This window comes from Cavia porcellus, unplaced genomic scaffold (genome assembly GCF_034190915.1).
Source record: "Cavia porcellus strain 051 isolate PalLab524CR breed Dunkin Hartley unplaced genomic scaffold, mCavPor4.1 scaffold_3, whole genome shotgun sequence".
NCBI lineage: Eukaryota > Metazoa > Chordata > Mammalia > Rodentia > Caviidae > Cavia > Cavia porcellus.
The window spans coordinates 11,905,893-11,977,451 of NW_026947486.1; the positions used below are offsets into that span (position 1 = coordinate 11,905,893).

The 71,559-nt window shown below is 42.8% G+C and overlaps 1 protein-coding gene and 1 long non-coding RNA gene across 4 annotated transcripts; both read left to right on the plus strand.

Annotated features, from left to right (window-relative positions):
* Positions 1-13,518: 13,518 nt before the first annotated feature.
* LOC134475416 (uncharacterized) lies at positions 13,519-27,040 on the plus strand. 2 transcript variants are annotated; one of them, XR_010046516.1, is made up of 4 exons: positions 13,519-13,927; positions 14,141-14,268; positions 16,860-16,944; positions 17,790-27,040. It is a non-coding gene; the product is annotated as an uncharacterized LOC134475416 (long non-coding RNA). The 2 variants fall into 2 exon arrangements; XR_010046515.1 differs by lacking the exon at positions 14,141-14,268 and having other exon boundaries at positions 17,790-18,185.
* Positions 27,041-46,076: 19,036 nt separating this feature from the next.
* On the plus strand, positions 46,077-60,936 carry Ddx3x (DEAD-box helicase 3 X-linked). Of its 2 annotated transcripts, none has more exons than XM_005008635.4 (17): positions 46,077-46,235; positions 48,960-49,017; positions 51,731-51,778; positions 52,713-52,845; positions 54,111-54,269; positions 54,349-54,448; positions 54,822-54,957; positions 55,339-55,424; positions 55,576-55,674; positions 55,789-55,949; positions 56,218-56,362; positions 56,446-56,590; positions 56,951-57,132; positions 57,221-57,338; positions 57,584-57,737; positions 57,979-58,118; positions 58,309-60,936. In XM_005008635.4, exons 1-17 carry the CDS (start codon positions 46,191-46,193, stop codon positions 58,386-58,388), a joined length of 1,989 nt encoding a protein of 662 aa, XP_005008692.3. In that variant the 5' UTR covers positions 46,077-46,190; the 3' UTR covers positions 58,389-60,936. The 2 variants fall into 2 exon arrangements, with proteins under 2 accessions (XP_005008692.3, XP_063101800.1); XM_063245730.1 differs by having other exon boundaries at positions 57,982-58,118.
* The last annotated feature ends 10,623 nt before the right edge of the window (positions 60,937-71,559 follow it).

A 71,559-nucleotide genomic window follows, 5' to 3' on the forward strand; every position in this document is an offset into this window, starting at 1 on the left:
GTAGCTGGAGGAGAGATGTACTGATGTACTGATGTACTGACGTTGATACACAATGTACAGCTTTTACCAAAGAAACTTGGTAGAGGTTTCCTTAAATTTGACCACCATCTGAAAATGTACACAACTATAAGCTGCAAGTTTATCAGTATTGAAAGTCAAATTCCCATCAACCGTGCTAAAGTAAAAACAATAGCAGGGCATAGTGGCACATGCCTGTAATCCCAGCACTTGGGAGGCTGAGGCAGCAGGATTGCTGTGAAGGCCAGGCCAGCCCGGATTACAAAGTGAGTTGGAGGCCAGCCTTACCTGCATAGCGAGACCTTATCTCAAAAGGATGAAAGAAAATAAGTATTTTTTTCTATTCCTCCGCTAGAAAGTATAAAATTTGTCATGGAAAAAAGCAGAGTGTGCAGCCCAAATTTTGTAGGGGAAAAAAGTAGCACTGAAACTTGTCAGTCAACCAGACGTTATTAGTTTCCTGAATTTTGTGAAATCTGAGATATTTCTCAGCTTTTAAAATTATGAATTTTTGCTCTACCGCTGAGCCACACCCCAGCCCTGTTGGCATCATTGTCCTCCTCTGCTCTCTCTCCCCCTCCCATTCTCTCTCGGTCTCTCTCTCTCCCCCCCTGCCCTCCCTCTCTCCTCCTCCTCTTTCCCTCCCTCCCTCATCCTCTCCCTCCCCCATCTCTCCGCCTTCTCGTTTGTGCCACCACACCCAGCTGTTTTAATTTTTTTTAAAAAAGCTTTATATACTGGCAAGCGCGGGGTCGTGAGTTCGATCCCTGATACCAAAAAAAAAAAAAAAAAAAAAGCCCAAACAAACAAACAAACAAACAAAAAGCTTTATAACCTTCAAGCGCCCCCAAACCTGGACCGTCCCCTAGGCGCACGCGCACGCCGTCCCACCCGCGCATGCGCGCCTGTTTGAGACGCGCGCATTTCCCCGGCGCCTGCTGCACGGATGCTTCTTTGTAGTAACGAAGCTAAATTTCCGGACGAAGCTCTTTTTCCTGTTGGTGGCCGCAGCGCCTCCCTTTGCTTTAGCGTCGCTGCTAAAGGAGTGGAAGAGGTCAGCTTCGGGCCGTTATGTGGCCGTTCTGGGACCGAAGTGCGGTTCTGCTTCCCTTTCCCTTCGGATATTTTGGGACAGGCAGCGTCTGTCCTGGGGGAAGCAGCGCTCACGTTTCACGTTGGCGTTTCATAAGCTAAATTCGTTTTTCATTCCTTGATATTTATAGCGAGAAGGCTTTAAAAAGTCCGCCGCTCAGAGGTGAGCAGCTGCCGCCTGTGGCGAGGTCGCGGGCCCTCCAAAGTGTCGCACGTGTCCCCCCGCCCCGCACCCGGGGCGAGACGGCTCTAACTCCAGGCGGGGGGTGGCCTCCCGCGTCTGCTGGTGCTAGTGGAGATAGAGGAGGCGGAAGGGCGCACCAGATGGACAAAACCGGGTTAAGGCACCAAAATAGGGCTGTGCTTTTCACAGAAAGCAAGCCGGAGCTGAGCTGCAGGCGCAGGGCCAGCTGCGGGGATGCGAAGCGACCGCGACTCTGGGTCGGCGGCCCCGTCCTTCCTGCGACCCCTCCAACGTCTGGAAGCCCTCGCAGGGTGCCCCCCCCCCGCATCCTCTTCGCCTTTCCTTCCCACTCCTTGGAACCCAAGGCTGCTGCCTACTAGGATTGAGCCACACCTTCAGCCACGTCATTTAGTTTATTATTTATTTTATTTGAGACGGTGTCTCATTATGTAGACTAGGCTGACTTCAATTTTTTTTTTTTTGAGATAAGGTCTCACTATGTAGTTAAGGCTGGCGCCTTGAACCCAGTGATCTGCTTCAGCCTCCCATATGTCAGGATTACAGGCATACACAAGCATTCCTGCTTCCCTCTGAAATTTTAAATGTAAGGCTGCTACAGTCTCGTAGTAATGTAAATGGATCACAATATTCAGTGGTGAAATCTGGTTTTTATCATTCACCTTCCTCTTTAGAATCAGGATAATATTGTATTTTGAATGGCTGAAACAAATATGAATACACAAACGAAGCAAAAAAGAACCAGTGGGTCCTGAGTGTGCCTCACCACATCGCCTGCAATTCTCATGCTAAGGGAACAACTTTATGGAAGCCTGGAGCAAGGGTTCCCTCAGTCCTCAGGATTCTGGGTTGGGGTCCCTGGAGTAATCATCTCCAGATTCTTTATAGAGTGATCCAGGAACAGTAGAATGGATTGTGTGTCCCCAGTCATCATGGGTGATGAGCACAAGTGACAAATTCAGTGGCCCCATTGTGCACAAAGGTTCCTGGAACTGCAGAGGTAGAAGGTTCCTTTCGGTGTCCACAGCTCAGACCAAGGGATGGCCATAGAATGAAGGATGGGGTGGCTATCAGGTGCCTCTGTTCCTCGGGGCTGCCGTGGTGTTTACATGGTGTTTAAGCCACCTGGCAGAGCTGCTGTCATCATGCAGCGGCCCTTCTGTGAACTGGACATGGTGGTGCATACCTGTAATCCCAGTACTTGGGAGGCTGAGACAGGAGGATCAGCTCAAGATGTGAGGCCCGCCTGGGCTACTTGATGAGTTCAAGGCCAACCTAAACTACATAGTGAGAACCTATCTCAAGCAAGCAAGCAAAAAGAAGAAAAGAGAGAAACAAGTTGCAGTAGTGATTTTTGTTTTGTTTGTTCGTTTCTTTTTTATTTATTTATTTATTTATTTTTTTGTCTTTTTCCTTTTTATCGGTACCCGGGATCGAACTCACGACTGCCTGCTTGCAAGGCAGGCGCTTATGCCGCTGAGCTAAATCCCCAGCCCCTTCGTTTCTTTTTTAAAAAAACAGTCTCACTCTGTAGTTCAGGCTGGCCTTGAACTTACTATGTAGCCCTGGCTAACCTCTTGCCTCAGCCTCTAGAGTCCTAGGATTACAGGCATACATTACCAATCCCAGCTTCACTGATCTTTGCATGTTTGAAATTTTTCATAATAGTGAGTTAAACAGTCCACCATGGTGGTGCGGACCTGTAATCCTACCACACTGGGAAGCTGATGCAGGATCGCTGAGCTTGAGGGCAGTGTTGGCTATATTTTGGTGGGGAGAAGGCTGGATACCCCAGCCTTCAGTGTTGGCTATATATTGAGACCCTGTGTCAAAGAACAAACACAGAAAGGAGTTCAACAAAAGTGGGGTGGTAGTGGAAAGATTTCATTAAAAAATTTTCATACTTAACACCTGATAACTTTCTCGAATTGTTTGTATTTCATTTTCTTTACATGATACCATACACAGAAAATGAAATACATTTCCCCCACCAGGGCGTATTCTGACTCCCCAAATCTTCACCTCACCCCAGAGTGCTTAGAAACCTGTACTTTCTTGGAGGGGGGTCACAGGCGGGTGCTGTGAAGAGACCTGGCAGGACCCTCCTTGCTGCACTGGCTCGGAAGGCAGCTGGGGTTTCCAGCAGGGCGGGCGCCTCCAGCGGCTGGTCCAGCAGAGCGATCCTCCGTTTGGCCTGCGGGACTGCCGCAGCGGGAGTGCTGTGAGGGGCGACAAATCCTTTACTTGAGGCGACCTCGGCACCCTTAGCCTCTGGCCTAGTCTTTCCAGCCTAGTGCTTGCTAGTGCCTCGCCCTGGGAGTCAAAGTGGGTGCTGGGCGCCAGGGTCTGGGAGCCTGTGTCCCTGAGTCCCCTGGGCTGGGATCCTTCCGGATTGGGACCACTGCCTCCAGGCTGCCTAGAGCCCTAGTGTCAACCGCGATGGCGGGGACTACAGAATCCTTTCTTGCGAGGACATCCGGTCCGGCTGGGGGGAGGGGAGTAACGGGGGAGGGGAGGAGAAGGGAAGGAGGCTGGAAGTCACTGGGCTGCAGCAAGGGCGCGTGGGACACGGTGCCCCGGGCAAGGTCACCGTGCAACTCTTTCTGTCTGCACAATGATGAGTAAAATGCACGACGGACCGCAGTGGGGAGGAAAGAAGCAGCAGAGGGCTAGCAGCCCAGGGTTGCCGTTGGTTATGGAAGGAGGAAGGCCTCTGGGTGGTGGAAGGATCCAGTGTGCGTCGGCCAGGTGGCTGGAGAGCGTTGGGTGCGGGAAGCGGGCAGCCTCCTGCTAGCAGCTACCATGACCTCCCCAGCGCACCTAAAAGCCACCCCATACAAACACCTAGTTCCCCACACCCTGCACACACACTTCCCTAGGGCCTAGGCACTGAGCCCCAGTCGCAGCTGCAGCCACAGGGCCAGAGCTATGAGGCTGGGAGTAGGGCACTGTCCTGGACCTTAGGCCTCGATTGGAGGTTCCATGCCCAGGAATTGGAACAGAGAAAGAGAAGAAGACAGAGGAAAATAATATAAAAATAAGTCAGGTGTGGTGGCGCACACTTATAATCCCAGTACATGGGAGGCTGAGGCAGGAGACTTGCAACAAATTTGAGGTCATCCTAGGCTACATAATGAGTTCAAGACCAGCCTGCACTACATAGTGAGAGACCATCACAAAAAAACCCCAAAATAAATAAATAAATAAACAAACAACACAAGTCTGGAGATGTAGCTCAGTGTGAAAGCCCTGGATTCAATCCCTCGCACTAACAAATAAAAAATGAGATGTGTGTGTGTTGATGGTGGTGGTTGGGTCTGGTTCACAAGGCACTTCAAACCTAGGAATAATCTGAGGTCTAGTGAGTTTGAAATGTGTGTGACTTGCCCTTGGCAGATGTCTAAATGGTAGGCCCTCTATTCCCAGCACTCAGAGGCTGAGGCCGGAAGATCACTGCAAATTTGAGATCAGCCTGGGCTATAAAGTGAGCTCAAGGCCAGCCTGAACTGCACAGTGAGATTCTGTCTCAAAAAGACAAAACAAAACAAGACCAAAACCAAAACCAAAACCAAAAACACATATGCCCTTAAAGCCAGGCCTGTTTTTTCATTCTCCTTTTTCAGCGGGAAGAGGGTTGAGACAGGATCTTGCCACATAATTCAGGCTGGGTTGGAACTCACTATGTAGCCCAGGATGGCCTTGAATTTGAGGTGATCCTCCTGCCTCAGCCTCCCGAGTGCTGGAATTACAAGTGTAGGTCACCATACCCAGCTTGATTTTTTAAAAACAAAATAATTTCCAAGGGCTGGGGATATAGCTCAGTGTCACAGCGCCTGCCTGTGAATCTTGAGGTCTTGAGTTCAATTTCTTATTCCAAAAAAACCCTAAAAATTTCCATAGTTTTGCCTTCGCTAGAATGTCACATATTGTAGTAGAGTCATACCATGTAGTTTTTTATGATAGGCTTTTCCCCCCTTTTTCTTTTTTTTTTAAACAAGGTCTCACTGTAGTTCAGTTGTCCTTGATCTCACCATGCAGTCTAGTTCATGACAGTCCTCCTGCCTCAGCCTCCCAAGTGCTGGGATCACAGGTGTGCACTACCATACCTGGCTCAGATTGTCTCCTTTCACTTAGCAATTCATTTGACATACATGGTAAAAATTTCCTGTTTATATTTTTTCATTATTCTCTCATTTAGTGTGCACAGCATATGACACTTTCCGACGAAGGGAAAAGTTTATTCAGTCCCACAAATAAACTGGAATCGCATGCTTTTCCCTTACGAAAAGAGAAAATAATATTTACAGAATACGGCAAATGAGAGATCTTGGCATTCCTAGTTTTAGCCATCGTCCAAACTGTACAAAACGTTGACTTCATCTTTTCTAGCCTGCGGGTTTTTAACGGGGCAAGTGTGCTAGAGACCTTGCCTGGCGTGAGGAGGCCCTGACTTCCATTCCCAGTACTGCAAAAACAACCTTTCATTGAAAAGAGAAGGAAGGGAGGAGGGGAGGCGAGAAGGGGAGGGGAGGGTCTGGGAGGAGGGGGCGGAGCCAGGAGACCCAACCGAGCTGTCCCGACAGAGGGCGGCAACGAGGCCCTCGCCCAGCACGGGGTCGCCAGCGCGCTGCGGCGCGGGCTGCGTTTGGGGGAGGGGCGGCTGCCCACGCATCGCCTCCTTGTTTCCCCGGAGATAGACCAGCACCCTCGTGCTGCAAGCAGCTGTCCCGCACAGCTGCCCGCGCTGGGCCTGTAGCGGCCTGCCATGGCCAGGAGAACTTTAAAGGGACAGTTGGCCTGGGCACACGCCCAAATCCCCCGATGCTCGAGGGCCTTATATAAAATGGTATAGGGCCAGGCATATGGTTCAGCGGCACAAGCCCCTGCTTGGTAAGCATGAGGTCGTGAGTTGGATCCCTGGTACAAAAGAAAAAAAATCCTTATCATAAAATGGTGTAGTATTTGCGCAGGAATTTAACAATCCTCCCAGATTACTGATTATGATTATTTTGAAATAGGGTCTCTGGGTAATTTGGGATGGGTTTTTTTGTTTTTGTTTTGTCATTGTTTTTGAGACAGGGCTTTACTGTACAGTTGAGGCTGGCCTTAAACTCACTTTGTAGCCCAGGCTGTCCTTGAACTCCTAGCGATCCTCTTGCCTGTCACCTGAGTGCTGGGGATTACAGGCTTGTGTCATCAAACCTGGCTAGACTGGTTTTGAACTCACCTCCAGTATAGTTCAAATCATTTCTAGATGACTTATAATACCTAAGATAGTGGGAATGCTACATAGTTATATTCTTTGTTTACAGAATAAAGACAAGGAAGAACTCTATATGTTTAGTATAGATGTAATCTTTTTTATCTCTCTTCTTTGTGAGGTTCTGGGGGTTGAACCAGTCTGGGAGCTGGCCTCAGACTTGCAGTGATCCTCTGGCCTCAACCTCCTGAGTGCTGGGATCACAGGTGTGAATCACCACACCCAGCTGGCCGCAAATTTGGAATCCTCCTCCTTCTGAGTCACAGCTCTTGGAGGCATGTGCCACATGGTCAGTATTTTCACCCCTTTCCCCAGCATTTTCAATCTGTGAAGAGTTGAAGCCGTGGATGGGGGACCCACAGACGTGCAGGGCCAGTTATACTGACTGCTTAGGATGTGCCAGATACCTTTAGAAGTACTTTGTGGGGGGGGGGGCTAGCTCAGTGGTACAAGTGCCTGCCTGGTAAGCACAAGGTCATGAGCTCAGTCCCCGGTACCCTCCCCCCCAAATTAGTTCTTAAAAGTACTTTGTGTATATTTCTACTTAACCACCTCAACAACTGCTTTTTTGTTTTGTTTTTGGCCATACTTGGGATTGAACCCAGGACCTTTGTTTGCACTGAGCTACATCCCCAACCCTTTATTTTGAAAAAAATTAGGGGCTCGGGATTTAGCTCAGCGGCATAAGCGCCTGCCTTGAAAGCAGGCAGTTGTGAGTTCGATCCCCGGTACCGGTAAAAATGAAAAAGACAAAAAAAAAAAAAAAAAAAAAAAAAAAGTCTCCAGCCCTTTAAAAAAGTACTTCCCCAGCCCTTTAAAAGTACTGGGGAGATTAAGGCAGGAAAATCATTGCAAGTTCGAGATCGCCCTGAACTGCATAGTGAGACCCTGCCTCAAAAAGACAAAAAAAAAAAAAAGCAAAAAAGTTTTTATTTTGAGCTGGGCATAGTGGTACATGCCTGTAATTCCAGCACTCACGAGGCTGAGACAGGAGGATTGCTGTGAGTTCAAAGCCAAACTGGACTACATGGTGAGACTCTGTCTCAAAACACCAAAAACCAAACTAAAAGCAAAACCAAACCAAAGGATTAGGGAGGTTATATATGAAGAAAGATCGAGAGGGGCATGGGAAAGAGGCTGGGAGCAGGGCCCAGACTTGGCAGGGGAGAAGGAGCCGACTTCCTGAGCTCTGATGTTTGTAGTGCATGCCCAGCTGTCCCTTCCCCTGCACACGTGGGGCGCCCCAAGACCATGCACTACTGACAGCTGATTGGACCCTTGGATACCTGTAGGAGGGACAATGGGGAATAAAGAAAGACAAACAGACCAAGACCCATTTCAGGGTATAGTGCTAGGGATTTAGCTCAGTGGCATAAGCACCTGTCTGGCAAGTACAAAGTCATGAGTTTGATCCTGGTACCAAAAACAAACAATTTTAGGGTTGGGGGGTAACCGAGAGGAGCTCACTTCCAGAGGACTGGCTAACTTCCTCCAAGGTCAGCTCGGGTTTTCCCGCCTCAATCTCCCCAGTACTTTTAAAGGGCTGGGGAAGTACTTTTATTAAGAAGCATAGGAGGAGGGGAGCACGAGGTTCACAACAGTAACTATACAAAGTGGGTGGATAAGGATTACGTGAATAAGGAACCAGATGTCTTTAAATGCCTGTATTCCCACATCTGCCCTCAGCAGAGGCTACTTGGCCTCAGGAGTGCCGGGTTATTAGCATTCAGCCCGTAACCAGGGGACATGTGGCCTTCCTCATACCTCTGCGTTCTTGAAGCAGTCATACCGACTTTGGGACTGTGGGAGGGGGCTTTGAGTCACAGAGTCTGGAGCCCCCCATGATCTATCACATAGCCTGGTCCCTAATAAGCCACTGGCTAGTCTGAAGATTCCGAGACTCTGCACACAGGTACACCATTGCCTTGGCTTAGCTCGACAAAGGGGTCCACAGAAGAATCAGCCAAGGGCATGGCGGGGCAGGTCCAATGGGAGAGGGGCCCAGGCCTCCCAGGGGTCCTCCTCCAGCGGAGCCCATGGCCTGGCCTAGCACTCGCATTTCCTCCGGTACCATTTGGTACAGGGAAGCTCTTTTGGACTTGGCTGTCAGGGCTTTTCCTGGGGGTTTGAGCTCTCTGTCGAGGGAAAGCAGGAGTCTGCTGAAGCTGTGTTGTGCCAGCAGGGGCCTGACCTGGTACTCAGGCCTTGTGGGGCCAGGAGCTAGGCCTGCTGACTTCCCGCTTCTCTGCCCAAGGGGCTCTCACTGGCCCAGGGAGGGTGCACAGGATGACTGTGGACCCCCCCCCCCCCGCCATGCGGCAGGGATTGTGTCTGTCTTGGGGACTGTGGATAGCTGGATGGATGGGCGTCGCATCCCAGAATAATTTGTGGCAATTAGAAACAATGGAACAGGCCTGAAAATCGGAGTCCTTGGTGAGAAAAACGATAAGAAATTGAAAGAGCCTGGCTTGGTGGCGCATGCCTGTAATCCCAGCACTCAGGAGGCTGAGGCAGGAGGATTGCTTCGAATTCAAGCAAGACTTTGTCTCAAATAAATAAATAAATAAATAAGGATGATCTAGGATGTGTATTCTGAGTTTAACCATTAGTGGGCTGTGTTAGAATGCAAGCCATTTGGGTGCCTCCTACTTTATAGTGCTATTTGCTTAATGCTGCACGTCTCCTGATTGTGAACCTTCAGTATTGGAGGAAAATCTCTGAGACTCAGTTTACAGGTGAAAAGTACAGCCTCCACAGGCTTATTGTATTTGTGTGTGTGTTTTTATTTTATTGGTACATTTTAGATATACATAATATTACAATTCATCACAGGGAACTTGTACCTGTATGTGACATATCTTGCTTCTTTTTTCCCATTCCCTTCCTCTCCCTCCCCCCTTCAGTTTCTCTTCTCCTACTTACTTACAAAAGCTTTGTTTCCACTTTTTCCTTCTATTCTTTCTTGCTCATTCTTCACTTTTATCCTCCACTGTCTTCTTGTTTCCATTCTCATCTGAACATTTTCTTCCCATTTCCCAATATCTATTATACGTTTTTTTCTTTTTCTTTTTTCTTTTAAAGAGAATAAAACAAAACAAAACAATGGGAATGATACTGGATTTCAAAAACAAGAGAGTAGGAAATCAACCATAGTTACTGTAATGCACATTGTCATCCTCTAAATAGATGCTCAGACCACCAGACACAGGCGTGCAAAGTCAATCAAACAGCACAAGCATGGGGCTGGGGGTTTAGCTCAGCAGCATAAGCACCTGCCTTGCAAGCAGGTGGTCGTGAGTTCGATTCCCGGTACTGGTAAAAAACAAAACAAAACAAAACAAAAAAACAGCACAAGCACTAAGTTGTTTCTTTCCTTCAGTTGCCATCATCTCAGAACTTTCTGGTGTGTGGTTCTAATTTCCTCTATGTCTCCGTCTCCTGGACTTGTTCGGGGTGAGATATAGGCATGCAAAGTTAATCAAACAATATAAACACTAAGTTATTTCTTCAGTTGCTTTCATTTCAGAAATTTCAGGTGTGCAGCTTCTAATGTCTTTTGTGTCTGTCTCCTGGACTTGTTGTTCTAGGTAGGCTAGAGGTCTGCTAGAGGTGTGCACTCTGTTCCTTTGCCTGACATTTTCCTGTGTTCCTCTGAATCAGCTGGTTGCCGAGTCCTGGGCGTTTCCTGAGTTCGCTGCCCATCCCGTGGTGCAGGGGATTGGGTTAGGCACCTGGGTTCCTCTGATCCAAGGTTCCTGGGGTGGCAGAGAGATGTGGGTACTGTATCTTTAAGACCCTTACAATTTTTTTCTCCTGGAGTTTCCTGGGAAGGAAAAAAACATTGTAACATTGGGTAATTTTGATTGTGTCCTGAAACTGCAGTTTTCTTCAAAATACAGTTTTAGCTGGGCATGGTAGAACATGCCTGTCATCCCAGCACTTTGGAACCAGAGGCAGGAGGATCACTGTGAGTTCGAGGCTAACCTAGACTACAAAGTGAATTCAAGACCAGCCTGAACTACAGAGTGAAACCCTGTCTCAAAAAAAAGAAAAGAAAACCCCAATTTTAAAATTACTATTTCCTCTTTCTCGCTCTTAACCAGTCTTCACTTCTCAGTATGTTACATGGCCATTGCATTCATGTTAAAATGAAAACAATACAATGCTTTGGCCCTGGGGGTGTGGCTCAGTGGTACTGCACCTGCCTAGCATACCTGAGGCCCTGGACTTGAAGACTGGCACCACACAGAGACACTCTGTATCCGAGAGTTCCATACCCATGGATTCAACCCCCAAAAATCACACATATATCCCATCCCAAGTCCTAAGCCCCCAAACAATAAAAACAGTATCATACACAAACACACTGTCACATGTGTACTGAACATGCATGGGCTTATTTTTGTGTCCTTATTTGTTACAGTGGTGCTGTATAACAACTTAATACCATTTATGCTGTGTTAATATTGGTCCTCCAGAGGTGATTTAAAGTATACAGGAGGATGTGTTAGCTTATGTACCAAAACTACACCTTTTTGGATGCAAGACTTTAGCGCTAATCTGCAGATTTTGGTATCCTTGGTCCTAGAACCAAGCCCCTCTGGATACAGAGGGAGGGCTGTACATTAAAACTAGGATTTAGCAAAGGCTGGTGTGGTGGTACATGCCTATTATCCCAGCACCCAGCATTTGGGAGGCCGGGGGAAGAGAACTGTGACTTCCAGGCCAGTTTGTGCTACGTAGTGAATTTGAGGCTGGTCTGAACTATGTGGCAAGACCTGATCTAAAAAAAGAGAGAGAGAGAGAGAGAAAAGAAACAAAAATTTCTAAATGTATTTTTTTTTTGTCTTTTTGAGACAGGGTCTCTATGCAGTTCAGGCTAGCCTTGAGCTCACTTTGTAGCCCTGGCTGGTCTCGAACTTGCAACAATCCTCCTGCCTCAGCCTCCTGAGTGCTCGGATTACAGGTGTAAGCCACCATTGCCCGACTTCTAAATGGATCTTGTCTTTTTTCTTTTTATCGGTACCGGGGATCGAACTCACGACTGCCTGCTTGCAAGGCAGGTTCTTACGCCGCTGAGCTAAATCCCCAGCCCCTAAATGGATCTTTAAAGAATAGCTCTGGGCTATTCTCCTTTGTAAAATCTGATTTCCTGTTTGCTGTATCCGCTAGGATTAAGTGTGACTGGTAAGACAGAAAATAAATTTAATGCTTTAAATAAGATAGAAGGTTATTTCTGTTTTGCATAAGAGAAATCCAGAGAAAAGCAGACCAAGCCCCAGTACTTTCATCCTTCTCCTCCCTCATTTATAGAACATGGCTTCTATCCTTAAGATCACAAAATGGTTGCCAGAAATCTAGCACCACACTTAATATTCTAGGCAGCAAATGGGGGAAAAGTAAGGCGCAAAAGGCCTTTCCTCATTTCAGGTGTGGTAGCCTACTGCTGTAATGCCAGCACTTGGGAAGCTGAGGCAGGAGGATCGCTATGAATTTGAGACTGGGCTACATAGTGAGTCCAGGACCACCCTGAACTGCATAGGGACACCTGTCTCAAAAATACCAAAAGAAAAAAAATCCAAGACCCAAAACAAACAAACAAAAGGCCTTTCCTAGAAACCTCATTCATCAATTTCCATTTACATGTCCTTGGTCATCCTCAACTGCAAGGGAGGCTGGGAACCAACACTTTATGTATCTGGTCCAGAGCAGCCCTAGTAATACAGAGGTACTGCTACAGAGAGAGAAGGGGAGAAAGGGCTTCCCACAAAACCCTCTGGTCTTCAGGATTCCTTTCTGCAGAGCAGGAGGGCTCTTGGCCGGGGGCTATGGGTCACATTTACAGCATATGACAATGAAATCAGTGAAAGAAAGAGAAGACAGGAGAGAGACTAAGGAGATTTAGGAAAGCCTCAGAGATGTGAGACAAATAGGATGGGTTCAAGCGAATGCTAGATGTCAGATACACTGAGTTCTTTTTTCCCCTAAGTACAAGAATAAATTCTAAGGAACAATGGCGCTTAAGAGTAGGAAAATTTGGACGGGTGTGGCGACACATGCCTGTAGTCCCAGCACTCAGGAGGCTGAGGCAAGAGGATTGCTGTGAGTTTGAGGCCAGCTTGAACTGCATTGTGAAACCCTATTTCAAAAAAAAAGAAAAGAAAAAAATGTAGGAAAATGAATTGAAGAAAGGGGGGGGGGGCAAAGAAAAGCAAAGGGTATAGGAGCTCCTGGAAGACAGGCGGGGTTCTGAATGGGTTGCCAATGAGCCCACTCCTCAAAGGAAGTTTATCACGCAAAGTCACGAAGTGGGTTACAATATGGTTCAAAATTATGATCAACCAACAAGATTGCAAGTCTGGTCACTTAGGTAATGCTGATCAATGGTAGCAACTGCATAGGGGTGAAGATGTCATCAAGTCAGCCATAATGTGTAGTAATGTTTTGGTTTCAGCGGTTTTAGCCTTCGTGGGTGGGAGCCCAGGCCCACCCCTAGAGATCTCGACTCAGGGCCTCAGCTTGCCAGGCAGGCATGTGAGCCGCTGAGCTAAATCCCCGCCCCACTTTACTCCTCTTGTGGTGGGTCCCCTCTTCTGCACCTATTCCCCAGACCCTGCCTGCCTACCTACAGTACTTCCGCCCAGTTTGGCCGTGTGGAAGCTCAGGAGGCCTAGGCCCCGAGCCTCGCGGGAGCAGCCCGAGCCGGGGGTGCTGCTCTGCGTTTGGGAGTCGCGGGGCACAGAGCCCGGAAGCCACCGTTAGCAGGGCGGGGAGCCGCGGCCCGCCCGGGTCGGGTCGGGCCGGGGACGAGCGGGCGGGAGGCTGGGGCTGGCTCGGCGGTCCCGAGGCCCGGCTCCTTCCGGGTGTCGCCCGGGCGCCCCGCCCGTGCCCCCCGCCGCTCCCTGAGCCCCGCTGTCTCCGCCGCGCGGGGGCGCCAGGGATGCAGGCCCGCGGTGGTCACCCTGAGCTCTGGGGCGGAGGCGCGCGCGGGGCGGGGGCTGTACCTCAGGTCCCGGACTGCCAGCCCCTTTGTTCACGCGCGGCCAGGTTCTCGGGAGCCCCAACCTCGCCACTGTCGCCCAGCCCCTCGGGGTTCCCGGGGTTTAAGGGACAGCACATCTTTCCTCTACGACAGGAAAACTCTCCCCGGAGCTCCAATGCTTTTCACGAAAACCCGCCACAGGGTGGCCTCCTCTGTTTGTTTTTTCCCCATCTCATAATTATTTTACGGTTACCAGATTTCATGCTCATTAACAGAGACTCGCATAATGTGCACACGGACAATATAGAATGTGCTCTGGCCACTCCGAACTGATCGCTGCTCCCTTGGGTCCAAGCTACGCATGATGTTACAGGTAACATAAGCTTCCATGTAAGAATGTAGTCTTGGAAAATCAGTCTCCTCTTCTCCTCTCTTCTCTTCTCTTCTCTTCTCTTCTCTTGTCTTCTCCTCTCCTCCCCTCCCCTCCCCTCCCCTCCCCTCCCCTCTCCTCTCCTCTCCTCTCCTCTCCTCTCCTCCCCTCCCTCTTCCCCCCTCCCCTCTTCTCTTCTCTTCTTTTCTCTTCCAGACAGAGTCTTCCTATATAGCCCTGGCTGGCCTCGAACTCCAGGTGATCCTCCTGTCTCAGCCTCCGGTGTGCTTGGATTACAGGCGTGTGGTGTCATGCCTGCAGCTTCTTTTTGAGAAAGGGAGAAGGTAGAGCAACATGTTTATTGCCTATTAACCCCTTTTTTTCTGTGGGGTTGGAACTGGCCCTCTGTGTCCCATTTCCTTGTAAAAAGGAAACATTGACTTGAGAATTTCCTCTGAGCAGCTCAGCCCAGTCTTCTCTTTTCTCACTTCAGGATGGCCTACTGGATACAGCAGGAAGAAGCTGTAGTATCAGAAAAGATTTATTAGAAAATCTTCACTCTGATCTGTTTAATGTATGATGCAGACCTACCACTGATTGAAACTGATTGGGTGGAGAAAAAAGAAAAAAACCTGACTGGATATAGAAACAAGTATACATGTACTTATGTGTATATCAGCGTAGGAAACTGGTGTGTACTACTCGAACCTATTCATTACAACCCTGCCTAAAGCACTTGCTGAACAGTGTGGTCAGAATTGATTGCTGACCTTTTTTTCACTTTAAGTCAACAGAGACCAAATTCTAGAGATATTTATAGGACATAGGAAATACTGTCACTTTGTTTTTTCTTTATGAAAAACATTTATCCACCATTTAGACTGCAGTGTGTTCAACAAATAAGTAGAACAAAAAATGTTACAACCAATATTTTACCTCAGAAGCCAAAAGGAGAGTGACAATAAAAGACACTGGAGGCTGGCCAGGGATGTAGCTCTGTGACACAGTGTCTGGCTGGCAAGCATGATGTCCTAAGTATGATTCCCGGTAAAAAAAACCAAAACAAAACAAGAAGACACTGGGTGATGGCCTGTATGTGTACATTAAAATTGCTTCCTGGGCCAGTAATATAGCTCAGTGGCACAGTGTCTGCCTGACAAGTACTAGATCCTGAGTTTGATTCCTGGTATGCACGCGTGTGCGCGCGCGTGCACACACGCACGCACAGACACACACACACACACACACACACACGCACACATAAAAGAAAGGAAAAAAGAGAAAATTGTTTCCTTTAAACTGCAAGAGGTTGAGCATCTAAGAGTATCAAGTTTTGAAGTTTAATTATTATTCCCTTTTTTCTTAGGATGTCATTCTGTGGCAAAACTATAGTTCATTTCTTTTCTTTTTTTGGGAAAGGGTACTGAGGATCGAACTCATGACCTCATGCTTGCCGAGCAGGCACTTATGCCACTGAGCTAAACCCCCAGTCCTTTTTTTTTTTTTTTGTCTTTTTGAGACAGGGTCTCACTATGCGGTTCAGGCTAGTCTTGGGCTCACTTTGTGGCCCAGACTGGTCTTGAACTTGCTACGATCCTCCTGCCTCAGCCTCGCAAATGCTGGGATTACAAGGGTATGCTACCATACCCGGCTTTTTGTTTGTTTTTTTGAGATAGGGTCTCATTCTGTAGTCCAGGCTGACCTCAAACTCAAGGCAGTTTTCCTGGCTCAGCCTCCTGAGTGCTGACAAACCACAATTATTTAAGATTCTTTTTGTTCAGGTCCAGGCAAAAATTTTTCCTCTTTTTTTTCATATTTCTTCAGTTTAATTTTTCACTTTGTTTTTCACATAAATAGTTATAGTTCTTAAAGACAAATTTTGCAAAAGTTGTTAAGTTTAGGAATATGCTGTTCTAAAGTGTATCTTTGCATTTTGGAGGTAAGATTTCTGAAATAATTTTTAAAATGAAAATGAAGATCAAAAGAATAATTGCACCAGTTACTTCTGCCATCTCACAGAAGAGACTATGAGACAGTAGTAAAGTTATAGGCAATTCTTCATGCCCTGATAAATATAAAATTAAGGGATGATTGCCAATTTGTGAAAATTGAAAATGACGAAACCTAATTTTTCCCCTAATATGACTATCTTAAGTATCCCTAGGATTTAATAAGAGCTGTTCCTTATGTAATGTTAGCAAAACTGTGCCATATTCCATGTGTACAAGTGAAAATAATTTTAAGTTGATAACAGCACAAACAATATATAGCTATATCCAGTATTTCCTTTCTTCCTTTTTTTCTTTTTGAGACAGAGTTTCACTATGTAGTTCAGGCTGGCCTTGAGCTCACTTTGGAGCCTAGGCTGGCCCCGAATTTGCAGCAGTCCTGCCTCAGCCTCCTAAGTGTTGAGATTACAGGTGTGTCCCACAACACCCAGCTATATCCAGTATTTTCATAACTATTTTAGAACGTGTGAATTTTGGGGCTTATATTTCATATTTGTTAATGTGTTTTTTGTATTCACATTCTAGTACCAATTTATGCTCAACTGCCTACTCATTGGCATATTTTTTTGTCTGAGACAGGGTCTCAAAGTGTAGGCTGGCCTTGAGCTCATTTTGTAGCCTAGGCTGTCTCAAATTTGCAACGATCCTCCTGCCTCAGCCTCCCGAGTGCTGGGATTATAGGCATGAGCCATCACACCTGGTTCATTGGCATATTTTATAAATATTATATGTTTTGTGTTTTTAATGGTTTAGATTAGTATTACATTATTGGTTGATCACAAAAGTCATTTCATCTCTAAACCCTAAAAATTTGGTTTTTCTAGGTGGCCTACCTTTGGGTTTTGGTCTTATCTACTTGTATATTATTTTCATCTGGTTTGAATAGTGTTTCCTTTGTATGTTTTGTTTGTTTGTTTTGGTACCAGGAATTGAATTTAGGACCTCGCACTTGCCAGGCAGGTGCTGTGCTGCTGAGCTGTATCCCTGGCCCTGTTTCGCTTGTATGGAAAGGTAATATTTTCTTCATCTTTTTTAGATTTCCTTGTAGGGCACATGTTACGGGTTTTTAGCCAGAATTAAAAAACTAAAAATATGATGGTACATGCCTGTAATCTCAGAACTCAGTAGGCTGAGGCAGGAGGATCATTGTAAGTTTGAGACCAGTTTGGGCTACAAAGTGAGCTCAAGGCCAGCCTGAACTGCATAATGAGAGCCTGTCTCAAATAAATAAATTAGCTAAAATAAATAAGTAAAATTAAAAATTATTTATGACTGTTTCTTCTACACAGAAAGCATATATCCAATCTAATAATCCTTTTATGTTTTTAGTTATATAAGTTCCTATGAATTGAACATAACACTCAGGAATTGGTGGCTTAACTTTAGGTTGACACTTGTATTAGTTTCAGGATGTGGATTTAAAACATATAACTTTGTTGTTGTTATTTTTTAAGAGTAGGAAAATTTATTGGGGAGAAGGAATGGGGAGCAGGAATAGCTCCTAAGAGACAGGAGGGATCCCAAATGGGTTGCCCCATAACTTGGTATTTAGCCAGAAGTTTTGACTTTGAAATTCCCTACTGAATTTAATCTTCCTTCACACAGGGATTCAGCTATCTTAAAGCCTCATGATAGTTTCTAGGATTTATGACCTTATAAAAAATTCTCACATAAAAATTTAGATGAGTAATAATTAGACACATGCATTTTTGTTTTAGTTAAATGTACTCTGCCTTCAGTTATTCCCCATTTAGTGAGATGTTGCTGGCTGTGAAAAGATAACAGGGCATGGAAAATATTGTTACAGCAATAGATATTTATTTTATTTTTGTATTTTTTTGTCTTTTTTGAGACAGGGTTTCACTATGCAGTTCAGGCTGAACTTGAACTCACTTTGTAGCCCAGGCTGGCCTTGAACTTGAAGCCATCCTCCTGCCTCAGCCTCCCAAGTGCTGGAATTACAGGTGTGCACATTGTACCTGGGTTTTGTATCACTTTTAGGCAAGTGATTGTGCCACTGAGGTATATCCCTTGTATCACTTTTAAAGGTACAGTGTAATCTTTGTCACAGTTAGCAACTGCACTCCACTGAAAAATTGTACACTTTTCAAAATACTACCTTCATTTAATATTCATGCTTTTGTGCCTTTGAGAAAATATTTTTTGTTATTTTTTGTGTTATAGAACTATTATATAATTCTAAGTGTTTAGGCTTACTTGACATAAAAATATCATTTCTCTTTGTCACTTTATTTCCTTTCATATAGGTGAAGTTATTGAAACAGTAATGTACAAATGGGTTCATCAATCTACCTATTACAAGTACATTCTTACTCCCTAAGACACTGAAGTAGACATGTCAAATTTTTCTGAGTATTGTGAACAGTGCTTTTTTGATGGAATTCACACCGTTTGAGGTGTCAACTTGTGCCACATACATCAAACTTTGTGGAAAGCAGTTTTAACTTTTTGAAGAATATCTTCATCAACATTTAAAAAAAACAAATGTGTAAGCCGGGTGTGTTTTGTTGGAGGGAACTGCTGAGTTCCCAGAGCTAAGGGAGGCCATGCCCATGCCCCTACCATATTTCAGACCTTGAAAGAAGATTTTGGTAAAAATCTCCGAAGAACCGATGACAATTCCCAAAAGATGGAGAATTAGCTTTAGACCCCTATTAGACTCAGAGAGAACCAGGTCAGAGAAGCCTTGGTCCTCTGCCCCTCCCCCTCAAGGGCTAGGGGAGGGGGCACAAACATGCCCAGTTCCTGCTGGGTGATTCCACCTGGAAGCTGTCCTGAACCAGGAAAGGGAGATATGAAGAAGAATCCCTCAAACTGGTAATGCTGATTATGGGAGTGACTGTGTTTATGACTTTGAGAACCTAGAAGACTATCTCTTGGGGCTGAGGGTGTAGTTCAGTGATCAAACACTTGCCTAGCCAGTGTTAGGCCCTGAGTTCCATCCCCGACACTATACATACATGCACACACTCACATACGCATACAGACACACACATACACGCTGAGCTGGAAAGTCTTAGGGCTCACTGGAATATTTATGTGGAACTAGGGTTCATTTATTCAGGGTATTAGGGTTCTGCAAAGAAACAGAACCAAATAGGGTGTGTGTGTGTGTGTGTGTGTGTGTGTGTGTAAATTAGCTCATGCAATTATAAAGGCCAACAAGTCCCAAGATGTGCAGGGTGAGCTGTTAAACTGGACACCCAGGAGAGTCAATAGGGTAGCACCAGTTCAAGGGCAAAAGTTGGAGACTCAGGAGAGTGGGTGGTGTAGTACCAGTCCAAATAACAGCAGGACAGAGACACAGCAAGAGCTGTGTTTCAGTTCGAGTTTGAAAACAGGAAAAACAAAAACAAAAATAAAAAATGCCCCGGCTCCAAGACAGGTGAAAAACATAAAGACATTTCCTCTTATTTGGAGAATGTCAGCCTTTCTATTCTAGTCAAGCTTTCAACTGATTGGATGAGGCCCACCTACATTAAGAAGGACAATTTGCTTAACTCAGTGTATTTTTTTTTTTTTTTTTGGTCTTTTTCGTTTTTATCGGTACCAGGGATCGAACTCATGAGTGCCTGCTTGCAAGGCAGGCGCTTATGCCGCTGAGCTAAATCCCCAGCCCCTATATATGTCTTTTTTTTTTGTCTAACTCAGTCTATTTGTTAATCTCACCCCAAAACACTCTCACAGAAACACCCAGAATGTTTCACAAAATACCAGGATACTTTGTGGCCCAATCAAGTTGACATATAAAATAATGTCCCTGAGTGGTTTTTTTTTTTTTTTTGGTGCAAGGATGGAATTTACAACCTCATGCTGGCCAGGCAGGCACTGTCCTGCTGAACTAAATCCCTAGCCCTGGATTTTTCTTTTTTTATACAGGGTTTCAGGATGGCCTTGAACTTAGTTTGTAGCCTAGACTGGCCTTCAACTCGCAGCAATCTTCCTGCCTCAGCCTCCCAAGTACTGAGATTCATGAGTGTTCTACTCATCTAGTAGATGCTGTGAGAACAGGCTCAGGACCTTAGATGGGTCCTCTGAGTGTAACCCTGTCCTTGGGCTACCCTGTCCCCACATTCATTCCTCAACCAGTCTCCTCCTGTCCTCCTCTTCAGTCTTGACACATGGTCAGTATCTTCCCGGCTAAAAACTTGATGCTCTGTCCTTTGAGCTGCAGGCAGCGCCCCTCCCGCCCTGCAGCAGCTCCATCAGAGCCCTGGTGACTCCCTGATGGACATGTGTCGCCCAGAGGGAACTCCTCCTCCAGGCTGAGAGGCACAGCCCCCTTTCCCAAAACAGCCTATGATTGCTTTACCATCCACGACCCCATCAGCCGGCTAGGTTCCCAGGCTGCATTGAGTGACTTAGCTTGGGCGTGACAATCCACAGAACTAGGTCTTGCTCTTTCCTTTTCCCTACCCAAGCTCGGAGCATGGGCCCTGAAAGACTTCCCTTGTACCCCATAGTTCTAGCACTTGCAAATCTCCAGCAGGTTTTTTTTTTCCTTTTTCCTTTTTATCGGTACCAGGGGTCGAACTTACGACTGCCTGCTTGCAAGGCAGGTGCTTTTGCCGCTGAGCTAAATCCCCAGCCCCTCCAGCAGGTTCTTGAAGGCAGCCAGGGTTCAACCCTTCCAGGCTGGATGGAGAAATTAAATATTTACGAGACTTGGTCTCTACCCTGGGGAGAAATAAACCCATAATCACTATCTTGTGTTGTGTGCCTCATAATCCAGAACGAATCACAGGCTGGTGCGCATGCGCGCGCCGCAGCCCTGCCGGAAGTAGCTCCCCAGCCCCCACCAGTGAGCGCCCTAGATGCTACTGCTGGCACTGTGACACAAAGGGAGGACTTTCAGCGAAAAGCTGTAAGGAGCAAGGCGAGTAGGGAGGAAAAAAGAAGGCAAGCAGGGATGCGGCCTTAGCCATCGGATCCCACCCGAACAGACCTAGTCCGGGGCAGGCTGGGCGGGCCCTAGCGCTCGGGTGTGTCCCGCTGCGGGGCTCTACTTGCTGAGGCTGTGCTGTATTTAGCAGTTTTGCATTTGTGTTCCTAAGTGACTTCGGCCTATTTCTTTCTCATCTCGTTATTGCCCTTGTCTCATTTGGATATCGGATACTAATAGCCCATAAAAATGAACTGGGTATTAAGTCCGGCGCGTGATTTCCGCGCTCACGCGTTTGAGGCAGGAGGATCGCCCCGAGTTCAAACTCAGCCTCAACTAAGACCCTGTCTCAAAAAACAAAAACAAAAAAACCAAAAAGAATTGAATAAGCCAGTCTCGGTAACACATGACTGGGATCCTACACTCTGGAAGGCTGAGGCAGAAGGATCAGAAATTCTAGTTGCAGCCTGGGGAATTTAGCGATTTGGTGAAACCCTGCCCCAAAAGGGGGTGGGGGAGGGGATGCAGCTCTGCGTGAAGGCCCTGAGTTCAATTCCCAGCACCACCAAGAACAAAAGAATTGGGTACTGTAGCTCTACTTCCTTTTCTTCCTTCCTTCCTTCTTCTTTTTTTTTTTTTTTTGGTCTTTTTCCTTTTTATCGGTGCCAGGGATCGACCACCTGCTTGCAAGGCAGGTGCTTATGCCGCTGAGCTAAATCCCCAGCCCCATCTTTTATTTTTTTTGAGATAGGGTCTCACTCTGTAGTTCAGACTGGCCTTAAACACTATGTAGCCCAGCAGGATGGCCTCAAACTCAGGGTAACCCTCTTGCCTCAGCCTCCTGAGTGCTGGAATTACAGGCCTGGGCCACCACACCCAGCTTCTTTCAATTTTCTGTAGCAGTTTATATCAGGTGGGATTTCCTATTTTTGAAAATTAGGTAAAACAGGTCTATGAAATTCTCCCTTCTTTCCTTCTTTGGATGATAGGATGGGGGCGTTTAGAGAGATACTTGGCTTTGTTTTTCTTTTTAAAACAGTTCGAGACCAGCCTAGGCTACAAAGTGAGCTTAAGGCCAGCCTGAATTGCACAGTGAGACCCTTCCTGTCTCAAAAAGACACAAAACAAAACAAAAAAACAAAACAGGTCTCACTATGTAGTTCAGGCTGGTCTTGAACTCGTGACCCTCTGGCCTCAACCTCCTAAAGGCTAGGATTACAAGCATGGGCCACCATGCTCAGTTTAATATTCTGTCATTTGCTAATGTTATTTTATATCAAGATTGTCTCTTTCATCTAATATTCCAAATGTATTGGCATACAGTTATGCAGTAATCATATGTGATTTTCCTATCTCTTTCCTCTTCAACACACTGACCCCTGCTCCGTCCTGTGCCACAAAACCTGCATGACAACTTCATAGTCATAATAGAAAATGCCAACCCTGAAGCGACAATAAATATGCGTTGTCCAAGCCGGGGATTTAGCTCAGCAGCATAAGCACCTGCCTGGCAAGTGTGAGGTTGTGAGTTCGATCCCCGGGGCCATTAAAAAAAATGCATTGTCCATTTACTGGTAAGACTGGGTGTGTTTCCCAGCTATAGAGAGAAAGTCACCATTCTTAGGTCTTGTAAAGGCCTTTTAGTTCAGATTTCAATACCTCACCTCATCAGAAACAAATCTGCATAAAACACTGTGTGTGTCAATAATCCCAGAGATCTAGAGGCTAAAACAGGAGGATTGCCAGAAATTCAAGGCCACCCTAGGCTGGGCTACATAATCAGTTCAAGTCCATCCTGGATTATATATCAAGACCCTGCTTTGTTTTGTATTTAAGACAGGGTCTCTGTAGTTCAGGCTGCCTCAAATTTAAGGTGATTCTCCTGCCTCAGCCTCCAGAACACTAGGATTACAGGCGTAATCTTAACACATCTGGCTCAAAACTGTTTAAAAAATAATAATCAAGTTATATCGTGTACAGGTACAAATTCTCTATGATGAATATGATCATTATGTATATTTAACACATACCACATGGTGCCGGGGATATGGCTCAGCAGTGTAACACCTGCTTAGCAAGCTTGAGGTGCTGAGTTCAATTACTGTTACCCCCCAAAAATGTACCAATTAAACCTGATTAAAATAAATAGGGCTGGAGACTTAGTTCAGTGGCACAGTGCCTGTCTGGCAAGCACAAGGTCCTGAGTTCAATTTCTGGTACCAAAATTTTAAAAAAAATTTTAAATAAATAAATAAAATTTAAAACTAAAAACAAAAAAAGTCCCCCTAGACTGGAGTCTAAATTACTTGGCCAGGTGCTCAGATCTAAGAAATCTGTGCTCCCTAAGCCACCGTGCCCATTACTAAATTAGAGGCAGGGACAACACCAGAGACCAGGGTATCCTTCAAGGGCAGAGGGCACCTATGGTAAGGTAGGAAGTTGTGTGCCAGTCATTGGAATCCTGCTGTAGATACAAATAGGGAGTAATTGGCTGAGAGGAGAATCAGACCAGGCCCAGACTCAGGAAGGAAGGGCTAAGGCAAAAGCTGCAGAGTGTTTTAGGAGACAGAAAGTGCTGGATGAAAGGTAAAATCAGTTGTACAAATGTACAGGGGCAGGACACACTACAGGATGCAGAATGTCAGGGGATCTTGCCTAGGAAACCATGTCATTCTGGACTATAGACATAGCAGGGGAAAGTGCCTGCTTGCTGGCCTCATATATAAAACAGGAGCTAAACTCACATGGGCTATAGGCTGGGGGAGAAGCAACAGGGATGACTGATACTCTTCCACATACCAGTATATTCTTGTGTACAAGAATACGTTCTGAGTTGGGCACGGTGGTTCACATCCATAATTCATTCCAGTATTGACAAGGCTGAGGCAGGAGGATCACAAATTTAAAACCAGTCTGGGAACTGAGCAAGTCTCAAAAAATAAATAGGACTGAGGACATACTCAGTGGTGCTGAGACAGGAGAGCAGGCCATGGCTGGAAAGTGGGCATGACCTGTCAATTATAAGATCCTGGACACACGCACAGAATAGTTCCCAAAGCCTAGTACTTGGGCTTTTTGTAAGAACTCAAGCAGTTTTTGAGTTTTGTTTTTTGGGTTGCTGTTGTTGTTCGGTCTATCTTTTTGAGACAGTGTTTCACTATGCAGTTCAGGCTGGCCTCCACTCGAAGCTTACAGTGATCATCTTGCCTCACACTCCCAAGTGCTGGGATTACAGTTGTGCACCCCACCTGGCCACGTCATCTAATTGAAAACCTGCTCAGGCCAGGCGTGATGGCACATGTCTGTAATTCGAGCACGCAGCAGGCTGAGGCAGGACAAACAGCTGCATTTGAGGCCAGCCTGGGTTGCACAGTGAGTTCAAGGGCAGCCTGCACTAGACAGTGAGACCCTGTCTCTAAATAAGCAAACAAAACAATAGGCTGACCTAGACCTGATGTCCGTTTGAGAAGTGGATCCCAGCACCCCCTCTCAGAACCCAAATATGGAGGTTCTTGTGGGTTTTCTTGATATTTGGACAGTGAAAAAGGAGAGTGACCTGAAGAGCTTGTCATCAAACTTTCCACCATGGCGTATGCTGTGCTTCTCAGACACAGAGTACTTTTATTTTAACTTTTACCTTCTTTTTCTCTTTACCTGGTCCACACCCACTCGGCAGAGCCAGTTTCTGGCCTACTCTACACTGTTACTTTCTCGAATAAACTTTGCCACTGTTTGTTAATTTCATCCAATTCTTCTAGAGGAGAAGAACGTGGAATCTAACCACAGGAGATGCAAGCAACCCTGAACTTGGTAACGGTTAGTTGGCAAGCCGTTTTTTTTTTTTTTTTTTTTTTTTTGAGACAGGGTTTCACTATACAATTTGGGCTGGCCTCAAACTCTGTGATCCTCCTGCCTCAGCCACCCGAGTGCTGGTACTACAGGTGTGAGCCACCACACCCAGTTTAAGGCAAGCCATTTTTAGAAGCAGACTACCCAATAACTGTGGGGTTCTTGCCTAGAATTCCCAAGCCCCTGGGTTCCATCCTCAGCACCACAAATAAGCACACAAAAATTCATGCTGGGCACAGTAGCACTGTCCATCTACTTAGGAGGCTGATGCAGGAGGATCATTGGAGCACATGAGTTCAAGGCCAACTAGGGCAACAGAGCAAGATTTTGTCTCCAAAAAACATCAAAAAAGGAAGGAAATTCTGAAACATGCTACAACATAGATAAACTTCAAAGATATTCTCTTCAGTGAAATAAATTAAACACAAAAGGACAAATATTATATGATTATACTCATATTGAAGCAGGACTTAGAGAAAGTGGAATTTCCCAAATTCCCCCTCCCTACTGCTTGTTCTAATACAGATAAAAGCAGTAACTTTTATACCTGTAAGTATAATTTTATAACCTCCTGTTCTCATAACATCATTATGCCTGAGCAGGCCACCAAGATAAGCTACAAAACTATTCCAGCTTGACCAACTGTCTTTGTTCTCCTTGTACCCACCTACAAGTTCTGCACCAAAGACAAGCCCTTTGATAACATGTATAAAATGGTAGTCCTTCCTTTGTTCAGGGCTCAGCCAGGTGTACATGTAATAAATCCTCCTGTTTCTCCCACAGTCTCTCCAGACTATTAAATTCTACAACAATCTAAGGTACCTAGAATACTTGAAGTCATAAAGACAGACAGTAAGAATGGTGGCTGCCAGCCAATGGAGGAGGCAGAGAGAATGGAATTTTATACATTTTTTTTGTCTTTTTGAAACAGGGTCTTGCTATGCAGTTCAGGCTGTTGTTTTGTTTTGTTTTGTTTTTAGAGACTGGGTCTTGCTGCATAATTCATTTTGGTCTTGAGCTCACTATGTAACCAAGGCTGACCTTGAACTTTCAATGATCTTCCTGCCTCAGCCTCCTAAGCACTGGGATTACAGGTGTGCACCACCATGCCTAGCTCCCTCTAATTTCTTTTAACTGAGGTCTCCTCTAACTCACCCTTAGTCTCCTCTTGGGCAACCTCTAAGACAACCCTAAGGAGGGGCCAAGGAAACACTTGTCCTTTCTTCCACGGTTGAGTTGATGCCAGTGTGGCTATGGCAGTGAGCCAGTTGTCATTGACCCCTTTAGAAGCCCTTGGGAGCAAATCTCAGTCCATGGGCAGCTTGCTCAGGTGGGAATCTGACATGGTCCCCAGTACCTGGGACAACAGTCCCCTCTCTGGGCCACACAGGTATCTCCCTAGACCTGGAACTTCTTTGTGATTGGCTTGGGGCTGGGGGAACCTGAAAGAGTTGCTGGCCCAGACCGGACACTTTAACCAGGAGAAGCCTCAGCCAAATTAAAGAGCTCCTGCCTCCCCCCGCCCCTAGGAATTTACCTGTAACCCTATACCCCCATCCCTAAGAACCTGCCTCTGGTGCCAAATGTGTGCCAATGGGCTACCTGTGCATCCCTAATGCCCCTTGGGGTCCACCCCAGACAGAGGCTACTTATGGGCCTCACTCTGTGTGTGTGTGTGTGTGTGTGTGTGTGTGTGTGTGTGTGTGTGTGTCGCCGGCCCTGGGGTGGAGATGCTGCACGCCCGGTGTGTGTGTGTGTGTGTGTGTGTGTGTGCGCGTGCGCGCGCGTGAGAGTGAGTGTTCCAGAGAGAGACCGCCAGCCCCGGGGTGGAGATGCTGCACCCCGGGGGCCGGGGGGTCTCCCCACATTCCTGAAATAAAGGTTACTTATATTTTATACTTCTTATCTTTGCAGCCACCGCCGCCCACTCCTTCCACGGCCCTCTTTCCCTTCCACTCCTTCCCCCTCTTCCTCTACTCTTCTCAGACCTAACAGAACCCACAGTGGCTCTATGATATGTGGCCCTATGATATGATATGATATGATATGTTCGATGGATTGGGGCTGGGAGCTGGGGATAAGCCTGTCTTCTTCCATGCCTTGGGCAGTTTTTTCCCAGTGCTGAAGATAGCACCCAGGGCCTGGCACATGCTGGGCAAATGCCCTAACCTGAGCTACCCCCCTCAGTGCAGGGAGACAATCCTCAGACCTTTAGGTCACTCCTCAGAAAGTCTCCAGTGATATTAAACCCCAGTTGCCGCTGGTCATGGTGCACTTGGACTGGCTTTGTTGCCTCCCTGCCCGTCTTTCTTGTTCCTTGGGACCATTCATTTACAATAAATGAGCCACAAGGCAGTGCTTTGTGTGGCTGTGCTTTGGGGTCCAGGTATGGGTAGAGGGTGAGGAGACATGTCCTGATGACTCCTTCCTTTTTGGACTCAAGGTCATATTGATTGAGTGGAAGCTTTGTACTCAATCTAGAGCAGCGCAGAATATTAAAAGAGAGGGGGCAACTAGATAAGAAAGTTTAATGAGGGGAGGCACAGAGGGGGTCACCACAAAGGCAGCTGTGGTGGCTCTCTGCAGACAAGGGGCAGCTTCTGCCTGATATAGGCTCTCATAGGGGTAGGGCTCTGGGGACTGATGTGAGCTGATTTATTTCGTGAGAGTGCAGGGGATTGGGTAAACCTTTACATGCCTGAGCTTTGGCAGACTTTTGGGAGGAAGCCATAGGGGCTTCTGGGAAGGAGTTATGCATTATCAGGACACCATTTTGAACTGTTGCCATGATGATTGTGCCATTTCTCAGATGGGGGGGGCTATCTAACACATATGTCTCCACATAGGTCCCTTCCTGTAAAGCCTCACATTTTTAGGGCTTCAGTGAGGTCTCATACACAGTGACTACTACGTCTTTACACCAGTCTCTTTATTTCTTCCCCTTCTTACTCTCGGGCTCTTCCTGTCTGAGCTCTGGCTGGGACCCCAGGTACCAGTTTTGTGTAAATCTGTATATAGTGACTTGGCACCTGACTCCAACATTCACTTTGGTGAGGCATCTCTGCAGAAGCTTGCATTTTTTTTCTTTTTTTTGTACCGGGGATCGAACTCACGACTCCGTACTTGTAAGGCAGGCATTTATGCCACTGAGCTAAATCCCCGGCCCTGCATTTTGTTTCTTTTCTGGCAAACACTGACATCTTGTTTTTTAGCAAATATAACATGATTTCCAGTTCTCTTGCTGTTCTGGTCGCCGCTTGCTGCTGGGGCTCTATCATCCGCCTTACAATATGCTCGCTGCCTCCCCACTGCTAGTGAAACTAATGAGGTGCAGATAGCGGCCAATGACTTTGCCCAAACGCTATGCAGCTGCAAATACAGTTTAATCTTGTTTCCCTTTCAACAGCCACATCATGTCACCTGGCCTCTTAGACAATGGCTCCCTGTTCCTCTTTCCTGATGCTCACTGGCTGTTTCCTCAGTGCTGTCTTCAGGCTCCTCAGATGAACAAACTCATGAAGGCTCACAGTGTCCTCCCATGGAGCTCTGCCTCATGGCTCTCTGGTGGCCCCTTCATTTGCCATACATATGGTCAGCTAGCTTCAGTTCATGATCAAGAGTCATGAGTCCTCACAGATGGAGACCTAGAACAGCAAAAGCAATTCTGGGCAACAAGGGCCAGGCAAGGGCATTACCATCTCAGACTTCAAGTTTTGCCACAAAACTACAATAATAAAAACAGCGTGGTTTTGGAAAAAAGAACGAAAGAAAAGAAGAAGGGAATGTGGTCAGTGGAGCTGAATAGAGGATGTAGAAACAATGCCAAGCATGTTTGGCTATGTCATCTTTTTTTTTTTTCTTAAATCTTTTTTGTTTTTTTATTGGTACCAGGGATCGAACTCATGACTGCCTGCTTCCAAGGCAGGCACTTATGCCGCTGAGCTAAATCCCCAGCCCCATTTTTGTCTTTTTTGAGACAGGGTCTCGCTATGCATTTCAGGCTGGCCTTGAGCTCACTTTGTAGCTCAGGCTGGTCTGAAACTTGCAATGATGCTCCTACCTCAGCTCCTGATGCTGGGATTACAGGCGTGAGCCACCGCACCCAGCTACTAAGGCTATGTCTTCTTTGACAAAGGGGCAAATACTAATGGTGGAGGAAAGACAACGTCTTTAACAAATGGTCCTGGGAAACTGGGTATCAATAGTCAGAAGACTGAAGCTAGACTCATATCTCTCACTGTGCAGCAAGCTAAAATATAAATGGATCAAAGGTCTCAGTATTATAAAACAGAAACACATAATCTGTTGGAAGATAAACTAGGTAAAACTCTTGAAGACATAGGTATAAGCAAAGACCTTCTGTTTGTATTTTTTTGGTGCTGGGGCTCGAACTCACAACCTCATGGTTAGCAGGCAGGAGCAAAGACTTTCTGCACAGAACCCTGGTTGTATAAGAAATAATACCAAGAATCATAAATTGTGTCACATCAAATTAAAAAGCTTCTGTCCAGCAAGGGAAGCAACCAACAGAGTGAAGAGACAACTTATAGAATGGGAAAAATTTTTGCCAGTTACTCCTCAGAGGATAAATATCTAGAACATACCGAGAACTCATAAAACACCAGATCTCCCTCCAGTTTAAAGACACAATCCAAAAATGGGTATTTGAAATGAATAGACACTTCTTAGATGAAGAAGTACAAATGGTAAATATATATATAAAACATGTTCACTATTGCTGGCTTTTTGAGAAATGAAGATTAAAACAACACTGAGATTTCATTTTACTCCATCTGGAATGGTTATTATCAAGGAATCAACTAATAAATGCTGGTGAGGCTGCAGTGGGGGAAAGGAATCTTTCTTCATTGCTGGTGGGAATGTAAACTTGTACAATCACTATGGGAATCAGTTCAGAGATTCCTCAAAAAATTAAAATTAGAAATTCCACTTGATCTAGCTTTCCCCTTCTAGGTATCTTCCCAAAATATTATAGTGATTCATACATACCCATGTTTATAGCAGCACAGTTTATACTAGTTAAATCTTGGAAAAAGCCTATAGAGCCATCAGCAAATGAATAGAAAAAGAAAATGTAGTATTTATATATATACTACTGTGCCATAAAGAAGGATAAACTTGAGGCATTTGTAGGTAAATGTATGTGCTTTGAGACCATAATGTTAAGTAAGATAAATCAGACACACAAGTTTAAGTATTGCATTGTTTTTGTCATGTAAAAGACCCAAAGTGTAAATAAAGAGCAAAATAAAAAAGGAAAAAAAAGAGATGGAGGGGGAAGTAGGGAGTTCATTTTTTAAATGGGAAGGGGAACAAGAGATGGAGGGATTGGGGAGGGAAGGAAGGAAAAAGAGATGTTTACAAGAAAGAGAGTTGAAAAAATGGAAATGATGCTTTTGCAGATGGGAAGAATGGAAAAGTTTTTTGTTTTTTTTTAAATTTGGAGACAGGGTCTCGCTGTGTAGCCAGACTGGCCTCAAACTCACTGCAGTCCTCCTGCCTCAGCCTCCCAAGTGCTGGAATTACAGGTGTGTGCCACTACACCCTGACAACCATGAACTGTTTTTTTCCCATCAAATCTGTCTTCTTTATTCATCGCAAATATTTCTGCCCAAGGTTGCCAAAAACCAAGTTTTCATTTTGCTCAAGACTAGGTTACTGCAAAGTCCATCTGCTGTTTCACAGATAATTTCCAACAGACCCTGAACTCTTGCATGAGGAGCATCTTGTAAAGTGACGAAGGCAACAGCAACTCTTTGTAACATTCAGGTGGGCAGCGTTGGCAGAACCCTGCAGGAGACTCTGGGCCAGAGTTTCATCAATGTTTTCTGCCTCTACACTTCAACTGTCATTAGTTCAGATCTCTTACCTATTTCTCTACTGTCTCTTTCCAAGAACTGGCTGCCTCTGGAGATACAGAGCAGAGTGGGTGTTTTCTCAGAGGCTGGCGTAAGGAACTGGGTGGAGCCATGGGCACGTTCCCCAGGATGTCCTGTGCTGTGGGAAAGACTCCCAGAGCAGCGCTTCTGTGTGGAGCTTCCAGGGGGGCTGCCGTGGTTTCCTGTGATGAGTGGACACATGGCTACATGGCGACAAATGAAGTCGGTTTTAGGGGAACACAGTCACCGAGCTGCCCAAGACATCCCAGGGATTAGCTAACCTCTGTGTCTCAGAAGAACAAAGCACGCAATCCTGTGAGAGCAGTTGGGAAAACACACATTTGTCTGGGCTCAGTGCCCCCTACAAGGTTGGCAATAGGAGCTGTTCTCCTCTGCCTACCTGCAAGGCTAACACTAGACACAGACGCTAGGCTAACACTAGCCACTAGACCATTTGCCTGATGAGTGAATCTGTGACTTAGAAGTCGTGAAATGGAGTAGCTTGGAGTCAGGTAGCCCACAGGGATCTTTATAAATAGCAAGACTGAGGACTGCTCCATTCACGATGTCATTGAGTGGCACCCTGGTTGAACTATTTCTAGACCTTATGGACATCCTGGATATGAACATGAAATTTTCATGATCTCTTACTGATTTTGTGTCAGAAGAGGAAACACTTCAGTTTTGTGAGGCTTTGAGCAAAACTGTGTGGCATCAGGTCTGTCGCCAGTGCCATGAAGTGGCCTCTAGTGGGGAGGAACAAAGGCACTTTTAGCCACTCCAGTGCTGGGTCATCTCAGTCTGGAGGACCTAGGAGAAATGCTTGCCATTTGTCCTTGTGATGAGCTCATGACATAACAATGAGATTGGAACAGTTAATTACCAAGTAAGAAGCCCTTCCTGCTCTTAAAGGTAGGCTAATGAAAGAGCAGATTGTCCAAGAAACCTTTGGGAGATATAGCAAAAAGAAAGTTTATCACCTGCAATCCTGACTAGTTTACATTCTTTTTGTGTGTGTGTGTACCGGGAATCGAACTCACAACCTTGCACTTGCCAGGCAGGTGCTTATGCCACTAGCTATATCCCCAGCCCTAGTTTACATTCTAGACACTATTATAATCTTCCAAGCTTCCCACAAACCCTCCCAACATGTGCCAGAAGGTGTTGTTTTTGTTTGGCCCAGGGGTTGAGCTCAGGGCTTGGCATGAGTCAGAAGGCTTTACCAAGGATAAAGGCAAAGATGATTTCCATGGGCAGGAAGGAAGGTGGAAGGAATCGATATTGCAGCTTTATGAGAAATCTGTTCCCACAGTCATTTTACATCATAATCACAAGAGGATTCCATTTTTAAAGGTATGTTGGGAGGCTCTATATAGATTAAAATTGCCTCTGAGTTCCTACAAGTCATGATGCAAGATGTTTTTAGAAGATAGGGCATGCATACAGAAAAAACTCAGTTGCCGGTCAGAAATGCTGACTGGTTTCATTTTTTTCTATACTTTTAATTTTGAAATAATTATAGATCTGCGGGAAGTTGCATTTCTGTGGTACAAAATCAAAACCAGAAAGAGCCAAGGTATAGCTCAGTGGTAGAGTACTTGGATACCATGTATGAAGCCCTGGGTTGAGATTGTCAGTGCCACAAACAAACCAACCAGGAAACTGAAACTGGACATAGTGGCACATACCTATTACTCCAGCTACCTCAGAGGCTACGGCCGGAGGATTGAGAATTCAAGGCCAGCCTGAGCTATAAAGCAAATTTAAGGCTGGCATGCGTTACATAGTAAGACACTGTTTCAAACTGTCACCCACAAAAATCAACATTTGTGCATCCCATAGGCCTTATTTGGATTTTATCAGGTTTTTTTTTTTTTTGAGACAGGGTTTCAATATGCAGTTCAGGCTGGCTTTAAACTCACTTTGTAGCTCTGGCAATCCTGTCTCAGCCTCCGGAGTGCTGGGATTACAAGCATGTACTACAATGCCCAGCTTCTCAGTATTAGATGCACTTATTTGGGTGTATGTGTGTATCATGTGTAGCTTGCACCATATTAAGATACTTAACTTACCAATCTCATGAGCACCACTTCTATAATCTTAGTACTCTGGGAAACTGAGGCAGGAGACTATAAATTCAAACCCAGCCTGGGCAATTTAGCAAAAACCCTGTCTCAAATTCAAAAAGGGGGAGGAGAGCTGGGGATGTAGCTCAGTGTGAAGGGGCTTGGGTTAAATCTGCAGCAGTGCAAAAGATAGTTTTCCGTCACCAAAAGGCCCCCCCCCATTATTCCTTTGCAGCCATGTTTATTTCCCTTCCTGTCCCCCTCAGCTCTTCTCTTTCTGAAATTATGTGATTCAATGACTTTACATAAATGTAATTGTGCGATATGGATCCTTTCGAGATTGGCTTTTTTATTTGAAAACCTCCCATCCTTGCTTGCAGAATGAAGAAAAAAAAAACCCACGCTTCATTATGTTATTGGTGGGGATGAGGTCTAAGATCAAATGAGTTACTATCTCCACTTAAAATGAAGAAATCCTAGCTGCTCCCAATAGAAACTTTTTTTTTCTTTTTGGTACCAGGGATCAAACTCATGTCTATGGGCTTGCAAGGCAGGAGCTTATGCCGCTGAGCTAAATCCTCAGCCCCAATAGGAACAGTTTTTGTGTTTTGTATGTTGAGAGAAGGAGGGAGAGAGAGAGAGAGAGAGAGAGAGAGAGAGAGAGAGAGAGAGAGAGAGAGAGAGTTATATGTTGAGAGAGAAAGAGAGACAGAGAGACAGAGAGGTGCAGAGAGGGATTGGCTTTTTTTTTTTTTTTTTGGTCTTTTTCCTTTTCCCTTTTTCCTCACGACTGCCTGCTTGCAAGGCAGGTGCTTATGCTGCTGAGCTAAATCCCCAGCCCCGGTTTTTTTTTAAGGTAGGAAAATTTATTGGGAAAGGAATGGGGAATAGGGATACTCCTGAATGGGGATGAATGGGGATGGGTCCCAAATGGGTTGCCTATGAGATTGGCCTTTTTCCCCACTCTGTGTAATTTCCGGAATCTCTGCCCATGCATTTTCATGTATCAGTAGTTCATTTCTTTTTACTGCATGGTATTGGTATATCAGAATTTCTTTAACCGTTTACCCACTGAGGGACATGTAGATCATTTCCAGTCTTTGGCTATTATAGATAATGGGTCAGGTGAGGTGGTGCACACTTGTAATCCCAGCACTTTGGGACGCTGAAGTAAGAAGACTACAATTTCGAGCTGAGCCTAGACACCTTAGGGACTTGGAGATTGTTTCAAAATAAAAAATAAAAAAGGGGCTTGAGGATATAGCTCAGTGCAAAATCCCTGGGTTCAGTCCCTGGCACCACCATACGTGTATGCATGTGCACACACAAACACATAATGCTATGAACGTTCATGCAGAAGTTTCTGTGTGAAAATAAGTTTTCATGTCTCTGGGCTAAATGCCCAAGAATGCAAGTGCTGGGTCATATGGTAAGTCCATTTTTAGTTCTAAAAAGAACTGCCAAACTATTTTTCCAGAGTGGCTATATCATTTTACATTCCCACCAGCAATGTGTGAGTGATCTAGTTTCTTTGCATCCTCTCCAGCATTTGGTGTTGCCACTATTTTTTATTTTTGCCATTCTGATAGGTGGGTGATGATATCTCATTGTGGTTTTAACTTATGTTTTTCTCGTGATGTTAAACATCTTTTCACATGCATATTTGCCATCTGTGTATCCTTTTCAGTGAATACCTATTGATTCTGTTTGTGTTTTGCTTGCTTACTTCCAGGTCTTTCTTTCTTTCTTTCTTTCTTTCTTTCTTTCTTTCTTTCTTTCTTTCTTTCTTTCTTTCTTTCTTTCTTTTTGTAGACAAGGTCTTACTAGGTTGCCCAAGCTGGGCTCAAACTTGTGATCCTCCTGCCTCAGCCACTCACAGATAATTGGAGAGCAGGTTGGAATTACAGGCAGGTGCTACCAAGCCTGACTGAGAATTCTAGATATTAGTCTTTTGCCATTGATCTGCAAATATTTTCTTCCTGTTTTTGTCTTTTTCACCCTTCTAACAGGGTCTTCGGCAGAGCAAAGTTTTAAATTTTAATATGGTTTCATTTTATAGTTAAAACAAACAAACAAACAAACAAACAAACCTGGCCTGACCTGGCACCCCCAGAGGATGGGCAGGGACATATTCCATCCATTGCTCCGCCCGCTCCCCATTTATCCATGTACTCGGTCTGTGTTTACGGACACCTGCTCCATTCCGGGTTTAGTATCAGGTGTTGGAGAGTTGAAAATGAGTAAAACATGGCTGTCCTACAGTCTGTGCAGTGTCTTGGGGACAGGGACACACATTCACGCAGTAAGTGAGGCAGTCAGCTGTGGGAGCCCCGGATGGAGCCCCTGGCCCAGCCTGTGGGGTAAGAGGATGCTCCTTGCTGGTCCATCGGGAGCCAGTTGCAATTCTCTCATTATTCCAGTTGGACACAAGCCATAGTGTATTCTAAGAGATTTTTTTGTTTTATTGTGAGGTGTATAAGTGTGTGTCCCACAAAACCATTCTATTCATTCTTTTAATCATAATTACCTCTGGTTTATTTTCTAAGAGGTTCTTTCTCCACATCCTAAAATAGTTAATACCAAAACTAAAATCCTCTGAGATTCACTGACACAAATGAGCAGTTTTCAAAAATACAATGACACGTGTTAGTTCGACAGGTGATCTTTGTGGCACAGCGCTGGCATCAAGGGAAGGCATGGAGAGGTATTGGTGCATAACTGTCCTTGGTCCTAATATAGCAGTGCTCATTTGAGCAGCTTGGAGGCCTTGCCTTGCATGACAGGTTGACTGGTTTTCACATTGAGTCTTCAAGGAAGAAAGCAAGAGGGCACTTACTACAAAGCAACCTATGTTCCAAGGAGAGTATGCTGTGTCCTGCCCAACCAACTAGAAAAGGACATCCAGTAATAAACTTGGGAAGAACTTGGAAATCAGAGAGAATCAAGACCAGTCCTTTAGTTCTCTTCCAAGACATCTTTTTACTGTATAAGGCCTGACTGTTCATATGTAAGAACCATTCATGGCTGGGGGTAGAGATGTATGGTAGATACTTGCCTCACATGTGCAAAGCTCTTGGGTTTCCATCTTCAGCATTGCAAAACAAAACAAAACAAAAACTTGATTAAATTATCAGTTACCAGCCTCAGAACCTGAGAATGCATTTCTTTTTGGCTTTTTGAGACAAGGTGGCATAATATAGTTCAGGCCAGCTTCGAACTTATTACATAGCTCAGGTTGGCTTCAAACTCACAGCAATCCTCCTGCATCAGCCTCCCAAGTGCTAGGATCACAGGTGTACACCACCAAGCCTGGCTTACTTTTAGAGTCTTTGACTCAGTAGCACTCTTAGATGCTGAGGTGCAAATCATTCCCTAGTATTCCATCTTAGTCTGTTTTTTGTTACTATAACAAACTATCTGAAACCAGGCAGCTTACAAAGAATAGAAGTATACTTGGCTTGCAGTTCTGGAGGCTGGGAAGTCCAATGGCATGGGGCTGGCATGTGCTCAGAGAACCTGGCGAGGGCCTCCTTTCTTGCTATATCGTACATGCAGAGGCATCATCTATTGAAACAGAGGAATGTGCTAGCTCAGGTCATTCATCCTCTACTTAGAAGGCCACTAATGCCATTATGGGTGCCCCACCCTCATGACCTCATCTCATCCAATTAACTTCCAAAGGCCCCACCTCCAAAAGCCACAAACATGAATCTGGGAATTCACTTTCCAACACACGGACACATCCAGACCATAGTACTACTCACTTTTAGACTATCAAAATCATGAAGAGGGACATGTATGTTTGAAATCAGCATTTGGTTTATGCAGGATAATTCATATTTCTTCTCATAATCAAGGTCAAGTTGAGTGAAAGGCAGTGTGATAGATTCAAAACCATTCCAGAAGGAAGGAGTAGGTGGCAGCCGGAGAGCTGCAGTATTTTTCCTTTCACAGAACAATTCTTGTGGAAGAAATAGCATTGCTGATGTTTTCTATTTTCAGCACAAAGTAACACTTAACTAATTTAATTATTATTCAAGTGAAGGTGTATGGCCACAAACCATCATTTATTCTGCAAGTATTGTGAAGCCACAAATTCGCCTGCAAATGGGTGGTCTGCTTGCACAATGGAACCCACATAAAGTGTTTAAATATTTTCAGCTTAATTTTGAATCCATATAAAAGGATATTTACAACATTTTTATAAGGTAAGAAAAATACAGGAAAAAGAAATACTCATACATTCATCAACTCAGCTTGAAAAACAGAACTGCAACAGTTGATAGGCATTGTGGAGCATGCTTTGTAATCCCAGCACTTGGAGGAGGCTACGGCAGGAGGACTATAAGTTCAAGCCCAGCCTGGGCAACTTAGTAAGTGAGACCCTGTCTCAAAATAAAAATTTATAATGGGCTGAAGATCTAGCTCTGTGCAAAGGTCCTGAGTTCAATCCCCAGTACCAAAAACCAAAACAACCACAATTTTGATGTTCCATGGCACAGAGGCATAAGTGCTGCACAAATAATCCATTGTATCATTTTATGACAAGAACAAGAGGAAGAGGAGGAGGTAGAGGAGGAAAGGGAAGAGGAAAAAGAAGAAGAAAGGAGGAGCAGACCACCCAAGGAGGCAAAGGACTGGCTGAGTGGGGTGTCTGGGGCCCTTGGCTGCACTCCATGTAAGGTGACTCCCACTTCACTGCACACAAGCTGTGTAGACAGCATGTACCGTGTTTCCTGTCCACACGGCCTGGGAAACATTTCTCCCTTCCAGGTGGACCTCGGCCATTAGGTAAGCTAATGATCCGTGTGAAGCTGTTGGGACAGCGCCGACACACTGATCACCCATGCTTGAAAATATCGTTTCCCACACAGGGTGAAGAAGGCCTCCCCATACCACCCTTCTGCCTCCACAGTCTGGGAGGCATCACTCACCAGATGTGACACTGTAACAATCACAGATTGTCTACAAATAAATCGTAAGTTCATGATGCAGTTCCCTGCCTTTTGTTTTATAACATCAGGATTGCCAGTGGAAAGGGAAAATTCGCAGAATGTCAAGGCTCTACCTAAGCACACAATTCTGTATTTGTTAAGAGAGAATTTAGCCGGGCATGGTGGCTCACATCTGTAATCCCAGCACTTGGGAGGCTGAGACAGGAGGATTATTGTGAGTTTGAGACCAGCCTGGGCTACAAAGTGAGCTCAAGGCCTGCCTGAACTGCATAGTGAGACCCTGTCTCAAAAAAGACAAAAAAAAAAAAAAAAAGAGAGAGAGAGAGAGAGAGAACTTAGATTTCTTTTTTTTAAATCGGTACCAGGGATTGAACTCACAACTGCACGCTTGCAAGGCAGGTGCTTATGCTGCTGAGCTAAATCCCCAGCTCCAAGAACTTAGATTTGGACAAGATCCAAGATGATAAAGTATTTTAATATTTTATTTTATTTTTGTGGTACTGGGGATCTCTGGGGCCCTCTACTTCTGAGCCCCCAGCCCCTTTTATTTCAGAACCGGGTTTCTTTAAATTGAACAGGTTGGGTTTGACTTGGTGATCCTCCTGCCTCATCCTCCAACAGAGCTAGGATTACATGTGTGCATTGCCATGCATTCAAAGGGGTTTTAGAGAAATCAAAAGTGCAAACTGGGCACAGGAGTACACACCTGTAAACCCAACTACTTAGAAGGCTAAGGCAGGAGGATTGCAAATTTAAATTCAGCCCAGGGAATTTAGGGAGATCCTATCTCAGAATTGGTAGAGCATCCTTGGGTTTTATTACTAGTACTGGAAAAAAAAGTTTTAGAAGCTTTAAAAGTAACATCATGACCAAGTAGGTTTCATCCCAGAGATGCAAGGATGGCCCAATATACCTGAATCAATAAATGTAATATATCACATAAACAGGGGCTGGGGATTTAGCTCAGTGGTATAAGCACCTGCCTTGCAATCAGGTGGTCGTGAGTTCGATCCCCAGTACCGATTAAAAAAAACATATGTATATATCACATAAACAGAAGCGAGGTCAAAAATCACATGACCATATCAATAGATGCATAAAGAGTTTTTTACAAAATCCAACACCCATTCATGATAAAAACCCTGAAGAAAACAGGCAGAGAAGGACCATACCTGAATCTGATAAAAGCTATTTACAACAAACTGACAGCCAGCATCATATTAAATGGGGAAAAACGAAAACCATTCCCCCTAAAATCAGGAAGAAGACAAGCATTCCACTATCATCTCTTCTATTGAGCACAGCACTTGAAATATTAGCCAGAGAAATCAGGCAAGAGAGACCAATAAAAGGGATACATATAGGGAAGGAAGAACTCAAATTATTCTTATTTGCAGATGATGAGATACTCTCCACAGAAGATCCAAGGAACTTGACCAAAAAATTTAGAATTATTTTTGGTGGACTTTTTTTGGTCTTTTTTTTTTTTGTCTTTTTCCTTTTTATCGGTACCGGGGATTGAACTCACGGGGATCGAACTCACGACTGCCTGCTTCCAAGGCAGGCGCTTATGCCGCTGAGCTAAACCTCCAGCCCCTTTTTTTTGGTCTTTTTGAGATAAGGTCTTAGTATGCGGTTCAGGCTGGCCTTGAACTCACTTTGTAGCCCAGGTTGGTCTTGAACTTACAGTGATCCTCCTGCCACAGGCTCCTGAGTGCTAGGATTACAGATGCACACTACCATACATGGCGAAACTCTTAGAGTTAATAACCAACTTCAGCAACATAGCAGGATACAAGGTCAACATACAAAAATCATTAGCATTTGTGTATATCAATAATTTAATGAGAAGGAAATTATGAAAACTATTATTCTCAGTAGCTTCAAAAAAATGAAATACATTGGAGTATCTATGGGAGTGAAGGATCTCTACAAAGCAAAATACAGTATTGTGCAAAAAGAGATTCAAGAGGACATGGATAGGGAGACTATTGTCAAAATGCCCATACTTCCAACACTGTTACACAGATTCAATGCAGTCCTTATAAAAATGCCAACAGCGTGTTTCACAGAATTAAAGAAAACAATCCCCAAATTCATGCAGAACCAAAAGATATCCAGAATAGCAAAAGTAATTTTGGGCAAAAAGAACAAAGCAGGAAGCCTTACACATCTGATTTGAAACTATACTACCAAGCAATAGTCATAAAAATGGCATGGTACTGGAACAAAAACAGACATGTGGATCAATGGAACAAAATAGAGGATACAGAATACTCCCATACACTTTCAGCTATTTTTTTTTGTCTTTTTCTTTTTTATCGGTACCAGGGATCGAACTCATGACTGTCTGCTTGCCATGCCACTGAGCTAAATCCCCAGCTCCTCACATTCAGCTATTTGATCTTTTGACAAGGGGCTCAAAGCATACGTTGGAGGAAAGATAGCCTATTCAACAAACAAGTGGTGCTGGAAAACTGGTTATCTGTTTGCAGAAGAGTGAAACTAGATCCATATCTCTCACCATTATACTAAACTAAAATGAAGATGGAGCAAAGATCTAATTTTAAAATAGAAACATTAAATTTCTGAAAGAGAACATAGACTTACTTGAAGACACAGGTGTTGGAAGAAATTTTCTAAACGATCTCAATTGCACAAGAAATAATAGCAACAATCAACAAATGGGATTATATCAGACTAAAAAGCTTCTGTATAGTGAAGGTATCAATAACTACAGTGAAGAGACAACATAAAGAATGGGAAATTTTTTGTGTGTGTTTTAGAGACAGGGTCTCACTGTACAGTTCAGGCTGGCCTTGAGCTGACTTTGTGGCCCAGGCTGGTCTCGAACTCGCAATGATTCTCCTGCCTCAGCCTCCCGAGTGCTGGGATTACAGGCATGAGCCACCATGCCCACCTGGTGAGAAAAAAAATTTTGCTAGCTACTCCTCAGAAAGAGGACTAATATCTAGAACATATAAACAACTCAAAATATTCAATAACTTAAAATTAAAGACTAACCAAGAAATGGACAAGTGACACTTCTCAGATGAAAAATTAGAAATGGCCAACAAATGTATGAAAAATGTTCAACCTCTCTGACCATTAGAGAGATGCAAATCAAGGCCATGCTAAGATTTATCTTACTCCAGGAAGAATGGCCATCATCAAGAAGTAAAAAATAGTCGGGTATGGTGGGGCATGTGTGTAATCCCAGCACTCCAGAGGCTGAGGCAAGAGGTTTGCTGTGAGTTCGAGGCCAGCTTGGACTACATAGTGAATTCAAGGTCAGCCTGAACTGCATAGTGAAACTCTGTCTCAAAAAGACAAAAACAATGTCAAAAAACAAAACAACCCCCCAAGACAAAAACAAAATAAAAAATAAAATGAAGAAAACCAAATCAAACACAACTTTCTTTTTTTTTTTTTTTTTATCGGTACCGGGGACCGAACTCACGACCGCCTGCCGCTGAGCTAAATCCCCAGCTCCAAACACAACTTTCAAAGTGACTAAATTGAGTAGCCATCAATAACTGCCAACGAGGAGGTGTAGGGGAAAGTGAATGAGTTCAACAGCACTGATACTCAGGCTTATCTGTGAGATTGGAGCTAGGCTTCAAGTTCTACATTCCCCAAAAGATAATCTGCTACAAAGGGCTGTATTACACAAGAGGCCACATGGTCCCTGAGGCAAGCAAACCCCCATGGCTCTGTTTCCAGACTCTCCAATCCCTCATTTCCCTTCAGTTGGGAAATTCTGCCTGAGGCTTTCTTGTTATCTTTCACTGACCTCCCAGTGATTTTGCAGGAGGGAAAGCAAATGTGCTCTAGGCTCTTTGAGAATATTTTCCGTTGGTTTTAATGACAGAGATGATGCCCTTCGCTGTAATTTTGTTTTGATCTTGCCATTTTTAGAGAATGAAAGCAGATCCCAGACCTGGCTGGCCTAGGAACTGCCTAAAACATTCCTGGCTTTGTATTCAGCAGCCTGCAACCTCAGAGAAGGGTGCACAGCAGTGCACCAACGTCCAAGCTCTTTCTTCCATTTTGGACATTTATCAGTCTGCATAATAACGTTCTACTGATTATGTCTGGCAAATTACCCTGCACTGGTAGCTAACATACTTAATCTGCAGCAACGAACAACCACCTTTTGGTTGGTTCCATTTTAAAACATAAAAGGAGACTCAGTAAAGGAACTGCCTTTCCTTCCTTACCTATAATTATGCCCCTGATTACAGGGAAATCGTGCCCTCTTTGAACTTTATTCCCAATCCATGATAAAGGGCAGTGGGGGGGGCTGGGGATTTAGCTCAGTGGCATAAGCGCCTGCCTTGTAAGCAGGCAGTCCTGAGTTCGATCACCGGTACCGATAAAAAGCCAAAAAAAAGGGCAGCGTGGCTCCGATGAACCCAAAAGTTCTTTCCCTTGGATTTTGAGAAAAATGACCAGCAATTATGAAGTTCATTAAGGGCTCTACCATGTCTAGTTCTTAAAATGATTTTATTACTTTTGATCATCATCTAGTTGGAGAATAGTGAAATTAACTGGGCCTATGGCACAGGTCTGTAATCCCAGCATTCTGGAAGGTGGAGGCAAGAGGATTATGAGTTTAAGCCCAGTTTAGCTGCTTCAGTGATTTGGCCAGTCCATTTCAAAATAGAAAAGAAGCCATGGTGGTGCATACCTCTAATCTCAGGAGGCTGAGACAGGAGGAGCTCCAAGAAATTGAAGTTTGCATGAGTTACATAATGAATTCAAGGTTGGCCTGGACTACATAGTGAGACTCTGTCTAAACATACACACATACACACACAACAACAATAAAATGAAAACAAAAATAAAAAATGGGCTGGGGTTGTTGCTTAGTGTGAAGGCCCTGATTTCAAACCCCAGTACCTGGGTTGGTGGGTGGGAAGAACCCAATCAAGAAAAAAAAAGAGTCAAATTATCTTTGTGCTAGGTTTTAGGTTATTTGGGCTCATTATTTATGTGCATTGTGATAATATGATTTTGGTATAGCTCCTCTCAGGGAATGGTGAGGCCACTGGTGATAAGGCCATCTGTGCAAGCAAAATAATGAATGCATATCCCTCACTATGCCTAGTATTATGACTTGCTCAGGACAGGCATTCACACTATTCACCAATTCATCTTTTGGGCATTCGTGTGTTCCACACACAATAGCAGTATCATAAAGTACTATAGTAGAGTTTCTGTTTTTGAGACAGGGTCTTGCTATGTAGCATGGAACTTGCAAGCGATCTTTCTGTCTCAGCCTCCTGAGTGCTGGGATTCCAGGTGTGTGTCATCACACCTGGGTACAGTGGAGGTTTGAATAGTGAGGGCTGTAGGAGCTCAGGGCCTAGAGCAACCCATTTTTCTGGGGGAGTTGAGACCACAGGCAGCTTCACACATGTGCATACATAGAAAGAGCTACCCTTGCCAAACCCTGTCATGCATGAAGCCTTCAATCCCAGCCACCATCGGAGGCAGAAACTACTTTTCCTACAGCTCTATAGATGAGGACTCCAAGGTGCTGTGATGTCGAGAGTGGCCCCCAGCTAACTGCTTGCAAGCTGTAGAAGAGAAGCTAACAGCTCCAGAACAGCAGTTCCCCTTGCTTCATCCCCCAGGCTGCCTGCAGGGTGAAGAGTGAGGATTTAGTGCAGATGGTATATTTGTTCAACACAAGCACTTAAAATGCCTAAGGAAGCAGATAAGGGAGTATTAAAAAGTTCCCGGTTCCAGTAATTTCTAACCCTTTTTACATCACTTCCAACAAAGTTTGCAAATGATTGCCATGTGAAGATATGTAAGTGCTAAATGGAAAGTCATCTGGAACATGGTATTTGGCACAACTGGAGGCCTCAAATGTGCACATCATTCTTTTTCAGAATGAATGTGCTTGAAGACAAAGCTTTGTATGTTTCCCTGCTTCCTCATCCTTGATATTTCAATTATAACATGTTGATTGACAAAACACCCTGATGGTCTGAACTGAGTAAGCCTCTGAGCAGGGGTTAGTTGAAAATAGGAAGCTGCTGTATATTTCAGTTTTTAAAGATATTCTCATGAACCTTAGATATTGGCTTTATCTAAAAGTAAAACGAAGCCCAGAGCCAGGAGAGACTATTTACCCTGGTCTCTAGGAAAAGAAAACTAAACTGAAGCAAACCCAAAAACATACCTCATCACTGCACCTCACCTGTGGCAGGAAGGGACCCTAAAGATTCCTTCAGCTTCGTGTTCTCAAAGAAGCTCGTGGAAATGTGTGTGGATTTGGTTGTTATAATGACTAGTTAAGGCCACCGGCATTTAGTTGGCAGATGCCAGCCCTGCTGTATTTTCTGCGATGCTGGTCAGTCCTCATACAACAAAGAGCCAATCTACTGGACACTCATGTAGGTGAAAAACTAGTTCATTATCATCTAAGCCTAAAACACTGTATTATTTGTAAACATAATATATTTTCCACAATGTATTTCTTTTTAACACAAGTATTTTTGTCCCATTACCACTACACTGCATGATTCAAGAACGCAACTACTGCATCAAGTGAAGTGTTTTGTTTGAAATATTACTAAAGCTCACCACTTTGGAAAATGCAGCCATCAGTGGTGAGCTGTTGGAATTGTCAGAGCAACACACCTCTCCGGTTTGTATTTATATGGCTGGACGCTAAGGGTACCATCAGTTATCAGTTAACGTAATTGTGCCGGGAACATTTATAAATTAAAAGTTGCATTGTGTAAGGATCACTTTATATTTACATTAGTTAAATGTTATTTTTGAAACTGTTAAGTTTAAGGTTACATTATCTACAATTTATTATTTCACTACTGTTAAAAGGGGTGTTAAAAATTATTTGTACAAAGGAGCTGCATCTTTTACAAGGGAGGGTTATGTAGTCTAGCTGACTCCTTTTATAGATGAGAAAATTGAGATCCACAGCTGTTAAGCAACTTTCCAGGGGACACGGTGTTATGTGATCCCCCAATCTTGCTAGAATTTCAGTTTCGGTTTTAAAAACTGGGCAAACAAATTTTTTTTTTTAAAACTGGGAAAGGAGACAAACATTCGCTGTAGTAGACTACGCGACGAGAACGAGCTACTTAAATTCAGACTGTAGAAGCCTTTTCAGGGAGAATGGAAAATGCAAATCCTGCGTATTGTCAGGCTGAGGGTCAGAAAGGCGGGGACAGTTTTTAAGAGGGCCACGTACTGGTGTTACGTGTGACCTCTCGCTTAAAGCCCGAGAGCCACTCATCGACTTTATTTCTATTTAAGGGCCTGTGGTATTGACGTTGGGACTAGGGGTGGCCAGCCGAAGAAAGGGCTACAAGAGGTCCCTCTTAACAGAATCTCGTTTCCTGTCATCCTGAATCCAAGCTAGTAATCCAGTAATGCTGTCGCAGCTCCTCCAGCTGGCCTAGGCTGAACCCAGCGACAAACACCCCAACTCCTTCTGGCTTTAAGTCCGGGCACAACCCCTCGGGTCCCTGCAGGGCGGCGTCGAGCCCTGAGCTTCTTGGGAACCCCGCGGAAAGAAACTTGGCACTGAAGGTGATCCGCGAGCAGGCGGAGGGATCAAGGGCCGGGGTTCAGGAAAAATAGCTGATCCAGATCAGCGCATGATTGCTCATTGTTCGCGCACAGCGGGGGCGGGGGCGAGCGGCGGCGTCGGAGGGCGGAGCTGCAGGAGCTTGTGAGTTTCTAGGCGGCGTCACTGCTACCTAGGCAACCGCGCTGGAAACTGTTCAACCATAGGCTGACGCCGCCAGTTCGCCCACACTCTTCCCGCCCGGCAGTTATTATCCCGCCCCTCTTCCTCTCCCCTCCCCCCTGCACTTCCTCCTCTTCCTTTTTCCTCAACCCCATTCCGAACACTAGTCAAGCCACAGTTTTCTGCTCCACAAAATGGCCACCGCACGCGACACCTGCGGTCACGTGACCCATCGCCCTCGCGGTTTCAGGGTTCTTTTTGCCCAACTCAGGTTTTAGAAAGGTTCTATTAAAGAGAAGGCAAGCTGATTGGACCAAAGAAATCACACCACATCTGCAAGCCAAGGACTGAGAGTGTAGGAAGGGCGCGAGAAAGGAAGATCGAAAACAAAAGTGCATAAAGGAAAAATGGGGAAAGACGTCTAGGTTGCATTTTAAGTCCCGTTGCTAGAGGCCACAGGAGACGATGAGTTCTCACGAGATCTCCAGACTGCGAGACTAAGGCTAGGATATTAGCGAGCCGATGAAACGTGAAGCTGAAACAAAATAGGACGGTTTTTGACTTTCGGGGCTTCCAAGCAAGAAGACCAGGGGTCGACGGGACTGACTAAGAAGTCTCGCGAGATTAGGGGCCGGAGCACGCAGTAGCCGGGCAGAAGTCTCAGCGGCGGGGGAAGGCGGTGGGGGGGGGCACACGTCATACGTGATGACGTAGCAGTCTTGCGAATGGGTATATTAGTTCGGTGGCCGCATCGGGCGCGCCAGAGCCGCAGTTCTCCCGTGAGAGGGTTCTTGCGGTGAATCAGGCACACTCGCTCAGCAGTAGAAGACTCCGAGTTCTCGGTATTCTTCAGGGATGAGTCATGTGGCAGTGGAAAATGCGCTCGGGCTGGACCAGCAGGTGAGCCGCAAGGAGTAAATCGAGGTGGCCGCTGTGTGACTCCCCTGACCTAAACTGGTTTATGGCGTAGCGCCTAGCAGGCACTCTTTAGTTTCAATTTCCTGGCTGATTCGTGCCTGAGAGTGTCAGTATCCCCGGGCCACAGAGAGACGGGGAGGGGGCGAGAGTACTAATTATGGATGTTGTCCGGGCCGAGCTCTGCTCGCGGTATTGTCTTTGGGCTGAGCACAATGGCGGTTTTTTTGTGTGCTTGCGCAGGAGGGCGGAGGGGGAGGGGTGCGCGCTCTCATGAGGACGCGCACGCGCGAACCCCGACTGTTTGACCCGGGAGGTGGGGTGGGGGAGGTGAGTGCGCGGCGCGGGGGCCTCCCCGTAGGGTCCTTTTTGGCTTCGAGGGCTATGGTTTTCTGACTAGAAAACCGGGTGGCGTCCGGAGTTACTGCGTTTGTATGCGGGCGAGGAGTGTGGCCCTGGAATGTGGGAGGGGGCGACGTGGGGCGGGGGTGGCTTTCACTCGGGGGTAATGGCGGCAGCCTCCTTTGTGTGGTGCTGGGTGGTTGGGCGGCGCTGTGGCCCACTACTGGGAGAGGCTGGGTCAGCGGGTCCTGGGTTGAGGAGGCCTTGGAAAAGAGGATGGAGTAGATATCTTGTTCTCCTGCACTTCCTTCCGCAGGCATTTTTGCTTCAGCTGAGTTTCCGCAGGGTCTTTGCAGACCCGGCGCCGCGAGGCCGCGTTTCCGGAGTGGAAAGTTTTGTGACGCAGAAAATTCTGGGAGGGGGGAGGGGAGGGAGTAAAGAGCCGCTGCGTGCGCTGTGGCGCTGGGCTCTATTGAGGTTCAACGCGGCGGGAAGACGTCGGGGTTAGGAGTCCAGCTCGGTTATTTTCTCCTTAAGTCACTGGCGTTTTCGCTGAGGACTGCGCATGTTTCTTTGGGAATGGTATTGCGCGTTGAGTACCTTTATGTGAGTGACGTTAGATCTAGATCTAGATCTAGATCCACCACAGGAAAAATTCCCGGAATGTGGCATGAAGGGAAGTAAGCAGTTTTGTTGTTGACTTGTTGCTGCTTGTGGAGTAAAATTTTATGATGTCGCAGCCCGCAGGACCCGGGCTGTAGTCCTAACCGGAATCCTTTCTAAAGGTTTCAGGCTAGGAGAATGTGATCTGAGAGGACGACGATTTCATGGTCTATTCTTTGTGAGCGTCCCTCCTTAATAAACCGTTCTCCATGGTATTGACACGGGTATCAACGACACAGGCTAGTGTCTACTTTAAGTTTATAAGCAGAAATGAAGCTTAAGTTTGTAACTGATTTAATTTAAAAAGTGTATGTTTAGGGTCCTTAAAAGTGTAGATGAAAATCTGCAGCAAGCAGAGGGACCTCTGAGAGAATTTCAGTATTCGTATTAATTTACAGAATTGGTTATAGGTCCTTCTTAGCTCATGTTGCTGCAATAAAAATAAAAAACCGAACTTGTGTTCCTGGTGTGCTTTAAAGTGTCAGTTTAACTGCAGAAACGATGGGGGGGCATTTTTCTAATGGAAAATTTGAGAAGAAGCCCCTAGTCTTACTTCATCTACGTTGATAGGGTGTATGCACTGTAGAGCATCTGCTCGTGTTCAGTGACTCCATTGATAATTTGCAGGTTTGCAGTATCAATCTTTAAACACAAGATTTATAAATACGGTGTAACATCTCACGAGCTCGTGGCAACAGTACCCTGTGATTTGTTTTTTTGTGTGGATTTTCTGGAGAAAAAAATGTTCTTTTTGCATGTATCCTACTTGTTAAGTAGCTTCTGGCCAGTCGTGGACATAGCAGGAGACCTTTTTCTATAATATGGAGAAGAGTGAGGGGATGGGTACAAGTGAAGACTAAAAAGAGTGTAAAATGCTTTACTCGTAAGCGTATTGTCATTTAAGAATGGTCATCTTTGAGCTTACCTCATAGTTAAAATGAGGTAACTACAGTTGAACTCAACGTAGTGCTCACTTAAGTGGTATGTTGCTAATGTTTTGTTCAGAAAGAGTATTACCTTAGTTAAAAGTATTTGTGGTATATTTGAGGATAAAGCAATTAAAGTGGTCAATTCAAAATTTGTTTTAACATTTTTTGGATGTACTTTTAGTTTCAAAATAATACCAAGTATGACAGTGTTTATAATGATGGACACTAAGATGAATCCATTACCTGTTGAACATTTAAAAATCGAGATTAAGCCTGGCCTGGTGGTGGCAGAGGCATTTGTCTTTATTTAATATCAGATGAGGCAAGAGGATCGCTTGGGAATTCAAGGGTATCTTAAAACTGCAGAGCGAGTCTCTGCCTTTTGCTTGGGATTCAGCATAACTGAGAATTAGTTTAGCAAGTGATTGGGGAGCTTTTATTATGGAGAATGTTACAGGAAAAAATCATTTTGAATGAATGAATGAATGAAATTTGTCCGCAGATTCTTCTGCTAGATGGCACTAGCATCTTCCTGTGCTGCCGCCTGCGTTATCTACAGAGTAGTATTTTTCATTTCTTAAAGAGTTTTACAGTCTTCAAAGCTTTCTTAGTCACATTCTGAGTTTTATCAGCCTTATGAGGTATATACCACAGGACAACTACGGTATTTGAATGTGATTGAGGAGCTGCTAAATTCCAGCGTGCAGGGCTAATTTTCTTAATACTGTATAATTTAGCAGTAGGTCTGCTAACTAACCATCTCTCTCTCCCCTAGTTTGCTGGCCTAGACCTGAACTCTTCAGATAATCAGACTGGAGGGAGTACAGCCAGTAGTAAGTAAAACAAATTATGAATTTACTGAATATTTAAGCTTAATATTTCCTTAGTTCTATTTAAAATTTTTAAAATTTGCTAACTTTTACTACCCAAAGAATTAATAGATTTAGTGTTACAGAATTATGCAGTACTTAGTGGTCAGTCTCAGCATTGTGACCTTTTTGGTACTAAAAGAAACTTAATTGGTTCTTTTGGGTAAAACAAGTTAATCATTATAAAGACGATTACATAATATACAGATTATTTCTGGAAGACTGTCCATTTTGAATCCTGAGCCAGTTTATAGGTGATGTGGTATGTTAATCTATGATAGAGTGAATTGACCAGAATTAAATTCGATTAAGGGAACTGTGCCCATTTGTCACCTACAGTTACTCTGTACTCCTGAAAAATATGAGACTTGGGACTGAGGGTATAGCTTAACAACATGGCGCCTGCCTGGCAAGTGTGAAGTCCTGAGTTCGATTCCCAGCCCCCTCCCCAAAGAATGAGACTTACTAAGACAACAAGAACTTACTAAGTTTTGGGATAGTGGCTAGAATTTTATTCTTTTTTTTTTTGTCTTTTTCCTTTTTTAGTGGTACCTGGGATCGAACTCATGAGTGCCTGCTTGCAAGGCAGGCACTTATGCTGCTGAGCTAAATTCCCAGCCCCATGGCTAGAATTTTAAATGCTATATCATTAATACAGCAGTTAGGGAGAGGAGGAGAAAGGGCTTTCCACCAAACCCCTCTAGTTTCTCAGTTTTCTTTATTCAGGACGGAGGCCCTGTTCTTATTTATCATTGAATTTACTATGTAGCCCAGGCTGGCCTCAAACTCAATGGTGGTTGTGCGCTTCAGCCTGGGATGATGGGCATGCACCGCTATGCCTGGCAATAACAGTCTTTCAAGAACTTAGATATAAACTTTTTAAAATTAAAAACAATTTTTTTTTGGTGCTGGAGATGGAACTCAGAGTCTTGCTCATACTAGACAAGTACTTTCCCACCGAGACACATCCCTGCCTTAAATTTTTTGTTTTTTTTGAGCCAGGGTCTTGCTATGTAGTACAAGCTGGCCTTGAACTCACTGTGATTCTCTTGCCTCAGCCTCCTGAGTACTGGGATTGCAGGAGTGATCTACCACACCCAGCAAATAATTTTTTAAAATGATACATAAAACAAAATTGTAGGGGACGAGATTTAGCTCAGTGGCACAAGTGCCTTCTTGGCAAGTGGAAAGCTGTAAATTTGATCCCTAGTACCAAATATTGTAGCCAGGTGTGGGTAGTGGTATACGCCTGTGATCCTAGCCCTTGGGAGTCAGAGGCAGGAGGATCACCAGTTACAGGGCAGCCTGAACTACATAGTGAGACCTGTCTTTAAAAAATTGTACATGTTTATGGGTTGCCATGTTTGATACATGTATATATTGCATAGTCACGTAAATTTTAAGTTTTTTTTTTTTTTTGGTTTGCTTGTTTTTGTGTTTTGTTACCAGGAAATCAACTCAACTTGGCAGTTTTAAGGTGGGCGCTTGTGCAGCTGAGCTGTATCCCTGGCTTAAAAGTTTTGTTTTTAAGAGGGGCTGCTTGGTGGACACTTTAAAAATACTTAATTCAATCTAGAAGTGAAAAAGATTTTAGCATTTAAGGCTGGGATTATAAGTGGCACAGTGCCTGCCTGGGAAGCACAAGGTCCTGAGTTTGATTCTCAGTACCACAAAAACAACAGAACAGTAAAGCAAGTTGTGGGATTTGGGTTATAGCTTACTGGTAGTTTTTGCCTAGCATTCTTGAGGTTTTCAGTTTTATCCCCAGCACTGCAAAACAAGAAAAAGTTGACTTGACTTGGGTATACATTATTTGCTTTTTTGCTTTTCATCATAGTGTAGGCCAGTGACAGCAAACCTTTTATAAGAGATTTCAGTGATGCATGCAAACAGCTGGCAGTGGCACATGTGCCATAAGTTCACCACCACTGATGTAATTGATTTCCTGCCTGCATACAGAGCAAAAGTTGGCTTTCTTTAAACTCACCAAGCCCCAAATTAAAGTCAGAATTCTATGTAGTTTTTGTGTTTTGGAACTTAATGGCACAGAGACAGAGTATTAATGATTAACTGTGATTTATTACAGTCTTTTAGGTTGTTAGAATACTACTTACAAGAGTTCCTGTTTACATGACTGTTCTCCCAAATCATTGTATTCCTTTAAAAAAAATTAAATAGCCACTATAGCTAGTTAAATGTGTTTGATTTATGGGTTCCAACTCTTAGGGTTTCAAGTCAAGGTTTTGTTTAACCAAATGCTTTTAAGTTAGTTTTTATGAAGCAACAACCCATTTACAATAAAAGTAGATTATGTTTTTCTCTAGCAGTTCATTTGACTGGAAGGCTAGAGATTTTTTTTTCTTTTTTAAGGACCATTTTGTTTTCCTTTTTTTTTTGGTACTGGGGTTTGAACTCAGGACCTCATGCTTGCCAGGCAGGCGTTTATGGTATGCCTTTGAGCTAAATCCCTGGCCCAAGGACCGTTTTTTAATAGCAAGAATTTTGGAAGCTGGGCATGGTGATGTATGCTTGATATTGTAGTGCTTGAAAAACTTGAGGCAGGAAAATCCCCACAAGTTCAAGGCCAGCTTGGACTACAAAGCTAGTCTTGAAGGAGGGGGCAGGAATTTTGTTACAAGGCTTTTGGCATTTAATTCATTTTTATTATTTCTTTCAGAGGGGCGTTACATTCCTCCACATTTAAGGAACAGAGAAGCTACTAAAGGTAAGTCAGTACATTATAGCCTCCTGAGTGCTGGGATTAGAGCTGGGATTACAGGCAGTTGCCCCAATAGCTGGCCTTTTGTAATTCATTCATTGATTGCTAGCAAAACTATTTAACAAAGGTGGAAGGTAGAAGGAAAGTAACTTGTAAACTGTTTCTGACTGATTAATAAGGTTATTGAAGCTAGTTAAACCCTGTATTTGTCTTAAGTCTTCTACCTATCCTTGGGCTACTTAATAATAATCTGTCATCTCCTCTTGAATATTTACAGCTATACCCTGGAATGTGTCCATATTGTGAATGTGTAGGAAAGTGGTTTCCTTTTCCAGGTGTTCCTGATTGTCACCAAGCACGTAGTAGCTGAATATACAGATGACAAGTACTGTGGGCTGTATTTTTTTACTATTTAAACTGAAAAATACTAAACCAAATAATCTGAAAGTTATAAGGATTTTCTGAATACAAACAAGCTCTAAGAAACATTGAAGCAATGGCAATCATTTCTTTGTAAACTAATTCACACTCTAAAGTAAATGGAAATGAAAATGTACTCGTGTGTGTGTGTGTGTGTGTGTGTGTGTGTGTGTGTGAGAGAGAGAGAGAGATAAAATCATCATTATGTTAAAGGGAAGCTGTTGACCAGGGTGATACTTATTCAGAACATTCTTAGACTATCAGAACTAGAGACTTAAAATAAAACGTTGCATATGTTGGAGTAACTACCTGTAAATCTTGGTTTACTTCTGTCCATGATAAGAATGCCTCTACCTGCCCTTGGCCCACAGACGTAAGATAAAGTCAATAGAGGGCTTCAAATTCAGAAAGATTGACAATACTTTAGCAAAAGTTTTCTTTTTTTTTAAAATTCTCTGTTGTGCTGATAAAGTTTTTTAATAACACAATATAATGGGCTAATACTTTTTGTTTTTTGAAGGGTACTACGACAAAGACAGTTCAGGGTGGAGTTCTAGTAAGGATAAGGATGCATACAGCAGTTTTGGATCTCGTAATGATTCAAGAGGGAAGTCTAGTTTCTTCAGTGATCGTGGGAGTGGATCAAGGGGAAGGTAGGTAGTTTCTTTTCATCTTTGGTATGTATGCAGTAGCAACTTAATTGATAATGCTCCTTTGGATGCTGATCATTATGTCTGTTTAATCATTGTGTTTTCTTAGCTGTAAGATTTCCTTACATGTGGTGGTACATGCCTGTAATCCCAGCACTTGGGGGGCAGAGGCAGGAGGATCACTGTGAGTTCAAAGCCAGCCTGGGCTCTGTAGTGGGTTCAAGCAAGGCCAACCTGAACTGTATAGGAAGACCCTGTCTCAAAGACACAAGAAGTCTTTACTGAATTGAACCTGTTGCACAGAAATCAGATACAAATATGTTCTTTGGCATAATGAAATCAGTTCTTTTCTACTTTTTAATTTTAGTTGTCTTTAAAAGAATAACTTCATTTAATGACTAGCCTAATGTGGAGAATTTTGTGAACTTTCTATATGACAAGTTTTAAACACCTCATATTTTTTGATTGCACAAGTGTGGTGAACTTACCCCATGCGCCCAATAGCTGTGGTTAGTCCTGTGTCTTGATTTTTCGCAAACAGGCCTAAAACTCTTAAACCATCTTAATTCAGGTAAGGATTTTCTATCTACCTTTTATCTAAAACCTGCCACACAGATGAATTGTCCTTTAAGTGACATCTTAGTATAATTCTGACAATTAATATTTGGTTTGCTATTTTTTCCTGCTAATGAATCTATTTGGATGAGTACTTTAAATGAAGGTGTAAGCTACATGCCAATTTTAAAGACATAAATACAATTTTAAATAAATTGATTTTTAGATTTGAGGCATGATTATGATGGATAACTGCAAGTAGAAAGGATAGCTTGGGGGCCGGGTATTTAGCTCAGTGGCATAAGTGCCTGCCTGGCAAGTGCGAGGTTGCAAGTTGGAGTCCTGGTATTAGGAAAAAAGAAAGGATAGCTATTTTAGGTACTAAGGTATATAAATCATATACAGTCTGGTAATTAGTGAGCTGTATTTATAAAATAAGAATAAGCAGGGGCTGGGGATTTAGCTCAGCGGCACAAGTGCCTGCCTTGCAAGCAGGTAGTCGTGAGTTCGATCCCTGGTACCTATAAAAATGAAAAAGACAAAAAAAAAAAAAAAAAAAAAAAAAGAATAAGCCAAAAAATAAAGACTAAGCCAGAGTTGGACTGTTAATATTTTGATAGTCACATTAATAATTCTATTAATCCCCACATCTAGTACAGGGATCAGATAATGGTTATATGATATGATTCTGATTAATGTCTTGTGCTATTCAGATTTGATGATCGCGGACGGGGTGACTATGATGGCATTGGCAGCCGTGGAGACAGGGGTGGCTTTGGCAAATTTGAACGTGGTGGAAACAGTCGCTGGTGTGACAAATCAGATGAAGATGACTGGTCAAAACCACTCCCACCAAGTGAACGCTTGGAGCAGTAAGTTTTTGAAATGCATGTTAATTGTGAGAACGTCTTAGGTATGTAGTAGATAATCTTAGCTGTCTTTTAATTTTAGGGAACTCTTCTCTGGAGGCAACACTGGGATTAACTTTGAGAAATATGATGACATTCCAGTTGAGGCAACAGGCAACAACTGTCCTCCACATATTGAAAGTGTAAGTGATTTTGCTTGATATTTTAAGATAAGCACATCAGAATTAAATGAGTTTCCTAAAGCATGTGTAAACCAAACATCTTAACTTGTTTGTGCGAAGAGTTGAGCTCAGTGTTAAGCACTTTTTAAAATAATTCACTATGCAAAATAGGAAATAGGTCAAACATAAGAGGAGCCTAGAGTCTTGATTATAGATTAAGACTGAGAGTTGACAGTTTTTTTAGCCCAGGGCCGGGGTTGGGAGTGTGTTAACTAAAGCAGTTACACATTTAAGTTACAAATTGGCTGTTGGTTATTTTTATTATTGTTAGCGTAAAACAAAATGGGGGCTTTAGGTTGTTCTAGTTATTTAACGCCTTTGAATTTGTTGACAGTTCAGTGATGTCGAGATGGGAGAAATTATTATGGGAAACATTGAGCTTACTCGTTATACTCGCCCAACTCCAGTGCAGAAGCATGCTATTCCTATTATCAAAGAGAAAAGAGACTTGATGGCTTGTGCCCAAACAGGTAAGTTCAATTGCTAACAATAACAGTGTCACATTTATTCTTTAAAGAGCCAGATAATGCTTATGGGCTTTTGCAGGCCGTGTGGTCGCTGTTGGCAACTACTCAGCTCTATATTGTTTGGTATGTGAAAGAAGCCACAGATCACACATGCATTATTGAATGTGGCCGTAATCTACAAAAACATAAAAATAGACTGGGTTTGAGTTGTAGGCGAACCAAAGAAATCACTTAGTGTTGGCTGAACTTTTGATTGTTGGGAAAATCATTTAGGCATAAAGTGAAATTATTGGTTACTGGTAGGACAGTTAAAGTTAACGTCTATTCAAAAATAGGTTTTTAAAAAATTGTAAATGGATGAATTGACATGCTTTCTCTTGATAGGGTCTGGAAAAACTGCAGCATTTCTGTTGCCCATCTTGAGTCAGATTTATTCAGATGGTCCCGGTGAGGCTTTGAGGGCCATGAAGGTAATATTTCTTTGCACTATGCCCTCAGCCAAATAAAATGGAATTATAGAAAGCACCTTCACTTTAATGAGATAATATTCAGGTGTAATATGTAAAATGCTTTAAAGGAGTGGTTTAAAAAGTGATTTACTCTGTAAATTGTTTCTGTTAGGAAAATGGAAGGTATGGGCGCCGCAAACAATACCCAATCTCCTTGGTGTTGGCACCAACCAGAGAGTTGGCAGTACAGATCTATGAAGAAGCCAGAAAAGTAAGTACACATTTCAGCCTTAGCTTTATCAGGGATGCTAATAAAATACTTGATGATCGTATAAAAGTCTTGACCTAGTAATTGATAGAACTTCTTTGCTTATTTATCTTACAGTTCTCATACCGATCTAGAGTCCGTCCTTGTGTGGTTTATGGTGGTGCTGATATTGGTCAGCAGATTCGAGACTTAGAACGTGGATGCCACTTGTTAGTAGCTACTCCAGGACGTCTTGTGGATATGATGGAAAGAGGAAAGATTGGATTAGACTTCTGCAAGTATGTTAATTTTTAAGGCTATATAATAAGCTTTTAATGTTTTTTTAGTATTGTCTAAAAATTATGAAATGATTTTAGTCCTTTTTCATGAACAATTTGTTCATTGTTAGCATTTTTAATATAAGCTAAGAATAAGCAAATAAGGGGTAGTCAAGAAGTCATTTGGCTGTGGAATTGAGAGTGACTTTTAGCTAGTGGCAAGAATAATGTGCTGTTTGTGTCAAAATGGTATGAGGATTTGAACTATTTTTTTTTTTTTTTGTGATAGGTACTTGGTGTTGGATGAGGCTGATCGGATGTTGGATATGGGGTTTGAACCTCAGATACGTAGAATTGTGGAGCAAGATACTATGCCTCCAAAAGGTGTCCGTCACACTATGATGTTTAGTGCTACTTTTCCTAAGGAAATACAGGTACTGTATGATACAAATTGTATTTTTTAATAAATTTGTTTTATCTTAATAGGTGATAAAATTTTATTTCCTTTTCCCTTCAGATGCTGGCTCGTGATTTCTTAGATGAATATATCTTTCTGGCTGTGGGAAGAGTTGGCTCTACTTCTGAGAACATCACACAGAAAGTAGTTTGGGTGGAAGAACTAGATAAACGGTCATTTCTTCTTGACCTCCTAAATGCAACAGGTACAGTTATGAGTAACTTTACCTTCACTCTGGTGGTTTAGGTAATAACCATTTGGAGCTAGGCATACTGGTACGTGCCTGTTAGCACTGAGAGGCTGAGGCTGAGGCAGAAGGATGTGAGTTTTAGTAAGACCCTGAAAAAAGTAAGAAAAGCTTGGGATCATAGCTTAGTCTAAAAGCACTGGGTTTAGTTCCCAGGAGTGCTTCCCGCACCCATCCATGTGAATCACTGTTTTCCTCTCCATTGAAAAAAACATTGTTAAAAGTCCATTTTAGTTGTTTCTGTTTGCACATGTAAGTACACAGAGAAGAACTAAGCTACTCTTAGTAATGAAAACATGGTTAATTTTTCAAATTCAGGCAAGGATTCACTGACCTTAGTGTTTGTGGAGACCAAAAAGGGTGCAGATTCTCTGGAGGATTTCTTATACCATGAAGGATATGCTTGTACCAGTATCCATGGAGACCGCTCTCAAAGAGATAGAGAAGAAGCCCTTCATCAGTTCCGCTCAGGAAAAAGCCCAATTCTAGTGGCTACTGCAGTATGTATATAATACTGTATTTTCATTTGAGTTCATGTTCAAATATTTTCTTTTAAATGCATCTTGTATAACAAAGGTTATTTTTTAGGTAGCAGCAAGAGGACTGGATATTTCAAATGTGAAACATGTTATCAATTTTGACCTACCAAGTGATATTGAAGAGTATGTCCATCGCATTGGCCGTACAGGACGTGTAGGAAACCTTGGTAAGTGGTTCACAGCATGCATGGCCTGATAGTTACTTTTACTGCTGTGATACTGACAGGAAAAAACTTTGTAGGGTCTTAAATACTGTATTGTTGTCTCTAAGCAGTACAGTGAGGTTTTACTCAGATCACTTTGAGTAGGTTAAGTAGTAGATTGTAAGTTTTAAAAATTCTACTTACTACATGAGACTCATGCATTTTTATTGATGATCTTTGTTGATATATACTTTCTGGAACTGTTACAGGCCTTGCCACTTCATTCTTCAATGAAAGGAACGTAAATATTACTAAGGATTTGTTGGATCTTCTTGTTGAAGCAAAGCAGGAAGTGCCATCTTGGCTGGAAAACATGGCTTTTGAACACCACTACAAGGGTGGCAGTCGTGGCCGTTCTAAGAGGTGAGGTGGACAGGGTATATGATGAGGAGGATAAATGTTCACTTACACTTTCCAGTGTTTACTCTGGGCAAAGAATGTTTGAAGTTGATTTTTTTTGAAATCACTAAGTGACTGGGTGGGGAATTGTTTGAATGGGAAAAAAATGAGAAATTGGTTATTGTGCATTTTGAAGAATTTTGTTGTTCAGTGGAATTTTATCTTAAGGGAACCAACACTTCGGTTTTTTTCCCCCACTTTGTAGCAGTAGATTTAGTGGAGGGTTTGGTGCCAGAGACTACCGACAAAGTAGTGGTGCTGGCAGTTCCAGCTTCAGCAGCAGCCGCGCAAGCAGCAGTCGCAGTGGTGGAGGTGGCCATGGCGGCAGCAGAGGATTTGGTGGAGGTAGTATTCATCTTTCACCTCTTGTCTTTGGGGAGGGCTGTTTCCTTTCAGCCATCTGTTTTAGAGCATAATTAAGACTGGGGGAAGTTAAACACTGGATTGCTTTTCATAACTGTACACTAAAAATGCGTGATGGGAAGGGTTTTTCTGACAATGGTTGATGATTGAATTTTTTCACATCTCTCATTAGGTGGCTATGGAGGCTTTTACAACAGCGATGGATATGGAGGAAATTACAACTCCCAGGGGGTTGACTGGTGGGGTAACTGAGCCTGCTCTGCAGCCAGTCACCCTGCCAAACCAGCTAATATGGAAACCACATGTAACTTAGCCAGACTATACCTTGTGTAGCTTCAAGAACTCGCAGTACATTACCAGCTGTGATTCTCCACTGAAATTTTTTTTTTAAGGGAGCTCAAGGTCACAAGAAGAAACGAAAGGAACAATCAGCAGCCCTGTTCAGAAGATGGTTTGAAGACTTCATTGCTGTAGTTTGGATTAACTCCCCTCCCGCCTACCCCTATCCCAAACTGCATTTATAATTTTGTGACTGAGGATCATTTGTTTGTTAATGTACTGTGCCTTTAACTTTAGACAACTTTTTATTTTGATGTCCTGTTGGCTCAGTAATGCTCAAGATATCAATTGTTTTGACAAAATAAATTACTGAACTTGGGCTAAAATCAAACCTTGGCACACAGGTGTGATACAACTTAACAGGAATCATCGATTTATCCATAAATATAAGGAAAAAACATACACGATAGCCTGCATTAAGGCTTTTTGATACTTGCAGATTGGGGGAAAACAAACAACAAACGTCTTGAAGCATATTAATGGAATTAGTTTCTAATGTGGCAAACTGTATTAAGTTAAAGTTCTGATTTGCTCACTCTATCCTGGATAGGTATTTAGAACCTGATAGTCTTTAAACAAGCCATTCCAGTCATGATGAGGTGATGTATGAATACATGCATACATTCAAAGCACTGTTTTCAAAGTTAATGCAAGTAAATACAGCAATTCCTCTTTCAATGTTTAGGCAGATCATTAATTATGAGCTAGCCAAATGTGGGCATGTTATTACAGGGAAAGTTTAAAGGTCTGATAACTTGAAATAGGTTTTTAGGAGAATTCATCTACTTAGACTTTTTAAATGCCTGCCATAAATGAAACTGAAATGGTAGAATGGCTGACCACAGCAATGACCAGCCCTCATTAGGGCACTGGATGATTTCTGGTCTAATAACGCATGCTAGTGTTGATGTTTTTTGGTCAAGAGGGTATGAACAGGAAGAATTAATGCAGCAGGCTTTATTTTAAATGCCGATTCACATTACTCTGTTCAAGCTGCGTTGAGATGTTAAACTGGCTTACTATAGACTTTGTAAAAATGGCTCCAGAAGAGTAACAAAAAAGAAATCTTTGAGATCACACAGGTTGGAAATATGTACATAACTGCACAAGGTGTCAATTCTGCTCTACAGTGCAGTTTAGTCAGTTTTAGTTGCATAGGTTTCCATTGTATTTATAGTCTGTTTATGCTAAATCTGGCCAAAGATGAGCATTGTCCACCACTAAAATGCCTCTGCCACTTTGAATTCTGGGCTAATTTTGTGGCCAGAATGCGGTGATCAAAACGCTCAATCTTTTTACAGTGGCATAGGAAGATGGTAAAAATTTCCTAAAGTGCAATAGATTTTCAAGTGTATTGTGCCTTGTTCTAAAACTTTTATTAAGTAGGTGCACTTGACAGTATTGAGGTCATTTGTTATGGTGCTATTTCAATTAGTCTAGGTTTAGGCCCTTGTACATTTTGCCCATAACTTTTTACAAAGTACTTCTTTTATTGCACATTCAGAGAATTTTATATATATGTCTTGTGTGCGTGTCCTTAAAACTTCCAATCTTATTTTGTCTCTTGGAGATTGTTGAACGCAGCTTGTCTAGGAAGGGGATGGGACTAGATTCTAAAATTTATTTGGGACCATGGGAATGATAGTTGGGAAGAAAACTATTTGCACACGACAGATTTCTAGATACTTTTTGCTGCTAGTTTTATGTAATATTTATTGAACATTTTGACAAATATTTATTTTTGTAAGCCTAAAAGTGATTCTTTGAAAGTTTAAAGAAACTTGACCAAAAGACAGTACAAAAACACTGGCACTTGAATGTTGAATGTCACCGTATGCGTGAAATTATATATTTCGGGGTAGTGTGAGCTTTTAATGTTAAGTCATATTAAACTCTTAAGTCAAATTAAGCAGACCCGGCATTGGCAGTGTAGCCATAACTTTCTGATGTTAGTAAAAGCAAAATTGGCGACTTGAAATTAAATCATGCCAAGGTTTTGATACACTTGTCTTAAGATATTAATGAAACACTTCAAAACACTGAAGTGTCCAGATTCTCAGATGTTTGTTGTGTGAGTTTTGTTTAGTTGTGTGTATTTTTTTTTCAGTGAATGTCTGGCACATTGCAATCCTCAAACATGTGGTTATCTTTGTTGTATTGGCATAATCAGTGACTTGTACATTCAGCAGTAGCATTTGAGCAAGTTTTATCAGCAAGCAATATTTTCAGTTAAAAGTTTCCAAAATTGTAAGAATGGAGTTAAACTTGCTGAATGTAGAGATTGAACCTCAAGTCACTGTAGCTTTAGTAATTGCTTATTGTATTAGTTTAGTTGCTAGCACTGCATGTGCTGTGCATATTCTGATTTTATTAAAATAAAAAGTTGAACTGCACAGTCTCCTTTGTTCTTGTTCAATTGTGTTTTTTTAGAAGTGAAAATAAAGTGCTTCTGCCTGAAGAATTGTAAGGTTGTGGTTTTTTAAAAATTTTTTTTAAAGAAAGGGAAACAAATACATGGAGATAAAGGGTAGAAACAATACAAAATTACAGAAAAATAAATGGTAAATAGCTAGTTGATAATTTACATATTGTCATTTTAGAAATAGCTGTTCAGGATATAAAATTAAGGTTTGTAAAATGACATTCAAAAAGTGACACTGCAAACAGAATGATTGAACAAAAACTCAGTAATATGGTTATCAGTCCTACATACTTGTTTTATATCTCAAAGAGGGTAAGATTAAACATCAAAACAACAAAACAGTTAAACAATTTAAAGAAGTACAGGTTTCAAAGCAAGTCCACTGGAGATCTTCACTGTTATATCTAATTGTCTCTAGTTTCTTACAAGTAGTTGTCCCCATCTTATTGCATATTATAGAACTAAATCAAATCATTACAGGATGATGAAGGCTTATTAGGTCTTTAAGATCTAACATTGGGGAGGACAATAACTACCATTGTATCTCATTCTCTTTGTAGTAGCTGTCCTTATCTTTACATATGCTGAAATTGAACTTAAGAGACTAGACTAATATTCTGATCAGTGAGTAATAGTATTGCTAGAATTTATATCAATGCTACAAAATTAGCATTGGGTTTCTTAGTGTCTCTTCAGGGTATCTGTTCATTACATCTTACATTATATAATCTGTTCCTGTAGATTTTTAAAGAACTTGTGTGAATTTCTACATGTATATCTATCCTCTCTGTATTATAGGGAAAAACGACAGCATAACCAATTCCTAGAAAAACATGCACTGGGTTAGACATATAAGACCCCAGTATAGGTGATCTTCCATAGTTACTGTTTTCTCTAGTTATTTTCAGTAGATTTGTCCACATCATCGGCTTAATATAAACATAGTATTACCTATTTTTATAAAAACATAACTTTGAAAGTGTTGTAGGACTTGAAAGCTGTTAATACCAATATGGATATCTTTTACATCTTCAGAGTAGTTGCCTCTACTTTTAGGGTTGATACTAACAAGCATACCAAATTTAAATAAAATCAGCCAAGGCAAAACCGTGGTCTTACGAATCTGATTCAATTAAGATCAGTCAGTAAGACAATGTAAGTAATACGGGATTTCAGTTTAAGTTAATAGGAAAGTACGGATAGTTACCATGGTATAACCTGCTATTTTTGGGTCAGATGTCTGTGCCCTCAAATCTGACATGAGTGGACAGACCAGAACAAATTAAATTCAAACTAAACATGGCGATAAGACTACTGTGTCTTTTAAATCCTGATACACTATTAACAATGACCTCTGCCTTTTTTTATAATGTTTCAGAGCTATCTATACTAAAGACTATAGCTTACCATCTCTGCCTCACGTCTGCTATTCCAGTTTTCTGCTATAATTTGTCCACCTTATTCCCTCATTCCACTGTCTGCCCAGTTCATTGAGGCCTCTCTGCCACTGTTGCTGGAATCCTGGTATTCCTTCCTCTCTTTCTGTAGAATGTCCTTTAGCACTCTCGGTAGGGTTGGATTGGTGGCCACGAACTCCCACAGTTCCTCCTTGTCTTGGAAGCATCTTATTTCTCCATTAATTTTGAGAGAGAGAGTTTTGATGGGTATATGAGTCTTGGTTGCATATTATTTTTTTTCAGGGCTTGGAATATTTCTCTCCATTTCCTTCTTAAGAGTTTGTGTTGATAAGTCTGTTGTTATTTTGATAATTTTCCCGTTGTAGGTAATCTGCTTTTCTCTGGCTGCTTTTAATATTCTGTTCTTTTGGTGGATTTCTGGAATCTTGAAGGTTGTGGTTTTTGATTGCTGTCTTTTTGTGATCCCTCTTGGAGACGATTACTGGTACTCATAAGTATTTGTAATAAAAGATGAAGATGCAATACAAGATTTTTGTAGTAGATGAAAATCTAAAGGTATTTATAGCATGTATTTTAAATTGATTTGTGCTTTAAGCAACTTTATGGGTGAGAGTTTCTTTGTATTTCATATGAAGGGCAGTGGATGAAGAATAGGGTAAGAGTGAGGTATGTTAGTAAGCAAGTGATGGGGAAGTGTTTATGGAGACAGCAAGAAGGTATTTGGGGCCAGGGCAAGCCACACATACATTAACAACATACGGACAGGTTAAGCCTTATTTTTTGGTACTTGGTTTTGTTTTGTCTGAGTGGTTAAGTCCTGGCAATTTATAAGTTTCAACCTACTGAAAGTATGGTTAGCTGTCTCACTTCTGTAGTTGAACAGTTTTCTGGCCCTAGGCTCATTCCCCAGGGGCCAAAAATTCAGTGTGGTTCACTAGTGAGAAACAATGCAAATTAAATTTTCCCATAAGGTCAGAATCGACCTTAATTCGGTTTTCCAATTGCCACCAGAGTTGTGGAAATTTGGGAACCAAGGTACTAGTGTATTCACACTACATGATTTTGAGTACCATTTTCCTGATTGTGACCAGAAAACAAGCCTGTCTTTTAGGGTGGGATTTGGGAATAGAATATACCATTTGACTGAGAAAAAGGTAGTTGAGTGTGTTTAGATGAGAGTTATTGATAAGTGGCAGACATAAAGGAATGAAATTAAGGGTTAGTTTTGAGGGCTTTAAGTGAATTCCCTGTTGTGGGGAGTCAGTGGTATTTTTAGTGTAGCAGGTTGTTTACGTACTGCTTGCTACATTTTTACACTTTGCTGAGTTCATCTCAGTTGAAGTTCTGTTCAAATTTTTAAATAACTATAGGGCCTGGGATGTGACTCAGTGGTAGAGTGCTTGCTGGAAGTTCAAAGCCAGCCTGAAATACATAGCAAGACTACAAATAGTAAAGTGAAGTTTCTAGGAGCAATGATAAATGTTTGTAAATGTGTGATATCTGCGTAAGACTTTGGTGTTTGCCTTACTGCTGTGCTTGAGCTGCTCGAATGACCACTGGCTCCCTCTTTGAAGCTTGGTGACTAACAAATTGGAGTGGACAGTAGTCTCATTCATTCCACTGGAATACAGAGGTTTCATTGACTGCAGATGTAGGGCTTTCAGTTTGCTGTAAGAATATTGCTTGTTCCTTCCCATTTTATTTTCAATGAACATTCTGGGTATGGTTAAGCCTACTTTGCTTCATCTCGTCCTCATTTCAGCTTGTGATCTCAGCCTGTTTAGTGCCTACTCATTATATTGTAGAAGGGTATTTTGTGATCTGGAGATAATGCTTATTATAGGAGCAAACTGTGGGACTAATAAGAGTAGGAAATAGATAAAACGGGATAAATGCAGAGTTACATGTGACTCAGTAATTACACTCTTAGGAAAGTTTACTTAGGAGAAATGAAAATGGAGCACTGCAACTTGGGTTTGTATGTCAATGCTTACAGAATTCACAATAACCAAAAGGTGGAAACAATTTATCCATAGGTGACAACAAACAAAATGCATATAAAATACATAAAATGAAATGCAGGCCAGGTGTGGTGGCACTCACCTGTAGTTCCAGCACTCAGGAGGCCGATGCAGGAAGATGGCCATGAGTTTGAGGCCAGCTGAACTATGGTGAGATCCTGTTTGAATGAATGAAGTTCAACATTGAAGCTGTTTATATGTGCTTGCTCTGATATGAGTATTTACTGCTATAAATTTCCCTCTCAAGATTGCTTTCATTGTGTCCCATAAGTTCCCATATGTTGTATTGTCATTATCATTCAACTGTAAAACTAATTTCTTTAATTTCATCTGTGACCCATTGGTTGTTCAATAGGCTGATATTTAATTTCCATGTGTTTATGAAGTTCTTGTGGTTTCCTCTGGCATGGATTTCCAACTTCATTGCACTGTTGTCTGATAGTATATATGGGATAATTTCAACTCCTTTATTTAAGTATGTTATATGAGTCAGTATATGATATATTTTGGAGAACATCCCGTATGCAGCTGAAAACTGTATTCTGATGTTATGGGGTGGAACACTGTAGACATCTACTAAGTCCATTTGTTCAAAAGTTTGATTTAGTAATAATATTTCATTATTGATTTTTTGTCTAGTTGATCTTTTTTGACAGTGGTGTATTGAAATCTCCTAATACAATTGTATTAGGGCTTGATTTTTCATATCTATTAGTAATTTTTTTTTATTTTAAAGAATAAATCAGAACAGAACAATGAAGCAACACAGCACTTCACAACAAGACAAAAGGACATCAATACTGGCTACCATAATGTCTCATGTTTTCTTCGAAATAGTTGACCATACCTATACACACAATAATAGCAAACCTAACAAAATAGTATAAAATCATTTGAAACAATGCAAGCATTAATGGACTTTAAAACCAGATAACAGGAAATGGACAATGACTACTTTTTCCTTAAAAAAGTTGTCCATACCATCACACATAATAAAATTAAGACACAGCAGGATAGAATCAATCAAAACAATAACAAAAGCATGGTAGGACTTTAAGGCAAGATGATAGGAAATCAACAATGGCTACCATAATGTCTCATTTTCTTCAAAACCGCTGTTAATACCATCACACATAATAAAACTAGACAAAACCAATTAAATAAATGAATGAAAGCATTATAAGATTTCAAAGCAATATAGGAAACCAAGATTACCATAATATATCCCATTATATTCAGAATAGCTGCTCCCATCATCAGAGTAAAATCTAACAAGACAGAACAAAGCCAAACCTAACAAAATTGTGAAAACAGTACAAGAATAAGAAATTAACAGTAGTTAGCACCTTTCCCTCCCAGGTGTTTCCTCCCCTGTCACTCTTACAATAACTGTTTTGCTTTTGGATCCCATTAACTCCTTCTGTTTCTTATGCTCAGGTTCATGCATGAGTTTGAACTGTTTCACTCATGAACATGATATCCAGCTGGGTCCATTTACCTACAGGAGCCTTGAGATCATGCTACTTTATAGCTGGGTAGCTTTCCACTGCATGAAAATACCATATCTTTCTTATCCATTCTGTGGTTGATGGGTAAGTTACTCTTGCTTCTTTTCTGGTCTCCTGTCACTTGGAACAATTGCTTTCTGTCCTTTGATTTTCAGTCTATGAATTTCCTTTCCAGTTAAATGTGTTTCTTGTGTACAGTATATCGATGGATCTTGTTTCTTGATCTACTCTCCCTGTGTTTCTTTTTATTGCTGACCTGAGGCCATCTACATTAATGGTTACAACCAGCATACATGTTTGTCTCTGCCATGCTATCCTCCTGTTGTTGTCCCTCCACTTTTCCCTTTCATTGAATTGCCTTTTTTGAGGATCCTCCTCTGCTGCTGTTCCTGGAACCATGGTCAGATATCTTTATCTCTCACTAGAATTTCCTTTAGCACTCTGTAGAGTTGGTTTGGTAGTCATGAATTCCTTCAATTGTTCTTTATCATGGAAGTATCTTATTTTTCCACCAATTTTGAAAGATAATTTTGTAGGGTACATCAATCTGGATTGGAAGTTGTTTTCTTTCAGGGTTTGAAACATTGTCTTCTTGACTTGATGGTTTGTGTTGATAAGTCTGCTGTGATTCTGATTGGTTTTCCTTTATAGGAGATGTTTCTTTTCTCTAACAGCTTTTAATATTCTTTTCTTGTGCTGAATTTCTGGGACCTTGATTATTATATGTCTGGGTGTAGATTTACTTTGGTTATGGCTAGTTGGAGTCCTATATGCTGCACTTACCTGCATGCCAGATCCATTTCCCATGTTTGGGAAGTTTTCTTCTATTACTTCTGTAAATAGTCTTTTAATTTCATTTATGTTGATCCCTGTTTCTTACCAACACCTATAACTCTTAAATTATGCTTCTTTGCATCATCTTGTAGCCATTGAGTTATTTCCTGATTTCTTGTTGTTTTTATGAGATTTTTTTTTTTTTTGTCTTTTTCCTTTTTATCAATACCGGGGATTGAACTCACGACTGCCTGCTTGCAAGGCAGGTGCTTATGCCGCTGAGCTAAATCCCCAGCCCCTGAGACCTTTCCTTTCACAATCATTAGCTGCAATCCTGTCTTCAGTTTTTCAACAGTTTTGCCAGCTTTTGATTAAATTTTAATTTCCTGGATCTCTCTTTGACTCTATTTCATGCATTATAATTCCTTTCTATATCTTTTAAATATTTATTTATTTATTTTTGGTACTGGCAATTGAACTCAGGACCCCACACTTACCAGGCAGGCACTGTGCCACTGTGCTATATCCCTGGCCCTCCTTCATATATTCATTCAAGGTTTCCATCATTCTCCTATGCTCCTCTTTTTTGTCTATATCTTCTTTATATCTGCTGAACAATTGTTTCAGTATGTTTGTGCTTTCTTCTTTTACCTGAGATATTATTTCTGATTTGACTGCTTTTACAGTCTCATGAAGTTGTTTCCTTACTTCAGTTGCTATCTTCTCAGAGGTTTCAGGTGTGTGACTTGCATTTTCTTCCATGATCTTATCTCAGATTTGTTCTGTGTGGGGTAGAGGTTTGAGTTTGCCTTTTGATCCCTTGTTTTGACATTCTCTTGGGTTCCTTCCAACAAGCTGGTGTGGGGCCCCAGGCACTTCCCACATTGGCTGCCCGTAGGCAGTGTAGGAAGATGGGACAGGCACCTGGGTTCCTCTAACCCCAGATTTACAAGGAGGTAGCAGGCTACACTGCGGCTTCCTGATGATCAGGGGTGCTTAGAGGTGGGGCTGCTTCTCTCAGCCTGTGTGTCTACTCTGGAACTCCCATGATGGTGGCAGACACACAGGGGTGTGTTTGTCTGATTCTGCTAGTGAGTGATGGCTGCCCTAGGGAAACCACGGGCCTCCCAATGGTGGCTTACAGGTGCACAGGCTTACCTGGCTGTGTGTCCCTGCTCCTACTGGCCGCCTGTAGGAAGGAGCCTTTGGTGGCAGCTCTCTGCAGGCAGAAGCGGATCTGCTGATACTCTCTGCCTGCACTGTGCACTTATAGGAAAGGGCCTTCCAGTGGTGGCACCCAGCAGACAGAGGCAGATCTGGTTTGACTCTCTCTGGCCGCACTGGGAACCTGTAGGAAAGGGCCTTCCTGTGGAGGAGCCCAGCTGGCAGAGGGAGATTTCTCTGTCCATGCTGTGCACCCATAGGAAAAGAGTAATTGTTTTATACAGTTGGTTCCACTGGTATTTGTTGCATATATATTTATAATTGTGAGCTCTTTCTCTTGGATTGTTCCTTTTATGAGGATGTAGTGACCTTTTTTATCTCTCTTAGTCAATCGTTGCTTGAAATTCACTTTGACTGCAAATAGAATAGTTACCCTTGATGTTTTGTGGGTTCCTGTTGCATGCAGTACTGTTTTAAATCTTTGACTTTCAGTCTATGGATTTATTTTTGAATTGAATTTGTTTCTTGTATGCAGCATACTGTTGAATCCTGCTTCCTGATCCATCCTGCCAGTCTGTGTCTTTTGACTGATGAATTAAGACTATTAACATTGATGGTTATACCTGAAATGTATTGACTTATCCTTGTCATGTTATTTTCCTATTGTTGGCTCTCCCTCCCCCAATTGTTTACCTTCCCTAGTGAATTCCTTCTGTTGAGGTTCATGGAGCTGTACTCCTTGTTATGTCTTTCTAGAGTGTCCTTTACAGTGCTTGTTTGGTGGTCATAAATATCCTCAGATGTTCTTTGTCATGGAAGTATCTTATTTCTCTACCAATTTTCAAAGATCGTTTTGTGGAGTACATCAATCTGGGTTGAAAGTTGTTTTCCTTTAGAACTTGGAATTGTTCACTCCAAGCTCTCTTTGACTTGAGAGTTTGTGCTGAGAAGTTAGCTGTAATTCTGACGGGCTTTCCTTTATAGGTTATTTGTTTCTTTTCTCTAACAGCTTTTAGGATTCTATTCTTGTGTTGAATTTCTGGAAATCTGAGTATGATATGCCTGGCTGTGGATTTTTTTGATCGTGGGTAATTGGAGTTCTGTATGCCTCATTTATCTGCATATCCAATTCTTTTTCTCTACCAGGAAAATTTTCTGTCATGATGTCTGTGAATATTATTTAAATATCATTTGTGGTATCTCCTGTCTTTTCATTGACTTCATATAAGTTATTCTTTTTTGTCTAATTTAGCAGCTGCTGGATTGATTTCTCATGGTCCATTGCTAGTTTTGAAAAATTTTTCTTTTCCTGGTTGCTAACTGCAAGCCTGTCTTTAATATCTGAGATCCTGTCCTCACATTGGCCTAATCTGCTTTGAATATATTCAGTGTAATATTTATTCTCCTGGATGTCTGCATGAATCTGCTTTATGTATTCCATTTCTTCCTTATTCTGAGCTTCCATAATTTGCTTAAGCTCATCAACATTTTGTGTGTGTCTGCTCTAACATCGCTAAGCATGGTGTATAGTTTGGTAATCTCTGTAGCTGTCTGAGAGATTATTTCTGATTTCATTTTTTCCAGAGCCTCATTCAATTGCTTTATTGTTTCCACTTCAGAGAGGCCTGGTGGGGGCTTTCAGACTGTGCCATCTCATTGTCCCTTGGATTTGCCTTTGGTGAACTGATGTCTGGGGTTGCGTTTTGCTGGAGTGTCTTCTCATTTTCTCTTCTCTCTCTTTTTAGTTAATTCCTGGTGTGATGCTTGCAAGTTGCTTATGGTGGGTTGTTGTACTGGTAGTACTTAGGACTCTTAGGTGATGATTACTTTCAAGTGCAGCTGGTTTTTGGGTTTTGTGTCTGCTGGAAGATCTCATTGCTTCAGTTTGTTGGTGATGAGAAGTTATTGCTTGTTTGGCCTAGTCCCTGGTTCTTTGGCAGTGTGCACAGTATTTTCTGTGTCCCTTAGTCAATCTCAGTCATGGAATACCAAGACCAACAGCTGTTTAGAACAGTGATGTCAATTTTGGCTATAGTGGCATCAATAGCATGAAACGCAGCCTAGAAAACAACAAACTGATCTAACCCTTAATTTGCAACTTTTAACTGTATGAATTAGAGTTGTGATTATATAACAAGATGTAAAAAAACCAGATAATTATATGCAACATATAAGTCTGTAATGTGTCAATTTTACCCTCAAGGGTTCCAATTTAAAATGGATTAATGAGAAAATTGAGAAGTGAAAGAAAAGAGATCGATTAGAAGTATGGTTGGAGGATAAAAGGGACCCTGCCAACTTGAGGAAACTGGTGCAGAAGACTGAAGGAAAAGAGAGATGGAAGAGATAAGGGGAAGAACAGAACAGAGCCACACCCACAAAGAGATTAAACTTTTCTTTATATGAGTAAAAGGAACCACTTTTACTCATATAAAAAATGCAGGAGAAAGAAATAAAAGAAAAAGAAAAAGAAAAAGAGTCCACTTCTAGGATCCTCTCTGGTTTTTCTGGTAGACAACCTGTAGAGAGAGTCCTGAATTGTGCTGATCCATCCCAGCAAGCCAGTAGTAGTTTTTAAAATTTTTTTTGTCTTTTTCCTTTTTATCGGTACCAGGGATTGAACTCACGACTGCCTGCTTGCAAGGCAGGCACTTGTGCCGCTGAGCTAAATCCCCAGCCCCAGCAGTAGTTTTTTAGTGGAGCAGTGGGTAATCTCAGCAGGCCTGCCCTGAGACCAGACTCACTGGGCTGGCCATAGTCCAAGCAATTTCCATGGGTCTGAGCCCCGCTGGGCGCTGGTAGGTGAAGCTGGCAGCAATTCTGGCTTCTGAGCTCAGCTGGGCCATCTCCAAAATGGCTGCTGTCTAATCATTCTCTCCTGAGGCAGGACTGAGACCTCTGCACTCACCACCGGCCAGGGCAGCCCTCCACATCTGCTGCTCCTCCCCTCCACTGCTGCATCTCTCTGAGGAGGCCTCCAGGGTTGCCAGTTCTCACCATCACCATGACCGTTCATCTCCAGGTTCAAACAGCTACTTTTGTGCAGTGAGTCCTGTCTCAGGGTGAAGACATCACTGGCTACCACCTTCTTCTTTGCTGAAGTTTTTCTTTTTACTTTTTCTGTGGACTTCAGTTTATACTTCAGATTCTTCCTAGGCCCAGGGGACCCACTTCCTTCCTGTCTTTCTCACGATGCTATATCCCAGTGCTTGTGAGTGAATGAAATGCTATTTGGTAATATAAATGAAATATTGAGTATTGTCTTCCCTGGTGCACCAGACCTCACACACCCCACTTTCCTTCCCCCCTCTTCAAAATGTCTCAGTGGACTTCTCATTATTGTGACACACATCTATTGTGACCAAAATTTGTCGTAGGTGTGAGTTTATTTTCAAGACTGTAAGTACCGCATCTGTTGTTGGAAATCCTCCATTCTTCACTTTCTTTGCCATGCTTACTCTGTTCTCAGCAGCACAGCTCTTTCACTTGTCATCCTGGATGAGTGGTATGCAGGATACTCTCTGAACTTCAACTCTTGACTCTGCTCACCCAGTAAGATGTTTCAGTGCAAAAGAAAAGTTTAAGTCTGTTCACTCAAGCTAGCTTGGTGTCTGCTTGAGTAATGGCTATTGGAAGAGGTAATGATAAATACAGATTAGTGTTTGCCTGTTTGGAGCCTAGTGTTTCTAGGTGGTCCTCAACTTGGTATTGTAAGAGAAACACCTGGGAAATGATTCTAGAGCATGTGTCCTAGCAGAACTCATTCTGGGGCTCACC

What these genes read in the sequence shown, in the direction of transcription:
- Ddx3x (XM_005008635.4), top strand. Translation starts at nt 46,191, where the DNA reads ATGAGTCATGTGGCAGTGGAAAATGCGCTCGGGCTGGACCAGCAG. An exon ending in GATGGCTTGTGCCCAAACAG is followed by an intron (nt 54,958 to 55,338) that starts GTAAGTTCAATT and finishes TTCTCTTGATAG; the next exon opens with GGTCTGGAAAAACTGCAGCA. An exon ending in CAGCAGAGGATTTGGTGGAG is followed by an intron (nt 58,119 to 58,308) that starts GTAGTATTCATC and finishes ATCTCTCATTAG; the next exon opens with GTGGCTATGGAGGCTTTTAC.